At 35.8% G+C, this 56075-nt stretch overlaps 3 protein-coding genes and 1 long non-coding RNA gene across 6 annotated transcripts in view; 1 reads left to right on the forward strand and 3 right to left on the reverse strand.

Moving 5' to 3' along the window:
• The window catches only part of wdcp (WD repeat and coiled coil containing), an 11920-nt gene extending 9049 nt beyond the window's left edge, over window positions 1-2871 (reverse strand). Inside the window, exon 1 of the mRNA XM_066704165.1 lies at window positions 2780-2871. The gene's annotated coding sequence lies outside the window, so the exon portion shown is untranslated. The remainder of the gene's footprint in view (window positions 1-2779) is intronic.
• Window positions 2872-6521: 3650 nt separating this feature from the next.
• fkbp1b (FKBP prolyl isomerase 1B) lies at window positions 6522-24025 on the forward strand. The gene is made up of 4 exons (XM_066704185.1): window positions 6522-6677; window positions 12012-12059; window positions 21746-21858; window positions 22445-24025. Exons 1-4 carry the CDS (start codon window positions 6641-6643, stop codon window positions 22571-22573), a joined length of 327 nt encoding a protein of 108 aa, XP_066560282.1. The 5' UTR covers window positions 6522-6640; the 3' UTR covers window positions 22574-24025.
• A 2344-nt stretch (window positions 24026-26369) lies between these two features.
• Window positions 26370-28810, reverse strand: LOC136749702 (uncharacterized). The gene is made up of 6 exons (XR_010816781.1): window positions 28785-28810; window positions 28072-28099; window positions 27637-27662; window positions 27091-27112; window positions 26764-26804; window positions 26370-26481 (listed from the first exon to the last, which is right to left on the reverse strand). It is a non-coding gene; the product is annotated as an uncharacterized LOC136749702 (long non-coding RNA).
• A 308-nt stretch (window positions 28811-29118) lies between these two features.
• On the reverse strand, window positions 29119-50438 carry LOC136749709 (sericin-2-like). 3 transcript variants are annotated; one of them, XM_066704202.1, is made up of 34 exons: window positions 50309-50438; window positions 49831-49852; window positions 49407-49435; window positions 47263-47281; window positions 44996-45027; window positions 44581-44602; window positions 44157-44185; window positions 43151-43172; window positions 42731-42762; window positions 42316-42337; window positions 41892-41920; window positions 40886-40907; window positions 40466-40497; window positions 40051-40072; window positions 39627-39655; window positions 38621-38642; window positions 38201-38232; window positions 37786-37807; window positions 37362-37390; window positions 36356-36377; window positions 35936-35967; window positions 35521-35542; window positions 35097-35125; window positions 34091-34112; window positions 33671-33702; window positions 33256-33277; window positions 32832-32860; window positions 31831-31852; window positions 31411-31442; window positions 30996-31017; window positions 30572-30600; window positions 30215-30236; window positions 29675-29703; window positions 29119-29202 (listed from the first exon to the last, which is right to left on the reverse strand). In XM_066704202.1, exons 1-34 carry the CDS (start codon window positions 50372-50374, stop codon window positions 29134-29136), a joined length of 969 nt encoding a protein of 322 aa, XP_066560299.1. In that variant the 5' UTR covers window positions 50375-50438; the 3' UTR covers window positions 29119-29133. The 3 variants fall into 3 exon arrangements, with proteins under 3 accessions (XP_066560299.1, XP_066560308.1, XP_066560318.1); XM_066704211.1 differs by having other exon boundaries at window positions 44996-45024; window positions 50309-50437; XM_066704221.1 differs by lacking the exons at window positions 44996-45027; window positions 47263-47281.
• Between the last annotated feature and the right edge of the window lie 5637 nt (window positions 50439-56075).

The following is a 56075-nucleotide window of genomic DNA, read 5'->3' on the forward strand; positions in this document are numbered from 1 at the left end:
AAGCAAATCCAAACTATCGTTAGGGACAGTCACAGTGTTATTAAATATCAATAACATTTGGCTCCTAATACAAAATAATCTGCCTATTAATGAACAGAGCCTAGAAGAAACCTTTAAAAAATAAAGCAGGAACAAGAACCCATATAATTGCATAGGTAATTTTTCAAGTTTCTTTGAAATTATTGGTTAGCTTTTACAATAACCATTGAATCCAGTACAAGGTCCCATGGAGCAAAAGCCCCAACCCACAGACACAGGGCACAAGGCAGGGTGCACCTCGGATCAGATGACTGTCAATGGCAGGGCAGTTGGTGGACATGTGTGAAATATATCTTATATATACAGTTAGATGTGCTTTAAGTGTAGACTTTCATCTTTAATTCGAGGGTAGTTACATCCAAAGAGAACCAGAATGATGACTATTATGTCACTGTCCAAATATTTATGGACCTAACTGTATATGCACAGATATATTTTGAGGTGTGCCACACAGCTGCTTTTGTCTACTGCCCGGCTACAGAACATTCCTGGGGAGAAATCTGTCTTTGTTGACAGTAACTAACAATGGTATTAACATGGAAAGAAAACAGGATTAAGAAAATTTTAGAGGTATAAAAGGTCAAATCTTAAACAAAATAGATTTCCTTTTCAAGTAAATCTGAAGTATGCCATCAAATAGTTGCTGGTATAAAATATGCCCCACTTTTCTTATCTTTTTTAATAAGTGATCAGGGGATTACAACACTGAGGCAATTCACAAAGAAGAGTCAATATGTACTGGGGTTATCTTGTCTGTATGATACAGCCAGACACAGACCTCCAAAGGAGAGTCTCATTATCCCGGTTTCTCAGCTGTGTGCACTTGGCGTGCTCATGGGCTTTCCATTGACAGTGGATCAGACACACTTATCCTCAGCATTTCTGTCCACCAGCCTAATGCAGTTAGCTGGCACGGCATTTCAGCTTGCAATTACAGCAGGCTTCAAAGAAAGTAAAACTGCACTTTCTTTAAACAACAAAAAGTGGTTGGTCAGATATGTATAAGTAAAATTGGACCTCCCTGTTTCAGAGGTTTCTGAGATCAGTTGCTATGTAATCATACAACCCCAAAAAAATGTATAAAGACAATGTCTCATCTGAGATGGACAGTAGCACAGTGGAATCGTGTTTTGTGGTCCGACAAGTCAACATGTCAAATCGTTTTTGGACAAAACAGCTGTCGTGTTCTCCGGGCCAAAGAGGAAAAAGACCATCCAAGTTGTTATCAGCGTCAGGTCCAAAAGCCAACGTCTGTCATGGGGGTGTGTCAGTGCCCATGGCATGGGTAACTTGCACATCTGTGAGGGCACCATTAATGCAGAAAGATAAGTACACATTTTGGAGCAACACATGCTGCCATCCAGACGTCATCTTTTCCAGGGACGTCCCTGCATTTTCCAGCAGGACAACGACAAACCACATCCTGCCCGGATTACAAGCGCATGGTTGCGTAAGCAGAGAGTGCGGTGCTAGCATGGCCTGCCTGCAGTCCTGTCCTGTCTCCGATTGAGAATGTGTGGTGCATTATGAAGTGCAAAATAAGGCAACAAATGCCCCGTACAGTTTTTGTAGCTGAAGAAATGCATAATGGATGAATGGGGGAAAATTCCGCTTGCTAAACTTAACCAACTGGTGTCTTCAGTGCCCAAACGCTTAATAAGTGCTATTAAAAGAAAAGGTGATAAACAGTGGTAAACTGTCAACTGTCCCAACTTTTTTGGAGTGTGTTGCTCTCATCAGATTTGAAATGAGTGTATATTTTCAAAAATAAATTAATTGAAATTGAAGTAAAACATCAAATAATGTGTTAATAATGTGTTTTCAATATAGTACAGGGTGAATTGAATTTTCAAATGACTCTTTTTGTTTGTCTTTTTGCATTTTCCATACTGTCCCAACTTTTTCGGAATTGGGGTTGTAATATCTGGTTGGAAATACAGTTCTTGTCAATTTTAACATTAGAATTGATATTTTATTCATATTAAGAGAGCATTTAGTCACAAATCTACACTGCCTGCAAATACTAATTTGCATGCAATAACAGCTGTAACCTAAATATTTTATTATTATAATTACTACGTATACATTTTCAAGCATGGATTCTTGCAAGACAAATATGGTGCATTTCCAAAAGGATATGGCAATCCCTTATAGTGCACAGCATGTAGCTCTACAAGAGACCATTATTTGTATTGGATCTAATTACATTATATAACAACTGTGCAGGTTATTGAGGTTTCCTCTTGTCTTATTAGGATTATACACCTTTGTCAATGGCGATTTAAGAAGGAACTACAAACTAACCTACTGCTAAAGGGTAATTCTCAAAACTACTTTCAGGTATTGTATGTGCTATCTGAAGTTGATTATGATTGTCATGCTGTAAGCGCACATGGTCCTGCTGACAGGAAAGTCATCCCAGCAGCACTGCGCCTGCGTTTCCTTGGCAACAAGCACAAGCTGCACTGCAGTCTGTCAGGAAAAACACGCATTTCATCTGAATTGTGCAGGAATATTCATAGAAAAGTTTAATTACTTATATCTACACACATTTTAAAGTAAGTGATTCTATGATGTATCTTAAAGTGTTTATCTACATAATTATTTACAACACACGTGTTGTTCTTACTCTTAAACAGCCTTGGTAATAATAATGCAAAACCATCGTTATTTTACGAGAAAGCAACGGAGATACTGGTGAAGAGTCACACATAACAATTAAGTTACATCTTTAGGATACCTGATCTGTTAAATTTCCATTTCCAGAAGGATGTGTAAGCTGCACGTTGTTTAGTTCCCTATCTGCGGCACGTCTTCCTGTGTGACGTCTCGTCAGCCTCTTCAGGCCGGATATGAGAACATGAGAGTCACTGTCAGGCAAAGCACTGTGGGAAGTGTAGTTTGTCATAGTGAAGGCCGCGCACTGCAGGCCCTGTGCGGGACGACCGCTAGAGGGTTGAGACGAGCACTGAGGGGTTGCACTGCTGCTTTTAAAATCTCCGCCATTCATTTGGAGGGCGAAAATACTATTCTTCGCATTATTAATTTTAGGAAACATAGTTAATTAGATGCCAAGATGTTTTGTTGGCTTTCGGCTGGTTGCTCTACAGGAATAGGGTGGGAGACTCCTGCTGTACTGTACTGTGAGATATGGTTAGAGTTGGGATTTTAGCAATTGAGCTAATCTGGCTATTTTGATTTTGCTTAAACATGTATGTAACACTGACCCCTTTGATGTAAATATTAAAAGCAATAATTAATTTTCTGAAGATCTACAACTACAATTGCATGGATATAATTTGGCATTTGGTGTGTGTGTGTATATATATATATATATATATATATATATATATATATATATATATATATATATATTATAGAATTATAGAATTACACTATATATATATATATATATATATATATATATATATATTCTGTCTTTGTACTGTAGTGTAATTCTTCGGGACCAGGGATGGAGAACAACTGTAATGTCCTGAGAGATCCAGTTTTGGTTGGGAATTTGTTTATGACATTGTTGATTGTTAATTTGCCTTTACAAATGTTGTTTTTGTTGATTATTAGAATATGTTACACTGAAAGATATTCTGTATGTCTGTGTATGCAAGTATGTATGTCTGCTTCTCTCTAAATAGAAACTATTTAATAATAACTTTTAAATGGCATCTTGACCGCTTTCAAATATAGAACAATGATTTGCTCAGACATATAGGGTTCCCTTAGTAATGTCTTCCCTATTCTACCACTACCATATGGTAACCTGGCAATTTACAACAGTTTAAACCTAAAAATCATATTGATTTTATAAAAACAGTATGCAAGCAAGTTATTTTTCTACATAGTTATGAGAGCCCTCTTTTCATTTTTAATAACACAATGCTCAAATGTATACATTATATTACTATTTTTTTCTTTATTAGTAGTAGTATTATTACAGCAATTTTATGTCAATTGTTATAGAGAGATTGACATTAGAAGCCCATGTCTAAACCTTATACTGTATGCTACTGATTATCTAACTTAAAAAGCTAGTGTCAATCATGGAAGATAATTTAAACGTATTTCCTTTTTTCTGTGACGTTAAAGATTTTTGTATGAGCTTAGTGATGTTTTTAAAGATTAAAATAACCATCCTTTAAAAAAATATATATATCTGTATCAATCAGTCAGCTTTGGCAACCTAAAAGATGCCTGTACACCTCTTACATAATCTCAGGCAAAACTTGCTTGGCTTTCATTTTAAAAGTATTTGTTTCAATATATTCATATGCTTTAAGAGCACCCTCTTTAACAAGCATTTCCTGTTTTAACTCAGGCATAATGAGTTCCTAAAAGGCTGGTTTCCTGAAAGGCCCGAAATGGAAGCAGACAAAATGCTTATCTTAGTGCTACATGCAAAAGGTTGTCGCCAGCAGGCAGTCTGATAATGGATTTCTACACGTAAATGTTAATATTTGTATGACAGGTTTTTTCTTATTTTTGTTGCATATGTGCAGCCGTCTGAATAAATCAGATTTGTAGTATATAAAAAGGAAATTTCAAAAGGAATTGGATTTAAAGTTTGAATTGTCTGGGAATACTCTTTTAAATCGTCAGGGCCATGACTTGGGCATTCTTTAGATACACATCATTATTTCCGTGAAGGGGTGACATCAAAAATTCAAACTATAGTCTTTTTCTTATTATTATTTCCAGATAATGTCTTCAGTGTCTGGGAATTCTATCAATACTGGAAATCTTCCAATATTACTAAAAAATGTAGCATATAGAAAATAGGCAATTTATTTTTATTATTTTGCTTTAAGACTGTTAGAGGTTTAATGCTGTTCATAATATTGCCCTTTACAAAACCTTCTTTCTCAATTTATTGAGTCATAATAGAGTGAACGCTTTCACGGTACAGATACTGTTAAATATACCGCAGGATTGCGTCTGACCAAAAGAACAGCTGTTTTAAAACATTGTCATCATGCATTCTGAAAATGCAGCTGTTAATTTGCAGAATGATGCAGACAAGACTATTTGTTGTCACACCCCACACTCTCCAGCTACAGCCTACAGCTTTGTTTCTTCAGCATTTTATTTTTTTATTTTTTTGAGGTCAATAGTTTTTTGAACTCTTACTTCTATCCCTGAGTTCTTCTCAGAGTGATGTAAAAATCAGTTGATTTAATAACAGTTCTGTATGTGATTTGGAAACAAATTCAGCTAAAAAGGAAGGTTCAGAATAAATCTCTTTGGCTTCATATTTTCCAAAGAAGCGTCTTTAATCTCAGCCACAAACCACTGGCTGCTTTAATTTATGTAACCTCATGGTTAATGGAATATGAAGACGATGCTCTTACATATAGCCTATCCCTGGGCAAAAGTCATGTCATACATGTTTGTCAGCACTATCAAAACCAGTATGAAGCAGTTAATGGAATTCTACCTAAGCAAAGAGCCTTCACTAATTAGATGCACCTTTATGACATGGACCTGCAACATACAACCATTCAGTACCCCTAGGGTTACAAAATGGGTATTATTATTACACCAGGTCCAGGACCTTTAAGCAGCCTTGACACATATATATTATGCAATGTCTAGCACAAAACGGACAAGACATAAAGACAGATGTATCTTGTAGCTTGGCTTATGTGTCATATATCAGACTTGCAGAGGGTTAGTATTTATACCAGGGTTAACAGATGTGTTGTAGAAAAAGTGTACAATTCCACTCTGTACAACCCAAAGACACAAACAGCTCAAACATGACGTTTTATTATATTTAAAAAATAATATTCCTGTTTCAGAAACTAGGGCTTGAATGAAAACAGTGTATAGAGTACACATACATGAAGCATAAAATACTACCATGCCTCAACGAAGAAATATTAAAATAAGTCAGAAAACTTAATTTTAAATGTAAACATTAGAACATGAGAAAGTTTACAAACGAGGGCAGGCCATTCAACCCATCGTGCTCGTTTGGTGTCCATTAATAACTGAGTAAAGAATAGAACTGTAAAATAACTGTAAATAATCATTTGAAAAATCTTATTCCAATTCCACATTTTGGAAGTGTAATGTAATGAAAGGCAACCTAAAGATTCTGCATAATGGTGAATTCAAAAAAGGTTATTTCCAAGTAGCATAACTTAAATTTTGTGATGTACTGTAATTTATGCAGGATCTGTTTTTTAAAAATCTTGTAAAGTAGATGACACTGAATGTCTATCTTTTTTCTTCACAAACTCTGTAACCAAAAGAAAACCAAGATGAACATATTTCGATTTCTAGAAAGCTTCCCGCACTGCCGCCTTGTCAATCAGCGCAGTCACGTCCTTCCGAAGAAAGCCGTCCCGCCTTATTTTGTACCTGTGTTATGATTGGACGACCCGCACCAATTGCAGTAACTAATACAGACATCCTCGTCCTCCAGTGGACCACAGCACCCGTCAATCACAGTGAATCGGCGTGCCTTTACTGGCAGATCTGCGGGGCTCGGCTGCGGCCAGTGAGAAGGCGCTGGCGAGAGCTGCGGTCCTGCTGTCCAGAGAGTGGCATCTCCTATTGCTAGTGAGCCACCAAATTAAAAACCATGGGGGTGGAAATTGAAACAATCTCTCCAGGAGACGGTAAGGCATGCATTTTTTTTTGGATTGGTTACTTTCGTGATTTGTTCATGCATACGTTCTCATGTTGCCATTTCCCGTTAATATGTATCTGTATTTTTTTTAAAGATAGAGCTGTAGTGGTAGTAATGTTACAGTCCAGCCATTTGGCACCATTGCAGGACATTGAGCTCTTTTTAAAACTGCCTCGCTGACAAACGCATAAATCTGCGCTGGAATAAAAATAAAAAAGATCAAGTACAGTATTCGTCCGTCCCTGTGGTCCATGAAAACACCCTAATTTTGAATACACCATGACCACAAGAAAAAAAACATGTTCACATATGTTCAATTTCGAAGCTGTAAATGATGAGATATGAGGTCTGAGTTATTAAAGCTTCCTTAAATACATCCATTTTTTAATCACTTTTATAAACATGAAATTGAAAGAAAAAAAATGAGCATCGACTTCCGATACTGCAGTCTGTGTTGTGAACAATTGAGATATTATCAGTATGCGACGACGCGGAAACTGAACAGGTATCCAATTCACTATGTATGGTTTGCAATCTTTTTATTTCTTTTCTTTGCAGAACAGGCGCCAGGAGTCTTGGGAGCTAACTTTGTATGCTGCAGTACAACACATTATATAACCGAAATCATATTATAAGAATAATTAATATTACACAAAATTAGATTTAACATTTCAAATTTCCAGGGCTGCAACATGAACATAAATGCCACCTGCATGTTTGCACTGCATGCTTATGTCACTGGCAGAAGCAGGTATGTTAGGTCAGTGGTTGTTAGTAGCACTGTTGCTGTTCTGTCCTCGCCACTTTCCTTACTTCTTATTCTTTGAAGATGAATAATAACTTTTTAGATTAATAACATAGGCTGCTATAGATCTGATAGAAGTGATTTGCAAATAAAGCGCATGTGCAAGAGGTTTGATAGTAAAGTTGGAAAGTTTTCCTTAGACTCAGTTCAGCTTCTGCAGTTCATTTCTGTATACATACCTTCACTGTTTTGTATTCGAACATCATCAACATATCTTTAATGTTTTACTCTGTAATATTGCATATATTAATACGTATATATGTTTTTTTTTCCAGTGGCTAATATCTATATAAGCTAAATTAAGTCTTAATTGCAATGCCACTTGGAAATTACAATTGATCAAAACCCCCTATTACAAAATAATATTGTTAAAAATGCAATGGGGAAGTTTGGGGTAAGAATTGTTAGCAATCAGATCTGAGCATTACCCCTGATTACACAATTCCCCCTGTAGAGAATCAGCTCCTGCAGGTCACACAACACAACTGAACCAATGTATAACCTTCAGTGGAACAGATTAGTCTATCTGATAACATAATTAAGAGCTCAAGTAGATTGAAAACCTGAATTCCTGAAGATCCTGTAGCCCTTGAGGACTAGAGTTAACAAAATTCAGTTTCTTCCTGAGGGATCCAATCATTCGATTACCACACTGAACTGTTGAACCCTGTAATTCTGATTCCAAGCAGAGGCCACTGATTCAGACAAATTAACCCAAGACTGCCAGAAGTGCATCAAAATGACTGATTCTTGAGCTGTGAGCATTCTAGATTTGGACAGATAATGCATTATGGGGAATGCAGTCAGACCAAGAGGATAGGTCAAAATTCAACCTTTGCCTCATTTTGCTCAGATTTCAAATTGTACAGCAATTGTACAGCTCACACAGATAGGTGTTACACTTTTCAAAATATTTATCACAGTCACGTAAATAAATAAGTGATTAATTATGTGAATAGATTTTTTAAATAGCTTACTTATTTAATTATTTACATTTCTCCTTGTTCTCTTCTAGCACTAAGAATATTTTTAATAAACATTGTAGCAGACTAAATTAAATCTCAGTCCGAGATGTTTCTTTAACACTTTTCGTTTTGCTGTGCTGGTGACCTTTCAAATTATGTTTTTAACTGGAGTTCTGTTACTGTCAGTGTTGCTTTAATTTAAAATGACACTTTAAACTGGTCAGGTCATATGAGGTAATTAAGTAGTTGTGTCAGGGTAGCTTTGTGTTAGTAGAGTTTAAAACAATTAACTAACGAGATTATTGTCCCTTTTCACTCAAAGAATTATGCAACATTTATTCAGATGGTTATTGTGTTTTTTAATGTTATACATTTTTAAAATGTTTGTTGTTGATGTACAACATAGATGCTACTTCTGCTTGTATATAGTGAGCTTGAATTGCAAGAGCACTTCAGCATGAATTGAAATTGAGGTGAATTGAAAGAGCTGCAGTTGACTGATGCAAAACAAACCTTTCTTTAGTAGACACTGTAATGAGCAGGTCATAAGCATGGAGCAAATTAAAGACTTTCAATAAATTAAACCAAAACTGGGTACAATCCCACCTGTAACAAAACATTATAGGACAGGCAGCATTTTAACATCTGTTGTCTAAGAATACATAGATAAATTGAGAAATTCATAAAATTGTATAATCTTTCTACATTGGCAGTAGAAGAATTAGTTACATGGGATATGAGAATGAACATATTTCCTTTTGCTGTTACGTTATAAAATATAATAACTTAAAATTGATTTGGTGGAAAGTAGAAGTCTAATTGTATTTACCACTGAGCTTTTAAATGTTATGTATAGAATGGCATTTCATGGCTTTTGAAAATTATGCATTTTGTAGGTAGACGATTTATACACAAAATGTACATGATAAGTAAAGGCGCATCGTAAAGGCATGTTGGAAAACGTAAATCAATAATCTTAGCATAGTAATTTAAAATATATATAGTGCTGTTGTAAGTGAAGAGGTGAATGGTGTGTTGATTTGGCTGAAGGAAAAATACTTCAATGTTTCAAGGAGACAGATCCACATCCAGAGCTGTGACTATTCAACTAGGCCACACAGATGAAAGTGTAGGCCTCTTCATCATGTTATCCCAACATCCCACACAGTCTATAGAGGGAGGGAGCTGGTCCTGTTAAGTTTAGAGGGAAAAGAAGGAGATGCACTTTTATTAATTTCATGTGTGTGTACTTTTTTTATATATTTTTATGGTTTATGCGACAAGTCCTTGTCATGCTAGTAAAGCCCAAATTAATTGAAGTTGAGTCTCACAGAAAACTGGATCTGCAAGACTAAGACCCTGTCTACACTACATAACCGATCTAGAGAACTGTACTTGAATGCAATCTCATTAATCCATCTCAAAGCACCATGCAACAGTATCCCAACAGGCACTTATGTTTACAAACATAAAATGATGGAGCCCATGGCTGCAGATAACATGGTTCTCATGTACTTTGTCTTCAAAATCTCACGAAAACAGCAACGGAGAAGACAACTGTGGCATATGTAGGATTTGCATAGGTTACACCCACAAATTTACAATGAATCTCAATTGGATACTATAAATAAGGAATTATTATAATTTGTATGTATATATTTATTAGCAGACACCATTATCCAGAATGAATTTACAAAAGAAACTTGTTACTGCTTTACAAAAGCGCAGTCATTAAATCAGTACTAAATACAATACACAATAAATACAAGATACGCATATCACATTGTACCCTGTCCATAATATAATCTCATGTCTTTCTGTGCAGGCATTGAATTGAAATGTTTATTCTCAAACTAATAGTTTTGAATTCAAAGTATACTTTTTTTACTACTAGAGTAGAATTAAAAAACCTGTTGAGAGTTACATGATACTGTAGTCAGGGGTCAGGGTTATATTATTTATCTGTTGAAAACTTGTATAAGGAACAGCAGCTGCCAAACCATATTTCTGAAAATGTCAGAAAATGTAGTCTGTGTTTTTTTCCAGGTCAAGGGTTGACTTTCTCAACAAAAGAGCCAAAAGAGCCAGGTTCCCTTTGTGGAGGACAAACACATGTGCAGTCAATTCCCAAAGTATCTGCAAAGCGGGAGAACATTTTTTTTTTTTTTTTTAAGAACCACTGCATTTTTCAATATGAACAATAACAATTTTCTTTTGTCCTTTATGTATTTATGTATGTATGTATTTATTTATTTATTATTTCTTTGAAGTTCATGGTTTCCATATTTTCCTTTACTTCCTCTTATCCTTGGCTCCAATAACTACGTGCTGTTACTGGCAAGCTCCATTCTTATTCGAGTCCCTGTACTCTGCAGGAGACTGCATCAAGACTTATGGTGTAGCATGAGTACAGTACCTAGCTTGAATATTTAATTTAAAGTTATTAATCATTTTCTTGATTATTGTCTTATGACGATGTGATTGATTGTTATGCATTCAACTTTCTTTACTAAGGAGCAATTGTTTTACAGGTGCTCTATTCTGATTTATTGAGTTTACTCTGTAAAAAAAACTAAAGACCTGAACATGCTGAAATTGTCCTGTTTTCCCTTAAAACTGAAATAATATTGGAATTCTACATGACTGTCAGTATTAGGCCTTGTATGATGCAACAAGCCAAGCCCTGCAAGTGTTTGGAAATATAAATGTAAATTGCACTTCCCTGTATGACATTGCTGGAAAAAACTACCATTGCAATTTGGCTCAGATTTTGTGAACTTTACACTTATTTTATGGACTGTTGGAATCCTCCCCACAAAAAAGAGCAACAAAGAAGAGTCCAGTATCTTGCATATTTTTGGTTTTTATTTCTAGTTACTGAATTTAATTTTTTTCTGCTTTGTCAGAATATGAAATTCTGTTTCAAATCATGACACTTTTGTATTGGATTTCTGCAGCAAAACAGTTTTCTGCAGTAGCTTTTATCTGTTAAGAATTTCTGACTCAATCTTCCCCAAAGAATTCTCTAATGGACATGACGGTATTGAATGAGGGAATCTGCCGGTGAAACAGGATAGCATTAAGGGGGTATAATAATGGTCCTCTAAGTAGTACACACAAGTATTTGAATTGTATATTAGTTTTTATTTTGAAATCCTATTTGTGTTGACAGTTGTGATTGATAGATCCCATTAATGTTTAAATGTGTATCTATATAAATATCTATTGGCAGAAATGTGCAAAGTGTATATCTGTTTGTTAGAGGTTACATTAGGTCATTATTTTGTCATGATTGGAAGAAGGGGCAGATTGTGTAGTTGCATCCTTAAATGTGGACTTGTTTTAATTTGTCTTGACCTGTTAAACAAATACTGAATTCTAAATAATACCATTAAAAGAGTATGCAGAGTTTGGAAGGTCTATAAAAGTCATGATAAATTAAGTGTACTTCATTAAACTTGTGTATAAACTGACTCGTTTTATGTTGTCATAAATGTATCAAATGCATGTTCTTGGATATTTATACTTACAACATCCATTTTCTTTTCGACAGGAAGAACGTTTCCAAAGAAGGGCCAGACATGCGTTGTGCACTACACAGGTAAAGTTTAGTCAGCCGTTGCATCTTTAACAATAGAAGATTGAAAACCAGCCATTAAGGCTGGCGCAGTGTATTGCTTGTACTGTACATGTTGCTGAACAGAGTGGTGTGGAGTGACAACCCTCTAGGGAGCGAGGTACCAGACAGGAAGCGATACGTGCCTGTTTCAAATGGATTTTAGACTTCTCCCACACTTCAATTTATCACTAGTAATTCTCATTAAAATATTATATTTCATATCAGGGAAAGCATGTATAGTGTTACCTTTTTTGTTTCTCCATGTTTTGGGCTTGAGTATGTTGGGATTACCATAATAAGCTCATTAAATATTGTATTACACACCTTTTGTTTTGCATTTGTTATTTTGTATTTTTTTGTATTTGTCACTTAATTTGTATAAGCTTTTTGCAGACATTTTAATAAAATGGATTTTTGTCACAGGGTCTTCTTTTTTGAAACAAATTATGTTTGTTATTTTTACTTAATTTCTGACAAACTTTTAATGCACAGCATTGTTCATAAAGCTCAACCCCATTAAAAAAATACATATTATCTTGTATCTGTTACATAACTATTAGTGTGAGTAGATTTTTTGTCCTCACAGTGTGCTGCTCTTTTTTAGTGCAGTACCTCCTATATACACCCACAGAAGGGTGGAAGGTGTTATCATTTATATATGTATAAATATAGATTCTAATGACCTTACAAATGAGGTATTATGCAATGTAGTAATTCATCCCTTGAGAAATATATAGTTCTTCTAACTTTCTAAATATGATTTCCTTTGCAGCTCTATATTTCTGCACTCTATATACGTTAGCTTGGTATAGGTGATTCTCAGTTTTAAATATGGAACTTTATATTTACAACATTTTTTGTTGTGACATTTTATCTTAAGAAATCTGTGACAGATAAAAAAAAAACAGGTTATGATATAAAAACATTTATGAATCTAGTATTGAAAATGGTCAGAGTTTCTTTTTTGAAACTGTTGTAATATTAATGCAACTGACCTAAAATAAAAACATGTCTGAAACCATTCTTTCGTTCTTATGTATTTCTGGCACTTTCGGGCATCAGTATATTTGCAGCAATGGAAAATAGCTGTCCCTGATTCATGGTGTTGATACGCCAAGTAATTCTCTGGACAGTCCTGTCTGCCAGACAGGAAGCATGTTCTAGATTAAAACATCAGTCTGATTATGTGCTCTATATATCATCATAAGTCCCCCTGTGTATTTTATTTTGTACCAAATTCAACCGTTTCTAAATTGTACATTTTTGTAATGCTTCAATGTTTGTATTGTTTTGTATAACATATTTTATATTAAATATTCTTGTATGTTTTTAGATATCATAAGTCACATTCCAAATGATTAACTATCATTCGATAAATAGGTGTAGTGCTTCAGAAAGAGTAATGCCAAAATGAGTACAGTTTTAATTGGCTACAGTATAATTTCAGCTGAATATGGTGATTTATGGAGGTTATGTGTGAAGAAGGATCACACTCAAATAAATAAATTAAACCAATGTATATCAATGTAGATTAATGTAGAAGACAACAGATATGAAATATATTCAATGTTACGGCTACAAAGCCTTCATCAAGAGGCTAAAATGTTCATATGCCTAGACTTTCTTTAATAGAAACTCTTACAGGCTTTGGAGTGTCTGTATCTCTGATTTACTATGTATCAGCGGGATTGAAGGGTCAGAGATACAGCTTTTTCCTAACATAGGATTGCATCAAAACATCCTGTAAGTTGTGTCTCTCAGCCAGACGTTTTGTGGCACAGGAGAGATCATTAATGATGCTTATTGAGGGCTTACTAAGTAAGGGATTTATAAAAGGGTTTACATGGGTACTGGTTGGTAACTACTGTGGAGCATGTAGTTTTAATTTGTAAAGCGGTACATTATAATGTAAGCAATTACTTGCAGGAACTGATCTCGTTTACTTTCGAGAACCCCATTAAATTTAAGACATTTAATTCCTCTTATTGTAAGTGGAAGTGGTGCTGTGTGGAAAACCTGAACAGAACCACCAATGACGTCTTTACTGAGAAAACAAATCATTATATACAAGTGACAGGACATGCAGGGTTTGCTTTACATGGTTACTGTAGGACTTTTGTTTTGGCTGACAGACTGTCATCCCTTGAAGAGTGGGTCAGTTATTTCCTTCTTCACCGTTTGACCAAGTAGAGCCAACAACGCTGCTGTGCCATGGGGTTATTGTTGCAACACTCAAGCATTTTCTATATTAAGATTTAGCCAGCAGTGATGCTGACCCTATTAGCCAAGACTTATTAGACAGTCTGAGCTTTAATTCCACTCATTGCCTCCTTCCAACTCAGTGACTGTACAGCTGCAGAAGGCTGGCTGTTTAAGGCTGAAAAACAAAGTGCTTTTGTTTGAATAATTAGAAATTTGCAGTGCACTTGTGTAACAGAATGAGATATTTCAAGTTTCATGGCTTAAACATTACAGGATCTTGGATCCTTTGCTTCTCAGTAACAAGTAATTATATTTGTTTCAAAGCATGGCAGAGTACTTTGTGTCTGAGGAATGCTTGATTTTTCTTTGAAAAGGTATATGTTTACTGAAATCTACAACATTTGCCATGAACTGAGTTAATCCTCAGACAACGTGTATGCATGGGAATGTGGTTTATAGCAAATACATTGTGCAGACTTTGAATTAAACCTACCTTGCACTTGGTATATCAAGACTTCTATCAAAGCTTCTGAAATCAAATAAGATAAACTGGCACACAGCCCATGTTAATTGATAACTTCCTTGTAGGAAAGGTGATCTTTGTTAAAGGGAAGTAAGGAAAACTCTAGTTCATGTCCCAGTAAAACAAAATTTCCTGAAAGGAACTTGCTCCTGTTGTCATGTAGAATTGCAGGGGTGTATTTAGGGCCTCTCCTCGGTTAATCCAGTTAGAAGCTCACATATCTAAGGATTTAAATAACCACATGCTGCAACAATAAAGCTGAACAAGATAAAGCATGCTGTAAGTTGAAAATGAGCTGGCACTGATTATGAATTAAGCTCTAATAATCATTAAAATAATATAATTGTAATGTTAAATGTTATTATTCTGCCTGGCAGTGGAACACTCTGTTGATGCTGTAAAAGCCACAGGCACAGACAGAGGCACTATGGGATCAGTGGTAATCCGGTCAATGCGAATCACTGAATTTCTGTTAGGAGACCTCAACTCTGGCTGACTCTTTTTAAAGCCCCACAATGCATTGTTTATGTGTTTCTTACTTTGATGTCATTCTTGCTAGGAAACAACGGTTGCAAAGGTTACAAAACTTGCAGTATGAATATTCCTTCAAGCAAATTAAACTCTAAATCATTTTTAAATTACTTCTTCTGTGTTGAAGCTCACATGTACTGTATGTTATTTTTCTATTTTAAGTGAACAGTTTTGTATTCTTAGCATGAAATATTAATGATATAAAATACCTTCCTGTTGTTCAGCTTGAAAAACACCAATATTTAAATTTCATGTGTAAAATTTCCAAACACTTAATTAGATTTGTTGTTATGTCTTTTTGCCCCCCCGAAATAAAAATACATAATGTAACTAGCAATTAAAATGGTGATTAGATTTTCAGTGCAAGATGCATTTTGGTAAGTTGTGTAAGTTCTGTTGTGCAATATTAAGTTTATTTATGGACTGGCTTTCAAATTATGAGGTTGTATGAGTACAGAAATCCTGAGGTCACTGAAGTGTACTCTTGTTGTTTTCTTTAGTGTTGAAGCAAAATGTCTTCATAATGCATTTATAACTCTGAAACATATAAAGCGTGTTGCACATTTTTAATTCATTTATAATAAAAGTGGCTGTGGGGATGCAAGCATGAAAGCAGGGTGTTAATGCACTGATGCAACAATTATTTTATTACTGGTGTGCCTTTGTGAGTTGTATTGGTTTCATTGCATTAAAATGGGAGCTGAGAACTCCTTTCATTTTTACTTTTTTGTTTTTAAATCTTTTTTTATTGAAGCAATAGAATACATCATAGGAATGCATTGGTACAAAAAAATATGAACTACCTTCAAGTGGTCACACTTATGCACTCCATCTTCGCGGCCACATAATAGCCTATATTAATATAATTTTGTTGTAGTGCAGTATTTTTTATGTTGTATAAGTTATCGTCAAACCCTTTTTTTCCTGATTATTGTTTTTATTTGCCACACCACCACTCAATATTGAATAAATAAAAGTGGTTCATTAAAAAAAAAAATCGAGTCGAGTGTGAGGCTAGTGTTTAAATTATTCTCCAGTACATTGTCAGACTGTCTATGCCATTGTTCCGCAGAGCACCCCCACCCTTCCCTTGCAGAGCTCCAGAGGAGAGTGGTACTGTACTCGCTGTTCTCCATTAGGTTACTCAGCTTGAACTGTTTCTGATACTAATAGCAAGCGGCCCTGGCAAATGAAAAGTGGCATCTGTACGGGCTATATTGGCAGGGTAGAAGACTGAATCCCTTTGTACTACATTTAACTCCTGTCTTCCTCCTTTCATAATTCCCATAATAATTAACTACATTAGGATTGATACTGTCTTACAATAAAGTTTTAACTGAGTTGAATCTCTTTTTTGATTATGAAGTATGTGTGTGTTTAAGGCTAATTCATTGCTATACTTGGATTAACTGTAGATTTGGATGTTTAAGAACAAAATAATATAATAATATATGAAATTGTGTTGTATAAGCATACAGATGAAGGTTATGCTAACATTTAGATTATTTTGATAGCATTATTTTGAGTAATTACATTAATGCTTGCATTTAAATTAAGTGATTCAATTAGGATTACACTTCAGTTTAAAATATGACAGGTAACCTGCTGATGTATTACAATGGTGTATAGGGTAATATCCCTACTGTCTACATTACAATGCAATATCAGAGTTCAGAAATATTAAGATTTGGATGTTTAATTATTGATCTAACTTTGAGAATGTATATTCAGAATCTGTTCTTCCACTCTCTGAAGTGACCTACAGTTGTAATCACATATTGCCTAGTCCCATCATGATGTGGCACAGAATCCACATCTTTACACCAGGATAATTACACATTATTGAGGAATATTTTAAATGTGCAGGGAGGTCAGAAATGTTGTTTTTTATTAGAAACTTGATGGGTGTCAGCTGGCCTTCGCTGTTTTCCAGCGTATTTCCATCTGCCGCATTAGATCTACTTCAGCACGCCTAAAGCATCTAGTGTTTCTATTGCAGTTGCCATTTTCTGTTGCTAATTTTAGGGAATGAAGTCTCTGCTTTGCCTAATTTTATCCATTGGCACCCTCCATGCTGGTGTTACATAACACACTCTAAGTGGACTTTAAGTGAAAGTTGAAAAACGATTTATATATGGACAGACTGCAGAAAGCAACTGTATGTGCATTATCATATTTCATATAATCCCCTGTCAGATTCGCTGTCAGACCACTAGGACTCCCAGGCAGCTACAGTAGACTGTGGTAAAAATAGCTCTGCTGGCTGCGGCTTTACATAGAGTTCGTGTCAGAGGGACATCATTTCAAACTGGTGCTTGTGCAGTTTGTTCAGCTCTTATTTATACATTCAGTTGTACATTGAAAAAGAGCCTACCTTGTATGTTTTTTACTAAGTGCATTAAATGAACATTGTTTGAGAAGGTGTAAGGCATGTCACCTGAATGCACCTGCTTAATGCATTAAGTAAGACCTTGGATCAGTTTATCACATTTACTTATGAATCATGTGAACGTTTAAAGCATTCATATTTTTCCATTAAAAAATATTCTGCAGAACACTCTTCTCAAAATAAAATGTTCTCTGTCTTTATACTACAAGTGCTCCCACAGTTTTGTTACAGGATGTTTCATAGCAATAGAAGGAAGTGGCTTTATGTAATCTGTTGGTGAGTATCCAGTTTAGCAGAACATTTTGGAAAAGTAGGATATGCAGTGGGAGTGAAGTAAAGGGTAGATTTGTAGTCTGTTATGCAGGAAGCTTTAGAGTTTCTGAAGGCAAACAAAGCAAGTTGAGATGGGGTTAGGTATAAACTGTGGTAATCTTTTTTTGGAGTAGTGGAAGGAAATTAGATGTAATATCTCATCCTTCAGCTGCAAGTAGGATGCCAGAAAAATCTAAAAGACAACACAAAAAACAACCAGGAGAACAGTATACTAAGTATGAATGTGCTGTGGGGTGCAAGTTCCAAAATAAGACTTTTTTATTTTTTCTTATATGTAAATGTATCAGTTGGAGATAACTCTTTTATTGTCCTGTTTGATTAGAGGATATTTCAGAATAAATTAGCAAGATATTTGTTGGACAATTACATAGTCATTACTTTTTACGACTGGTTAATTGGAATGGCTTCATTGACTGAGTGAGGTTTCTGATTCCCAGCACCAATTATCAGTTTATTGGAATTCACCTGTGAATTTCACAGGGCCCCTAAATTTGTAGCTGCTTGCTAATTTGCAATCAAACCTCTCAATATTGAAGTGTTTCAGTCATGCAAGATGAACAGTTCAGCTGCCTGGGATGTCTGACATTCTGAAATCCTCATTAGCACAGCGTCCTGAACAGGAGGGAGATTGTGAAGCATGGGCGAGGGAGTCTGATAAATTAGGACCCTGACTCACAACAGCAACAAGCAGCTATGTTTTACCCAACTTGTCCATATCTTCTCCTGGTTAAAGTAGACTGCCCTATGCTTTGACATACATTTATTAGGATTTTTTAAAATACAAATTCACAGTGTTCTCCCATAGGCTAGGAGAACTGTACAGTAATTTCTAAAATGGGATTAAACATGCGATGCATGATTACTCTAAAGTATATTGTCACTACTGGGTGTGATTCAATTTTTTTTGTCTTGGCTTTGTAAATATAGTACTGAAATTATCTTTAGGTTCACATCCGTGATTCCTTGATAAAATAGATTATTCATTAATTATTAATTATTTTTTTACAATTTCAGTGTAAGATATTTAATAATAATAATATGCATACAAGTATGCACAAAGTATATATATTTTTTATTTTTCCAGTGTGTGAGCTACAAGAAACAACTTGAATTTGTCTAAAACAATTAGAAAGAAAGATCTTCATGCAGCAAATACTTAGTTTCCTCTGCACTGCTTGAATTATTGTATTGTTTTGTGTAACTATTATTTTAGTTTTCTTTGTGTATTACAGGGAAAAGGGGTTTAGCATATCAGAACACCTGCTCTGTATATATTATTATTATTATGATTATACATTAATTTATTTTTGTATCAAGATCTGCTAGTATATATTCTGGAAACAAAAGTTAACAACAAAACAACAGTTTATAATGCACAACATTTGTATAATGACCTTATTTAGGATATCAAGTTTTTAAATGCAAATGCAACTTATTTGGAGCAGCTTTTCCCTAAACTGGATGTGGTATTCTGTGTTCTGTACGCATATTCTAGTCAGATTCAGCATTGAAGGATTTTTTGTTTTGTTTTGTTCAGGGGTCTAACTAGAGGCAAGAGGTGACCTACTTCCTTCAAAATAATGCACAGAATTAGGACAATGTCCCATATTTCAGATCTCTTTTGTGTAGTTTTAATCATGAGTATTTTGAATAGCCTGAATATGTAAATTAGGAGGGTCTTAAATAGTAATTTTTTGGGGGAAGTCTGAACTTTTTATTATTTTTGTATAGCATTTGTTTGAAAAAGATATGCATTTTACAGGGTAGAATCAGAGTAAGAACGTTTTTGTATGTTCAAATTAACAAAACCGTTTTTAGTTTTTTTGTAGCTATAAATCCTTTGCTGTCTGTAATATAATGAATGCATCTTTTTAACAATGAAAACAAAATTCTTCAATTCTCTACAAATAAACTCTTGTTGTCTCACTATCAGTGCATGTTAAATCTCTAACCTTAAACACAGTATGATTTTCATGAACCATGATAATCTTCTGGCAAATGTACATGCCATTAACCATAGCAATTATGCAGATTATTCTGAAAGGTTCTCCTGCAAAATGATGCATCACCTACTACATCACTATATTACTCTCTGGTGCCAATCAACTGGCCTCTTTTCTGAACCCCCTGACATCAGAATTAAGATTTCAGTCAAAAGGGGATTACTCATTTTTATGATGGTTGCTTAATAAAGCCATAGATGTGCATGCTTATCTGCATACCAAATACATAGTTAGGTGCATAAATATTTGGAAAGTGACACAATTGCCATCACTTTGGCTCTGTAGGCCACCACAATGGATTTTAAAGGAGAGGCAAAACTGAAGGCAAAACACCCCAAGAACAAGCAGGAACTAAAGACAGCTGCAGTACAGGCCTGGCAGAGCATCACCAGGGAAGAAACCCAGCATCTGGTGATGTCTATGTGTTCAGACTTCAGGCAGACATTGACTGCAAAGGATTTGCAACCAAGTATTGAAACTCACAATTTAATTCATGATTATGTTAGTTTGTCCAATTACTTTTGAGCCCCTAAAATTGGGTGGACCACATATAAAAATGTGTGTGATTCCTACACCGTTCATATTAAAGATGAAAGTCTTCACTTAAAGCACATATTGATTGTTTGCAAATCCATTGTGGTTATGTACAGAGCCAAAATGATGACAATTGTGTCACTGTCCAAATATTTATGGACCTAACTATACTGTTAATATAGTACTGTACTGTACGTATTTTGTGCTGTAACCTGCCATGTGATCTAGAAATATGCTTACAATTTCTATTCCACAGTAAAAATGTCAATATTTCCAATCCCATCAAATATATCACAGCATAGTCTCCTTTAAATGTGAATCCATGTACCCTCCATTAGACAGGTTAGTCAGCGGTTTTAGTCTCCAGGTTTAATTGGTATGATTTTCTCATTACGAATCTGAAGATTTACTTTGTTTTTAACAGCCTTACATGTTTGTATTATTGTAGTTTTGTCCTTGCATGATATCAGTTAACATACTTACAGTTGATATATGCAATCTTTATTTGTTTCATGAATTAAGAAGAAGGGGGATTTTCATTTCTTTTTTTATGTAAAAATGCTCAAAATGGTGCTGGTGACTAAATATTCTGGGGAGAGTTACTCTATTATTATTACTCAGTTTCTTAGCAGACCAGGGTGACTTACAATATATCACATTTACCCATTTATACAATTGGACATTTACTGGAGCAATCCAGGTAAAGTGCCTATACAACAGCATTGCCCCCCCCCCCACCTGGGATTGAACCCACAACCCTCCACTCCAGAGCCCTAACCATTACTGCTGCCTATTCACCATAAGAGAGGGATTAAAATTGGTGGGGCTGCCCTCGGCTTCAGCCTTTACATTGTGTGGATGGAATCAGACATTACTGACAGAGAAAGAGGGACTACAGGCAAGTGGGTTTGTTTGATAAACTGTTGCAGAAGTTTGGTTTAGGACAGCCCCCAGGTTGCTTAACTGCACTTCTCACAACTCTACCATGGCTGGGCAAACCAATCACACAATTCAACCCCCATGGGGCCCTTGTTGGCGATGAATGAAATATTGAACCTGTTATGAATTGTGCCACTCACCTGTGTATTGAAGCACCTTGTGAAAGCAGTGCCTATTCCTGGGTGTCATGAAAGATTTGCTCTTGTCGTTGTAGGCATGCTCCAGAACGGGAAGAAGTTTGATTCCTCCAGAGACCGAAACAAGCCGTTCAAATTTAAGATAGGCAGACAGGAAGTCATTAAAGGCTGGGAGGAAGGAGTGGTGCAGGTAATGGACTGGATCAGATTCTAGACGTGCTGCTGGCTGCATTTGTGAAGTCAGTGCGATCCACAGAGGACAGAGGTAGTTTAAGCTTTGCACACTTCTGAATACCTGTACATTGATCTCTCAAGCACATGCTTATTTCTTAAGTGTACATTCAATTTGACATGATGCAGCCTTGGCTTCTGATTCACTAACCTGATTTTCTGAAGGCAGATTGTTAACAAAGCAGGAGCATGTCTTACCTCATTCATGTACTGTACAAGGCAGAAGCAAACAACTACATCCTATATTAGAACCTACATTTTCATAAAGGGCTTTGGAAAGAATGTATGCATTTACATTTTCTATGCACCCTAGTACTCTGCGTTTCTTTGGCATGTTGCAGATCACTGAAGTCAATGCTTTGTAGCTTGCTCTGATGTCTGCACTGCTTTAAACTCTGCAATTTGTTCATATATACTTAACAGTTAAAGATATTGTGTTTGTTTTTATGTCCAAAACCAGGTAATTAATGTATGAATTTTTTGACTGATAGTGGAAACCATATCGTTACTGAGGCTTCCTTATTTTCTTTGTTATGTGTGAATAGATGAGTCTGGGCCAGCGAGCTAAACTCACCTGCACACCAGACATGGCCTATGGGGCTACAGGACATCCTGGTGTGATCCCCCCCAATGCCACTCTCATCTTTGATGTGGAGCTTCTGAAACTGGAGTGAAGACAACAGCAGGAGAAACAGTCCCACAGATTTTAGCATCTTAAACATTTTACTTGCCGTACTTTTGCTTCATTGCCAATTATGTCATTGGATACTAATGTCATTTTTTCTTCATTTTGTTTTTCCTTGTTGTTTTTTTGGAGGGAGGGGGGCTTTTTTTTTTTTCTTGATACCGTCTTGTCTTTTTATGTGTTGATTAATGTATTTGGCTTTGTCGTTTACTATGTTTATATTACCAAAAGCATTTTTGTTTTCTTTTAAGGTTGTACATTTTATTGAAATCTGCAAATTGCAAACAAAATAACAAAAATATATCTGTATATCTATATATAACTACTGAAACCACTGCCTTACTTTCCAGAGAAGCACGGAAGCAGAGTATAACTGTACAGCTTTCTGTACCTTAACGGGCATTAACAACCACTCTGTCTGCCACTCTTGATTAGGGTATATTCTGCTTACTACTGTTGAAAATGTTGTTGTTGTGTTTAGTTTGTAAAAAATCCCTTATAAATGTTTTCCGTAATTATACCTTTATGAAAAGCACAGTGGAAATTTGTAAGGCTCAGCCTACGATTTTTCTGGCTGAGATTGCCAAATGAGATGGTAACAATTTGATCAATAAGCTCCTTTTAAAAACAACTACAACCCTGTTTCTGAACTGGCGGAGCTGCCATACCAGTCTGTGCTTCCTGTGTGCCAGGGAGAGAGCTGCAGAGCTGCAAATGGTATTATTTTCTCCTGCGATTCAAGACCCAAGGCATCCATAAGTGACACATTTTGGAATGAATCCTCTGCTTCTCCCATTCCCCAATGTTGCTGTAATAAATATGTCAAAAAGAAGCAAGGATTCGTTGTATTTGCTTGTACAATAAATCTCGTAACTGAAATACTGGGGTGGACTGATCACAAAGTCGTATTCTGTTCTCTTTTTTTTTTCTTCAAACTTTCAAAACGTGAAATTAACAACCAAAGAATGAAACTTCGCAGCTCATTGTGTATTTCTAGTTTTGTAACATTAAAACAGGTATTTATAACTTTTTTTTTGAAGACAACATTGTGGGAATTATGATTTGGAGTGAAAGGCTGTGGATTCCTCTCTGTATGTACTATATGCCTATGTAAAGCTTAGGCACCCTCTCTGCAGTTTGAGTCCCTAGGCTAATGCTTATTCTGCTTATGATTAGTGCACTATGCATGATTACACACAGACATCAATGCAGAGAAAAGCTGCTGAAGTTGAAGCACAGGAATGACATGGTAGACCACAGTGTCACCTTGCATATATTCACCGATGGTAAACTTTTATATGGGAAATGGCTGGCTGTTCAAATTTTCAGCAGGTGTTAAATGTTAAAACTGAAGTGTGACATTTCAGTATGCTATTCATGAAGCTGTGTGGGAAAGAATAAAACCCCATGAATAATTCATAAGAAATCACCTTTCTTTGAACACAGTGTCTGGCTGAGTTTTTGTGTGCTACGTGTTGATTTCTTTTGTCTTTTTTTTTTTCTCCTACATTCTTACCGGGAGTTTTGCAAGTGGTGGTTTTTATGCACTGCAGGACATTGTGCATTGAAATTCTTAAAGTGGCTAAGAGTCCTTTTTCTCAAGGAAAAGAAAGGAAGGAAAAGGACAGTTTTAACTGCGAAACTGGCCTTGAGTAAAGTGCTGAATATGCAAAAGGTGGGGGTTTGACAGAGTAGTAAGATATTTTTTCAACAAATATTTGCTTTCATACCCACACACATTAACTGAAAATCAACCATTTCCTCTGTTATATTACATAATACTATATATTATGATAGTGTGGAATAGTCATGTTTCAGTAGGGTTAATGTAACAGAACAGTAGAACAGTGCTGCTGCAATAGGGAGCTATTGCCAATGGGGGTTGTAGTGACAGTGCAGTGCAGTACAGTACATTTAATAGGGGGCTACAGACGGGAACAGCCAAGAAATATTGTTGGGTAGAAGGCGTCTTGTAAAGGACAGCCAAAGTGGTATGCGATGTGTCTGAGTATGAATTACATTGAGCCTATATGTGTATCTGTATCACTGTGCGTGTGTGTACGTGTGTGTGTGTGTACTGTATTGTGCTGTTGCTCTGTAGGACATGGGCTGGAGACCCCTACAAAACTGTGTACTGTACAGTACTGAGAGATAGTTATAGTTGGGATTTTTTTCCAATAACATTACGCATATAGATATTTAGTCATTGAAATGTTTATTTTAATTGATTTCATTTTGTTTTGTAAATAATAATCTCACTATCTGGCTCTCTCACTCTGTACTGTACTGTAGCTCTCCGGGAGCAGGGCTGGAGACCTCTGCTGTTCTGCAGTCTGTAGCTTTCCAGGAACAGAGATGGAGACCCCTGCGGTACTGTGGTGTACTATTCTGTAGCTGAGGAATGTGGTTACAGTTAAGTTCTTAAAAAGGAGTGCTTTGCTCAGTCATAGGATTCCCCCAGTAATTTCTTCACAGTTGCTCTGCTGTATATACTGATGTATACATGCTGTATTTCAAGAGCAGTGGCATGTTGTGCTTTATTAAAGCTTAGGCCAAGGGCTGGTTAGTAGTTAAAAGTATATTGCTTGAGTTCTGTTCTAGTTTTGCAAACATCATCCTCGATGGGCCAAGTTGCTATTCGTCTCTATTGAAGCTGTAGCCTTCTTACCGCCTGAATTTGTGCCTCTCGGTTTCTCCTATCCTTCATCTAGTTGAGATACCACAACTGTTACAGCCTGACGTATGTAACATCATCATTAATCTGTGTATCCCAACATATTTCACATTAATTATTTTAAAGATTAAGATTCAAGTTACAAAAATAAGGTTTGCAAATCATTTTGTGACATTTGAAGATTAAATGATACATTCGAATTTTATAACTGCATGAAAGGGTTGTAATCTTGGGAAAACGTGACTGTGGTGAATGATCTCTCTCCTCGGGCGCCCTCTTGTGGTAAATGTTGGTGCTTTAACTTCTTAAAAAATATATTTCACTCCAAGTAGCCACCAACCATCAGCTATTGTATTCAGATATTAGCTAAATATCCTATTAATCTTGATAAAGAAAAAAAAATTCCATTATGTATCAAATTACTTGCTCGATAGGAATTCCCAATACGGTACATAGTTTGGGTAGGTAGCTGACAACTGGGCTGGAATGAAAACCAGTACACAGTGCTGGGAATCACTGCTTCAGTCTATATATCAACATTTATATCTTTATTGTATTGATAGATAGACGTATAATGTGGATTTTCAAAGGAGATTGAATATTAAGTGTTCATAAAGTTCTGCAATACTGATTTCACTCCTTGAATGCAAAAGGATAATTCTCGGCATATGCATGACACCAATTAGCTTTACAAAATGTGTTTAACATTTTCCAGCAGTGTTGCATCCATGGCATAGTTATCAAAAGCTAGAGGTGTCTCCAAAGTGTCTGATCAGCTGATTGACCAACCAATCTGAACCTGGCATGCCTCTGCCTTCTCATGCCAATCAATCAGCAAGGCAGAGCACCCCTGAGAGACCGCAACACAGCCCTGCAGTCAAGTCAGGGCAAGGCATCTAGCTGTCATGAGTCACAGCCACACTAGTGACTCCAGTAACTGTATGCAGCCTGAAGTCAATCTAATTTTAATAACATTTTGTTCGGTCTGTTTTTCCTAATCTGACATCCAAAACAGGGATCCTTTAAAACCAGTTGTGTGACACTTATTCAGGTCAACATTCACCTCTGAGAGAAAGAGACAAACACACAAACACACAAACAGACACACAGGTCTGTTTGTTTTATAACATTTATTATTAACTGAAATATTAAGAATGTTTTTTCAGTTTGTTTCCATTGTAATATTTTAGTTTTAATATCTTCTTGCCAGCTGCTGAGTTAATCTGCCAAAAAAAATTATATATATATATATATATAACAAAATGACAGCAGAATATCTTGCATTCATACACAAGCATATATACAAGTGTGCAGTTGAAGTTGCAGGCTAAAATTAGCAAAATCAGCATTTGGTAGAGTAGATAATATTCAGAAATAAATCTTTGTATGTGTATATGTCCGATACACATAAAGAAGGAAATAATCAGCACTTCAAAGGCAAAGAACATATTCAGTTAACGCACGTGTTCATGGCTACTTAACCAGACAATAGAAAAGACACTTACTTCTCCCACAGCTTTTCTGGATTAATCATATCCAACAGTTTCTAATGCAGATAGTAAAGATGGTTTGAGTTACTGAGATCGATAAGACATACCAGGGAATGTACACGTAGATTATGAAAACAATATATTACTATGGCAATATATATACTATAGCTGGAGTTATCCAGCTATAAAAGCTCTGCACAAGGAAAGCCACCACCAAAGGAAACTAAGGAATACTGGGATTTTGATTTGTGAATCTGATTGTTTTGCCACAATTTATATTATTTAAATATCCACCACATCAAATATTGTATAATAAAGGCTATTAGATGAGTCAGTTCCTACCTTGTTTATGTCCATATAAGTCCTGAAAACAAAAATAAAGTAAAATAAATATACAATTAATACTGGTTAGCTATTAAAGTAAGTACCAGAAGGGATAAGCAGGTGCACACAGTGACCAGATCCAAAGACTGCTTCTGTGCCTGCAGTACGCTCTTGCTAGGTTTGAGACCTGTTTGTCTGCAGATTGTGATGTGAAATTCACTGTCTCCTGTAGGGTTACTGTTTAGGAGATGTTGTACCTTTTCCTCTCCTTAGGGGTCTCTGCCTCAGTCAAGGATCTGAATGTATGTGGATCTTGTGGATGTCCTACATTACCCAATGCTTATAGACATAGCTTAATGAATGCATACCTCAATGTGTGGGTATAGTGATGGTCTCCACCAGCTGCCTAAGTGTTCTGGAGCAACAACCTTTAGTTTATTGAGATTTACTATAACACCAGGGATTGTACATGCCTTCATATGGTCCTGTTTATTGGCTGATTTACTTCTTACTTACAGAATATTAGTATGGATCTAATGCAGAAATCCTGAGTGGTCATCTTACCTCATAAGTATCATAGTGCGCTGGTTCTAGGTTAAAAAAAGAAAAGAAAACAAGAATGGTCTGTTAATGCTTAGTAAAGTGTGATTTGCATTTTTTCTTTTTAAAAATGTGGTATCACCATTCATCTCTCTGGTAATACCTCTCAGCTCTGGAACTAGCAATTGCTAAACTTGGCTACACAATGGATGTGACAAAAATAATCTATCACAATTAGAATTAAATCCAAGAGTTTACCGAGTACAGTACAGAGTGTATAGGTTTACGTCTCATTTTTCTTTTCCAAAACTGTAAGACACTAAATAATATTATTTTAGTTATTTCACAAGTCTTGTCATTTTAAACCATTACAAACATTTCTCAGTTTTCCACTCTAACCCAAACCAATAAGATTTTACATAGGTTAATATGATCTACAAATAAAGTTACGGCTCTTACCACTTTCAAAAAATGTAGCTGGAGTTGTCTGAAATGTAATTTGATTAGATTTATCATTAGAACCAAATACCACCTCCTATATTCAAGTTATGAATTATTTGCTTACAAAAATTATTGTCATTAAATTTCTGTTTACCTCATAATATACATAAAAAACAAAGCCTATATAGGCCATAGAAATCAATTTTCACACTTGCGAGAACAAACTATGTGCATAATGCAAATAATGGCAAATAATTCTGTAAAGTGCTCAGAGAGGCATATTTTCACTCTATTTTAATAGTCAAATGTGAATGACTCAGTCTCTATGAACAAATTTCTAATTGTATCTAGCTATTGGTTAATGTGAGAGGTATGGACATGATTGTTTCCAATTGACATTTTTTTTTTTCATTTGAGTTCTGTTATTTCTATCTGTTGATTTCTGTTTGAATGACAGTTACAGACAATGGCAATTCTAACTGAAATCAAGAAATGGAAGCAGATGTTTAATAATGTTACTATTAAATGTTAAAATCCTAACCCCCAAACTGTTTTATTTCTTATGTGCAAGTATATTAATAATAGAGTAGTAGTTTTAGAAGTTATAAAACTGCAAGTATCAGCTAATTTTCACAAAAGATGAGAGATTTCAACATGCTCATTATGGTCTTGTGATTTCTTACTGTTTACACAACAGTGAGTAACACAGAAATATTAACTCATGTTCTTACCCAATAGTCTGAATAAACAAACAAAACAAAGAACAAAACAACACAAAAAAACAGTAAAACGTTACTTAGTTAGAAAACATATTTATATATTACCACTCAGTTTGTATTACTTACGTTATCAAAACATCTTAAGTAATAAGTAAAAACAACTATTTTCTATTTTTGCAGTTTGTTTAATTAAAAAAATTATATTAATTATTTACACTCCCAAGTCCACTGATGAATTATAAATTGAATTACAAAATACAAAACTGTTTTATCAAAATAATGACTCTTATCCAAAAAAGGAACTGTGCAAGAAGTAATATCACTTTTTTCCAGTTCTTGTTTTTGCATTTTTCAATGTATTCTAATATTTAAGAGTAAATACTACTAAAAAAATATATATATATATCTTACCTGTATTTGTTCCAAGATTCTAAAAAAATATAATAGTAATTAGAATAATAATAATAAGAAGAACGCAGCGTAGACTGCAGTTATGTCTTTATAACGTGCCATGTGTTCAGGGATCCATTCAGACAACTCACTGGGTTAATTGAATGTGGTTTTGTCTTTATATACTAATACATATAAAACTGGTCATGGGCGAGTAGGGTATGGGAATCCTCACAACTCTCTAATTAAACTGAGTAAAGAATGATTTTCCCAGGCTTATACCTTGACAAACAGTAGAACCTACAATTCTGCATATAGATTGTGAATCTGAGCTAAGTGTCTCTTTTCAGCAGGTCACTAGAATGATTTCAATATTAGGCTAAATAATTGTCATTCCTGTATATAATGATAATTTATAAGTTTCAGAAAATGTCACCAGGAAAAATAAATACTTTGATAATCCAAGGTTAGATCATTTGTCAATGGTTAAGAAACTCTGTGGTAGTTCTTACCTCGGCATTATCAGAGTTGTCTTCTGGAGCTGCTCCCAGAGGAGATAAGAACAGTCATTTAATTCTCAAAACAGTCATATTTTCCTTTTTTCCTTTTCACGATATTGGTATCAGATATTGTTTCTTTTGTAATACCCCACAGTTCTGGAATTTACTATTTCTGAATCATCTTTCGTCAAATATTGTAAATTGTAAATTTTAACTTGTAAAATGTATTATTTTGAATTGCTATGTTTTATGTAAATTGAATTTATAATGATTGATGCCTTTACCGAACTGTATTCTTGCAATTTGTATTGCACTTATGTTGTAAGTCGCCCTGGATAAGGGCATCTGCCAAGAAATAACAATAATATTATTAATAATAATAATAATAATAATAATAATAATAATAATAATAATAAAATATCCTCTAAAGCACAGGATTGTATAATTTGACATCATTACTTCATCCTTTGCATTCATGTTTGTGATCATTATTTTCCACAGTAATAGATTTGATCAGCTGTAGTGGGTCTATACATATAGTTTGAACAGTACCTGGTTCATCTGTAGAGGAAGACTGAAACACAAACAGAACAAGAAATAAAACACTCAGGTTACAGCATCTCTCTCTTCGTAAAGAAATATTGATTAATATATAAACAAATGAGTGAATGTATGAATTAAAGTATGAATGAGGTTAATAAACTGTGGTGTAGTTAACTAATACCAGAGTCCTGATGAGTTGGAAACTCCAGTTCAACAACAACCTTTAGTTTCTTGAGACTTTCTTTAGAGCTCAGCAATCTAACACTGTTTCCTATGGCTCTGCCTATTGGGGGATTTACGTAATGTTGACAGAAGTGTAGAGTTAAATATGAGATAGACTGCAGTGACCCTGTGTATTGAACTTACCCCAGACCCCTCAGGGTCGTCTCCTGAACCTAGTTAAGAACAGGAAAGAACACAAGAACAGTCATCTTATTCTTAGTAAAGTCGTATTTTCCTTTTTGCTTTTTCAAAATATTGGGATCATCAGTTGCTTCTTTTGTAATACCCCACAGTTCTGGAACTCATAATTTCTGAATAATATTTAGCTAAATGCTAAACAGCAATTTCTGCACCTGCTCTGGGTAAATGCCAGTCACTGCTAGGTAAAGAAAATCCCCAAGCCAAAATACAGTGCCCTTGAACAAAGCTGTTCTCCTCCTCTAAAGCACAGGATTGTATCATTTGACATCATTATTTCTTCCTTTCCATTTATGTTTGTGATCATTATTTTCCACAGCAATATATTTAATCAGCTGTAGTGGGTCTATACATATAATTTGAACAGTACCTGCTACATCTGCAGAGGAAGACTGAAATAGAGAAACAGAACACACATTAAAATAGTCTGTTAATAGCACATCTCAATCTGCATAGAAACATTAATTAACAAATGAATGTATGAATGAATTGGTGGATGGATGAAAGAATGTATGAATTAATTAATTTATTAATTAAACCTACATGAAAATGAATTGCCATTTCTCTGTGAACTAAGGATTCATTTGTTTACGAGTTTGTTCATGTTAAAAAGAAGGAAAGGCTGAAAATTAAGAAGAAACATTAGTTTCTTGAGAATGTCTTTAGAGCTCAGCAGTCTAACACTGTTTCCTATGGCTCTGCCTATTGGGGGATTTACGTAATGTTGACAGAAGTGTAGAGTTAAATATGAGATAGACTGCAGTGACCCTGCGTGGTGTTCTTACCTCATCACTATTAGAGTAGTCTTCTGGAGATGCTTAAAAACAGGAGAGGAGATAAGAACAGTCATTTAATTTTTAATAAAGTTAGATTTTCATTTTTTCTATTTAAAAATATTGGTTTCAGACATTGTTTCTATTGTAATACTCCAGAATTCTGGAACTTATTATTGCTGAATTACCTTTAGGTAAATGTTAATCTTAGTTATTTTTGTACCTACTCTGTATAAGTGGCAGACAGGGCTTGGTAATGAAAAAACCCAAAACCAAAATACAGTGACCTTGAACAAAGCTGTTCCTCTAAAGCACAGGATTGTATCATTTGACATCAGTTTCATTCTTTCTATTCGTGTTTGTGATCATTATTTTCCACAGTAATAGATTTGATCAGCTGTAGTGGGTCTATACATATAGTTTGAACAGTACCTGGTTCATCTGCAGAGGAAGACTGAAACACAAACACATAACAAGAAATAAAACACTCAGGTTACAGAATCTCTCTCCACATAGAAACATGAATGAATACATCAACACATGAATGAATGAGCGAATGGGTGAATGATTGGGTGGATGGATGGGAGAATTAATGTATGAATTAATGAATTAATGAAACCTGTCTGAAAATGAATTGCCATTTCTCTATAAACTAATGATTCATGTGTTCATACATATATATCCTTGTTATAAAGAAAGAAAACCTGAAAATTATAAAAAATGTGCATTTTATTTTTAATTAGGGATACGGTTGAAGGTACAAATGGTCCAATGGTTACATTAAGCTAGTTTAGAGCATATTATTGGGAGTGAAAGTTAAGGTTAGGTCGCTTTTCCACTAATTTAACTGAACCATATTGACAGTTGTAAGGGCCTAGCTTGAAATTCTGGTGTTGGCTTGGTTTGGAGTTCAGGCTGCTGTGTCTTAAAATGGGGCAGGGAACCTACTGGTGATCAGCTATGAGTTATGGTGAAAATGTTCTCCTTCCTGCCCTATAATGCCACATTACAATTCGGTATAAAGATTGTGAATCTGAGTTAGGCTAAGTGTCTCCTATCAGCAGGTCACTATGATGATTCTGCTATTAGGCTAATTCATTGGCATACCTGTATGTAATGATATTTGGAAGTTTCAGAAAATGTCACCAGGAAAATAAATACATTGGAAATCCAAGGTTATATAGTTCGTCAGTTGTAAATGTTACTTAATCACACTGGTTAATAAACTGTGGTGTAGTTAACTAATACCAGAGTCCTGATGAGTTGGAAACTCCAGTTCAACAACAACCTTTAGTTTCTTGAGACTTTCTTTAGAGCTCAGCAATCTAACACTGTTTCCTATGGCTCTGCCTATTGGGGGATTTATGTAATGTTGACAGAAGTGTAGAGTTAAATATGAGATAGACTGCAGTGACCCTGTGTATTGAACTTACCCCAGACCCCTCAGGGTCGTCTCCTGAACCTAGTTAAGAACAGGAAAGAACACAAGAACAGTCATCTTATTCTTAGTAAAGTCGTATTTTCCTTTTTGCTTTTTCAAAATATTGGGATCATCAGTTGCTTCTTTTGTAATACCCCACAGTTCTGGAACTCATAATTTCTGAATAATATTTAGCTAAATGCTAAACAGCAATTTCTGCACCTGCTCTGGGTAAATGCCAGTCACTGCTAGGTAAAGAAAATCCCCAAGCCAAAATACAGTGCCCTTGAACAAAGCTGTTCTCCTCCTCTAAAGCACAGGATTGTATCATTTGACATCATTATTTCATCCTTTCCATTTATGTTTGTGATCATTATTTTCCACAGCAATATATTTAATCAGCTGTAGTGGGTCTATACATATAATTTGAACAGTACCTGCTACATCTGCAGAGGAAGACTGAAATAGAGAAACAGAACACACATTAAAATAGTCTGTTAATAGCACATCTCAATCTGCATAGAAACATTAATTAACAAATGAATGTATGAATGAATTGGTGGATGGATGAAAGAATGTATGAATTAATTAATTTATTAATTAAACCTACATGAAAATGAATTGCCATTTCTCTGTGAACTAAGGATTCATTTGTTTACGAGTTTGTTCATGTTAAAAAGAAGGAAAGGCTGAAAATTAAGAAGAAACATTAGTTTCTTGAGAATGTCTTTAGAGCTCAGCAGTCTAACACTGTTTCCTATGGCTCTGCCTATTGGGGGATTTACGTAATGTTGACAGAAGTGTAGAGTTAAATATGAGATAGACTGCAGTGACCCTGCGTGGTGTTCTTACCTCATCACTATTAGAGTAGTCTTCTGGAGATGCTTAAAAACAGGAGAGGAGATAAGAACAGTCATTTAATTTTTAATAAAGTTAGATTTTCATTTTTTCTATTTAAAAATATTGGTTTCAGACATTGTTTCTATTGTAATACTCCAGAATTCTGGAACTTATTATTGCTGAATTACCTTTAGGTAAATGTTAATCTTAGTTATTTTTGTACCTACTCTGTATAAGTGGCAGACAGGGCTTGGTAATGAAAAAACCCAAAACCAAAATACAGTGACCTTGAACAAAGCTGTTCCTCTAAAGCACAGGATTGTATCATTTGACATCAGTTTCATTCTTTCTATTCGTGTTTGTGATCATTATTTTCCACAGTAATAGATTTGATCAGCTGTAGTGGGTCTATACATATAGTTTGAACAGTACCTGGTTCATCTGCAGAGGAAGACTGAAACACAAACACATAACAAGAAATAAAACACTCAGGTTACAGAATCTCTCTCCACATAGAAACATGAATGAATACATCAACACATGAATGAATGAGCGAATGGGTGAATGATTGGGTGGATGGATGGGAGAATTAATGTATGAATTAATGAATTAATGAAACCTGTCTGAAAATGAATTGCCATTTCTCTATAAACTAATGATTCATGTGTTCATACATATATATCCTTGTTATAAAGAAAGAAAACCTGAAAATTATAAAAAATGTGCATTTTATTTTTAATTAGGGATACGGTTGAAGGTACAAATGGTCCAATGGTTACATTAAGCTAGTTTAGAGCATATTATTGGGAGTGAAAGTTAAGGTTAGGTCGCTTTTCCACTAATTTAACTGAACCATATTGACAGTTGTAAGGGCCTAGCTTGAAATTCTGGTGTTGGCTTGGTTTGGAGTTCAGGCTGCTGTGTCTTAAAATGGGGCAGGGAACCTACTGGTGATCAGCTATGAGTTATGGTGAAAATGTTCTCCTTCCTGCCCTATAATGCCACATTACAATTCGGTATAAAGATTGTGAATCTGAGTTAGGCTAAGTGTCTCCTATCAGCAGGTCACTATGATGATTCTGCTATTAGGCTAATTCATTGGCATACCTGTATGTAATGATATTTGGAAGTTTCAGAAAATGTCACCAGGAAAATAAATACATTGGAAATCCAAGGTTATATAGTTCGTCAGTTGTAAATGTTACTTAATCACACTGGTTAAGAAACTCTGGTGTAGTTCACTAATAGTGACCCAGAGTCCTGATGAGTTGGAAACTCCAGTTCAACAACAACCTTTAGTTTCTTGAGACTTTCTTTAGAGCTCAGCAATCTAACACTGTTTCCTATGGCTCTGCCTATTGGGGGATTTACGTAATGTTGACAGAAGTGTAGAGTTAAATATGAGATAGACTGCAGTGACCCTGTGTATTGAACTTACCCCAGACCCCTCAGGGTCGTCTCCTGAACCTAGTTAAGAACAGGAAAGAACACAAGAACAGTCATCTTATTCTTAGTAAAGTCGTATTTTCCTTTTTGCTTTTTCAAAATATTGGGATCATCAGTTGCTTCTTTTGTAATACCCCACAGTTCTGGAACTCATAATTTCTGAATAATATTTAGCTAAATGCTAAACAGCAATTTCTGCACCTGCTCTGGGTAAATGCCAGTCACTGCTAGGTAAAGAAAATCCCCAAGCCAAAATACAGTGCCCTTGAACAAAGCTGTTCTCCTCCTCTAAAGCACAGGATTGTATCATTTGACATCATTATTTCATCCTTTCCATTTATGTTTGTGATCATTATTTTCCACAGCAATATATTTAATCAGCTGTAGTGGGTCTATACATATAATTTGAACAGTACCTGCTACATCTGCAGAGGAAGACTGAAATAGAGAAACAGAACACACATTAAAATAGTCTGTTAATAGCACATCTCAATCTGCATAGAAACATTAATTAACAAATGAATGTATGAATGAATTGGTGGATGGATGAAAGAATGTATGAATTAATTAATTTATTAATTAAACCTACATGAAAATGAATTGCCATTTCTCTGTGAACTAAGGATTCATTTGTTTACGAGTTTGTTCATGTTAAAAAGAAGGAAAGGCTGAAAATTAAGAAGAAACATTAGTTTCTTGAGAATGTCTTTAGAGCTCAGCAGTCTAACACTGTTTCCTATGGCTCTGCCTATTGGGGGATTTACGTAATGTTGACAGAAGTGTAGAGTTAAATATGAGATAGACTGCAGTGACCCTGCGTGGTGTTCTTACCTCATCACTATTAGAGTAGTCTTCTGGAGATGCTTAAAAACAGGAGAGGAGATAAGAACAGTCATTTAATTTTTAATAAAGTTAGATTTTCATTTTTTCTATTTAAAAATATTGGTTTCAGACATTGTTTCTATTGTAATACTCCAGAATTCTGGAACTTATTATTGCTGAATTACCTTTAGGTAAATGTTAATCTTAGTTATTTTTGTACCTACTCTGTATAAGTGGCAGACAGGGCTTGGTAATGAAAAAACCCAAAACCAAAATACAGTGACCTTGAACAAAGCTGTTCCTCTAAAGCACAGGATTGTATCATTTGACATCAGTTTCATTCTTTCTATTCGTGTTTGTGATCATTATTTTCCACAGTAATAGATTTGATCAGCTGTAGTGGGTCTATACATATAGTTTGAACAGTACCTGGTTCATCTGCAGAGGAAGACTGAAACACAAACACATAACAAGAAATAAAACACTCAGGTTACAGAATCTCTCTCCACATAGAAACATGAATGAATACATCAACACATGAATGAATGAGCGAATGGGTGAATGATTGGGTGGATGGATGGGAGAATTAATGTATGAATTAATGAATTAATGAAACCTGTCTGAAAATGAATTGCCATTTCTCTATAAACTAATGATTCATGTGTTCATACATATATATCCTTGTTATAAAGAAAGAAAACCTGAAAATTATAAAAAATGTGCATTTTATTTTTAATTAGGGATACGGTTGAAGGTACAAATGGTCCAATGGTTACATTAAGCTAGTTTAGAGCATATTATTGGGAGTGAAAGTTAAGGTTAGGTCGCTTTTCCACTAATTTAACTGAACCATATTGACAGTTGTAAGGGCCTAGCTTGAAATTCTGGTGTTGGCTTGGTTTGGAGTTCAGGCTGCTGTGTCTTAAAATGGGGCAGGGAACCTACTGGTGATCAGCTATGAGTTATGGTGAAAATGTTCTCCTTCCTGCCCTATAATGCCACATTACAATTCGGTATAAAGATTGTGAATCTGAGTTAGGCTAAGTGTCTCCTATCAGCAGGTCACTATGATGATTCTGCTATTAGGCTAATTCATTGGCATACCTGTATGTAATGATATTTGGAAGTTTCAGAAAATGTCACCAGGAAAATAAATACATTGGAAATCCAAGGTTATATAGTTCGTCAGTTGTAAATGTTACTTAATCACACTGGTTAAGAAACTCTGGTGTAGTTCACTAATAGTGACCCAGAGTCCTGATGAGTTGGAAACTCCAGTTCAACAACAACCTTTAGTTTCTTGAGACTTTCTTTAGAGCTCAGCAATCTAACACTGTTTCCTATGGCTCTGCCTATTGGGGGATTTACGTAATGTTGACAGAAGTGTAGAGTTAAATATGAGATAGACTGCAGTGACCCTGTGTATTGAACTTACCCCAGACCCCTCAGGGTCGTCTCCTGAACCTAGTTAAGAACAGGAAAGAACACAAGAACAGTCATCTTATTCTTAGTAAAGTCGTATTTTCCTTTTTGCTTTTTCAAAATATTGGGATCATCAGTTGCTTCTTTTGTAATACCCCACAGTTCTGGAACTCATAATTTCTGAATAATATTTAGCTAAATGCTAAACAGCAATTTCTGCACCTGCTCTGGGTAAATGCCAGTCACTGCTAGGTAAAGAAAATCCCCAAGCCAAAATACAGTGCCCTTGAACAAAGCTGTTCTCCTCCTCTAAAGCACAGGATTGTATCATTTGACATCATTATTTCATCCTTTCCATTTATGTTTGTGATCATTATTTTCCACAGCAATATATTTAATCAGCTGTAGTGGGTCTATACATATAATTTGAACAGTACCTGCTACATCTGCAGAGGAAGACTGAAATAGAGAAACAGAACACACATTAAAATAGTCTGTTAATAGCACATCTCAATCTGCATAGAAACATTAATTAACAAATGAATGTATGAATGAATTGGTGGATGGATGAAAGAATGTATGAATTAATTAATTTATTAATTAAACCTACATGAAAATGAATTGCCATTTCTCTGTGAACTAAGGATTCATTTGTTTACGAGTTTGTTCATGTTAAAAAGAAGGAAAGGCTGAAAATTAAGAAGAAACATTAGTTTCTTGAGAATGTCTTTAGAGCTCAGCAGTCTAACACTGTTTCCTATGGCTCTGCCTATTGGGGGATTTACGTAATGTTGACAGAAGTGTAGAGTTAAATATGAGATAGACTGCAGTGACCCTGCGTGGTGTTCTTACCTCATCACTATTAGAGTAGTCTTCTGGAGATGCTTAAAAACAGGAGAGGAGATAAGAACAGTCATTTAATTTTTAATAAAGTTAGATTTTCATTTTTTCTATTTAAAAATATTGGTTTCAGACATTGTTTCTATTGTAATACTCCAGAATTCTGGAACTTATTATTGCTGAATTACCTTTAGGTAAATGTTAATCTTAGTTATTTTTGTACCTACTCTGTATAAGTGGCAGACAGGGCTTGGTAATGAAAAAACCCAAAACCAAAATACAGTGACCTTGAACAAAGCTGTTCCTCTAAAGCACAGGATTGTATCATTTGACATCAGTTTCATTCTTTCTATTCGTGTTTGTGATCATTATTTTCCACAGTAATAGATTTGATCAGCTGTAGTGGGTCTATACATATAGTTTGAACAGTACCTGGTTCATCTGCAGAGGAAGACTGAAACACAAACACATAACAAGAAATAAAACACTCAGGTTACAGAATCTCTCTCCACATAGAAACATGAATGAATACATCAACACATGAATGAATGAGCGAATGGGTGAATGATTGGGTGGATGGATGGGAGAATTAATGTATGAATTAATGAATTAATGAAACCTGTCTGAAAATGAATTGCCATTTCTCTATAAACTAATGATTCATGTGTTCATACATATATATCCTTGTTATAAAGAAAGAAAACCTGAAAATTATAAAAAATGTGCATTTTATTTTTAATTAGGGATACGGTTGAAGGTACAAATGGTCCAATGGTTACATTAAGCTAGTTTAGAGCATATTATTGGGAGTGAAAGTTAAGGTTAGGTCGCTTTTCCACTAATTTAACTGAACCATATTGACAGTTGTAAGGGCCTAGCTTGAAATTCTGGTGTTGGCTTGGTTTGGAGTTCAGGCTGCTGTGTCTTAAAATGGGGCAGGGAACCTACTGGTGATCAGCTATGAGTTATGGTGAAAATGTTCTCCTTCCTGCCCTATAATGCCACATTACAATTCGGTATAAAGATTGTGAATCTGAGTTAGGCTAAGTGTCTCCTATCAGCAGGTCACTATGATGATTCTGCTATTAGGCTAATTCATTGGCATACCTGTATGTAATGATATTTGGAAGTTTCAGAAAATGTCACCAGGAAAATAAATACATTGGAAATCCAAGGTTATATAGTTCGTCAGTTGTAAATGTTACTTAATCACACTGGTTAAGAAACTCTGGTGTAGTTCACTAATAGTGACCCAGAGTCCTGATGAGTTGGAAACTCCAGTTCAACAACAACCTTTAGTTTCTTGAGACTTTCTTTAGAGCTCAGCAATCTAACACTGTTTCCTATGGCTCTGCCTATTGGGGGATTTACGTAATGTTGACAGAAGTGTAGAGTTAAATATGAGATAGACTGCAGTGACCCTGTGTATTGAACTTACCCCAGACCCCTCAGGGTCGTCTCCTGAACCTAGTTAAGAACAGGAAAGAACACAAGAACAGTCATCTTATTCTTAGTAAAGTCGTATTTTCCTTTTTGCTTTTTCAAAATATTGGGATCATCAGTTGCTTCTTTTGTAATACCCCACAGTTCTGGAACTCATAATTTCTGAATAATATTTAGCTAAATGCTAAACAGCAATTTCTGCACCTGCTCTGGGTAAATGCCAGTCACTGCTAGGTAAAGAAAATCCCCAAGCCAAAATACAGTGCCCTTGAACAAAGCTGTTCTCCTCCTCTAAAGCACAGGATTGTATCATTTGACATCATTATTTCATCCTTTCCATTTATGTTTGTGATCATTATTTTCCACAGCAATATATTTAATCAGCTGTAGTGGGTCTATACATATAATTTGAACAGTACCTGCTACATCTGCAGAGGAAGACTGAAATAGAGAAACAGAACACACATTAAAATAGTCTGTTAATAGCACATCTCAATCTGCATAGAAACATTAATTAACAAATGAATGTATGAATGAATTGGTGGATGGATGAAAGAATGTATGAATTAATTAATTTATTAATTAAACCTACATGAAAATGAATTGCCATTTCTCTGTGAACTAAGGATTCATTTGTTTACGAGTTTGTTCATGTTAAAAAGAAGGAAAGGCTGAAAATTAAGAAGAAACATTAGTTTCTTGAGAATGTCTTTAGAGCTCAGCAGTCTAACACTGTTTCCTATGGCTCTGCCTATTGGGGGATTTACGTAATGTTGACAGAAGTGTAGAGTTAAATATGAGATAGACTGCAGTGACCCTGCGTGGTGTTCTTACCTCATCACTATTAGAGTAGTCTTCTGGAGATGCTTAAAAACAGGAGAGGAGATAAGAACAGTCATTTAATTTTTAATAAAGTTAGATTTTCATTTTTTCTATTTAAAAATATTGGTTTCAGACATTGTTTCTATTGTAATACTCCAGAATTCTGGAACTTATTATTGCTGAATTACCTTTAGGTAAATGTTAATCTTAGTTATTTTTGTACCTACTCTGTATAAGTGGCAGACAGGGCTTGGTAATGAAAAAACCCAAAACCAAAATACAGTGACCTTGAACAAAGCTGTTCCTCTAAAGCACAGGATTGTATCATTTGACATCAGTTTCATTCTTTCTATTCGTGTTTGTGATCATTATTTTCCACAGTAATAGATTTGATCAGCTGTAGTGGGTCTATACATATAGTTTGAACAGTACCTGGTTCATCTGCAGAGGAAGACTGAAACACAAACACATAACAAGAAATAAAACACTCAGGTTACAGAATCTCTCTCCACATAGAAACATGAATGAATACATCAACACATGAATGAATGAGCGAATGGGTGAATGATTGGGTGGATGGATGGGAGAATTAATGTATGAATTAATGAATTAATGAAACCTGTCTGAAAATGAATTGCCATTTCTCTATAAACTAATGATTCATGTGTTCATACATATATATCCTTGTTATAAAGAAAGAAAACCTGAAAATTATAAAAAATGTGCATTTTATTTTTAATTAGGGATACGGTTGAAGGTACAAATGGTCCAATGGTTACATTAAGCTAGTTTAGAGCATATTATTGGGAGTGAAAGTTAAGGTTAGGTCGCTTTTCCACTAATTTAACTGAACCATATTGACAGTTGTAAGGGCCTAGCTTGAAATTCTGGTGTTGGCTTGGTTTGGAGTTCAGGCTGCTGTGTCTTAAAATGGGGCAGGGAACCTACTGGTGATCAGCTATGAGTTATGGTGAAAATGTTCTCCTTCCTGCCCTATAATGCCACATTACAATTCGGTATAAAGATTGTGAATCTGAGTTAGGCTAAGTGTCTCCTATCAGCAGGTCACTATGATGATTCTGCTATTAGGCTAATTCATTGGCATACCTGTATGTAATGATATTTGGAAGTTTCAGAAAATGTCACCAGGAAAATAAATACATTGGAAATCCAAGGTTATATAGTTCGTCAGTTGTAAATGTTACTTAATCACACTGGTTAAGAAACTCTGGTGTAGTTCACTAATAGTGACCCAGAGTCCTGATGAGTTGGAAACTCCAGTTCAACAACAACCTTTAGTTTCTTGAGACTTTCTTTAGAGCTCAGCAATCTAACACTGTTTCCTATGGCTCTGCCTATTGGGGGATTTACGTAATGTTGACAGAAGTGTAGAGTTAAATATGAGATAGACTGCAGTGACCCTGTGTATTGAACTTACCCCAGACCCCTCAGGGTCGTCTCCTGAACCTAGTTAAGAACAGGAAAGAACACAAGAACAGTCATCTTATTCTTAGTAAAGTCGTATTTTCCTTTTTGCTTTTTCAAAATATTGGGATCATCAGTTGCTTCTTTTGTAATACCCCACAGTTCTGGAACTCATAATTTCTGAATAATATTTAGCTAAATGCTAAACAGCAATTTCTGCACCTGCTCTGGGTAAATGCCAGTCACTGCTAGGTAAAGAAAATCCCCAAGCCAAAATACAGTGCCCTTGAACAAAGCTGTTCTCCTCCTCTAAAGCACAGGATTGTATCATTTGACATCATTATTTCATCCTTTCCATTTATGTTTGTGATCATTATTTTCCACAGCAATATATTTAATCAGCTGTAGTGGGTCTATACATATAATTTGAACAGTACCTGCTACATCTGCAGAGGAAGACTGAAATAGAGAAACAGAACACACATTAAAATAGTCTGTTAATAGCACATCTCAATCTGCATAGAAACATTAATTAACAAATGAATGTATGAATGAATTGGTGGATGGATGAAAGAATGTATGAATTAATTAATTTATTAATTAAACCTACATGAAAATGAATTGCCATTTCTCTGTGAACTAAGGATTCATTTGTTTACGAGTTTGTTCATGTTAAAAAGAAGGAAAGGCTGAAAATTAAGAAGAAACATTAGTTTCTTGAGAATGTCTTTAGAGCTCAGCAGTCTAACACTGTTTCCTATGGCTCTGCCTATTGGGGGATTTACGTAATGTTGACAGAAGTGTAGAGTTAAATATGAGATAGACTGCAGTGACCCTGCGTGGTGTTCTTACCTCATCACTATTAGAGTAGTCTTCTGGAGATGCTTAAAAACAGGAGAGGAGATAAGAACAGTCATTTAATTTTTAATAAAGTTAGATTTTCATTTTTTCTATTTAAAAATATTGGTTTCAGACATTGTTTCTATTGTAATACTCCAGAATTCTGGAACTTATTATTGCTGAATTACCTTTAGGTAAATGTTAATCTTAGTTATTTTTGTACCTACTCTGTATAAGTGGCAGACAGGGCTTGGTAATGAAAAAACCCAAAACCAAAATACAGTGACCTTGAACAAAGCTGTTCCTCTAAAGCACAGGATTGTATCATTTGACATCAGTTTCATTCTTTCTATTCGTGTTTGTGATCATTATTTTCCACAGTAATAGATTTGATCAGCTGTAGTGGGTCTATACATATAGTTTGAACAGTACCTGGTTCATCTGCAGAGGAAGACTGAAACACAAACACATAACAAGAAATAAAACACTCAGGTTACAGAATCTCTCTCCACATAGAAACATGAATGAATACATCAACACATGAATGAATGAGCGAATGGGTGAATGATTGGGTGGATGGATGGGAGAATTAATGTATGAATTAATGAATTAATGAAACCTGTCTGAAAATGAATTGCCATTTCTCTATAAACTAATGATTCATGTGTTCATACATATATATCCTTGTTATAAAGAAAGAAAACCTGAAAATTATAAAAAATGTGCATTTTATTTTTAATTAGGGATACGGTTGAAGGTACAAATGGTCCAATGGTTACATTAAGCTAGTTTAGAGCATATTATTGGGAGTGAAAGTTAAGGTTAGGTCGCTTTTCCACTAATTTAACTGAACCATATTGACAGTTGTAAGGGCCTAGCTTGAAATTCTGGTGTTGGCTTGGTTTGGAGTTCAGGCTGCTGTGTCTTAAAATGGGGCAGGGAACCTACTGGTGATCAGCTATGAGTTATGGTGAAAATGTTCTCCTTCCTGCCCTATAATGCCACATTACAATTCGGTATAAAGATTGTGAATCTGAGTTAGGCTAAGTGTCTCCTATCAGCAGGTCACTATGATGATTCTGCTATTAGGCTAATTCATTGGCATACCTGTATGTAATGATATTTGGAAGTTTCAGAAAATGTCACCAGGAAAATAAATACATTGGAAATCCAAGGTTATATAGTTCGTCAGTTGTAAATGTTACTTAATCACACTGGTTAAGAAACTCTGGTGTAGTTCACTAATAGTGACCCAGAGTCCTGATGAGTTGGAAACTCCAGTTCAACAACAACCTTTAGTTTCTTGAGACTTTCTTTAGAGCTCAGCAATCTAACACTGTTTCCTATGGCTCTGCCTATTGGGGGATTTACGTAATGTTGACAGAAGTGTAGAGTTAAATATGAGATAGACTGCAGTGACCCTGTGTATTGAACTTACCCCAGACCCCTCAGGGTCGTCTCCTGAACCTAGTTAAGAACAGGAAAGAACACAAGAACAGTCATCTTATTCTTAGTAAAGTCGTATTTTCCTTTTTGCTTTTTCAAAATATTGGGATCATCAGTTGCTTCTTTTGTAATACCCCACAGTTCTGGAACTCATAATTTCTGAATAATATTTAGCTAAATGCTAAACAGCAATTTCTGCACCTGCTCTGGGTAAATGCCAGTCACTGCTAGGTAAAGAAAATCCCCAAGCCAAAATACAGTGCCCTTGAACAAAGCTGTTCTCCTCCTCTAAAGCACAGGATTGTATCATTTGACATCATTATTTCATCCTTTCCATTTATGTTTGTGATCATTATTTTCCACAGCAATATATTTAATCAGCTGTAGTGGGTCTATACATATAATTTGAACAGTACCTGCTACATCTGCAGAGGAAGACTGAAATAGAGAAACAGAACACACATTAAAATAGTCTGTTAATAGCACATCTCAATCTGCATAGAAACATTAATTAACAAATGAATGTATGAATGAATTGGTGGATGGATGAAAGAATGTATGAATTAATTAATTTATTAATTAAACCTACATGAAAATGAATTGCCATTTCTCTGTGAACTAAGGATTCATTTGTTTACGAGTTTGTTCATGTTAAAAAGAAGGAAAGGCTGAAAATTAAGAAGAAACATTAGTTTCTTGAGAATGTCTTTAGAGCTCAGCAGTCTAACACTGTTTCCTATGGCTCTGCCTATTGGGGGATTTACGTAATGTTGACAGAAGTGTAGAGTTAAATATGAGATAGACTGCAGTGACCCTGCGTGGTGTTCTTACCTCATCACTATTAGATTCTTGTATGAAAACTGCTTAGAAACAGGAGAGATAAGATCATTAATTTAATGATTAATAAAGTTAGATTTTTATTTAATTGTTTTCAAAATATTGGTATCTGCCATTGTTTCTTTTGTAATAACCCACAGTTCTGGAACTTCCCCACAGTCTTTAGCTCAATGCTACACGGGCAGGGGTGTAAAATAACAAAATAAAAATATTTAGTTTCTGTACTTGAGAACGTTTTTTGAGTATTTGTACTCAACTTATGTATTAATAATTTGTGCCTACATTTAGTTTTACCCCACTACAATTATAAATAATTATCTTTCTTTCTCTGTCAGGGTTGCCAGATTGGGGTAAAATCCCCAATGTGTGGGGAAAATCAAAGCCATGGGGGAAAAAAATAGGGGGAAAGGTTTCATGGGGGATTGTATGAGGGGAAATATTTTTCAGATACGGGGATTCAGATTGAAATGTGGGATTTCTGTAACATTTTATTCATATTATTCCTACTTTCTACTAGCGATGCAGTTTTAACTAGTTTTAACCAGTCATTTTAGATGTGTATGTGCATAAACGATATGCAGACCTTTGCTATTCTGCGCAGTATCTGCACGGTTTCTTGACAGTCTCAGAAGGCCATTGGCTAAATTGGTCGAAGTCTCCGCAGAATAGCGAAAGTGCGTGAATGTGCGCAATATTTGTCGATTGCGTCCTCACGTCATCCTCATTTCGACCAATCACACTCTCACAAAACCCCGCGGTTTTTTTGCGCCTGATCAGTGACTGTAACTGTTAACGATAGGCAACTGATTGAATTTAAATCATATTACCTTATTACGCCGTTTCTTGGACCCAGTGCATATGTATTGATCAGTCGTACACAACCACACTAGGTGTGCCCACAATGATCTTGCATTGTGCTGCTGATTGGTGCCGTGATGCTGTAGCTTAGTGAGCAGAAGGACGAGACTAGAAATGATCTGTAATGTTTTGACATAAATTACAAATGTCAACAAAAACAACATCTCGACACAATACACCAAAAAATGGCAGGCAGAACCGTAATTGAAAGATACGTAATATTTAAATCAGATTTTTAATTGAAATGTGTTGAACATGAACCCTACAGATTATACACCTACATTTTGAGCTTTATTATTTGATGTAAGGTACTATTAGGCAGCGGGCGGACGTGGAAAATGTATTATCATGTGTAAAATATAAAATGTCTTATTTGTTGTTATATGAAACGTATTTTTAAAAAAAACACGACCACAATATATTTTTGTCGGGTTGTCCCATAACCAGCGCGGAGATGACCGAACATATCTTTGCAAAGCCTGGTTAAGATTTACATATTGAATCGTTTTGCATTGGCAGCTGCATTTATTCTCACATTTTATCCGTGCAAGGTATACGCAACCGGTTTTAACCTTGCAGAGCGAGCGGTTCTGTATTTTCTGTTGGATAATGTAATGCTTTCATCAACAACGTCTGTTTTTGAGCATTCACAATTGGTTTGTGAAGGAGATTAGCCTACACTGTCGCTAATTTGGTTCATCTGTCCGACTTTAACCGTCTCATAAAATTAATCTGAAACACATTTTTCTGAAGTGCTTGTCCCGTTTCAGAAATGAATGTTTCAAGCTGGCACTGTTGATTAGATTAAAAGCTTGTGGCGTTAACCTAGTTGAAATAGTTGGCATTTCGAACTGAAAATATTATATAAATGACACATTTTATTCGATTACTTTGGTCGATAATCTGATTTGCCAAGACGTCTTATGTTTATAGTCTGTTTACTGAATTCAAAATGAAGGACATTTCCAGATCTGTGCCTAAATACAATTTTTTCGAGGAACAGATACAATCGAGGAACAGTAAAAATACCTTTTTAAAGAAAATGTTGGATTAAAACAACACCTTTAAATGCACATTCACATTATTGCTAAAATTACAATATTTAATTTTCCTTTTGGTACTTAAGTACACTTAAATGTTTTTGATAGAGTATTTTTTACTTTTACTCAAGTATAACTTACGACTACTATTTACACAACTGCTGCTGGGTTATGAAAATGCCCAAACCAAAATAATACAGTGCCCCTGAACAAAGCTGTTCTCATCCTCAAAGCACAGGATTGTATCATTTGACATCATTGCTTCATCCTTTCCATTTATGCTTGTAATCATTATTTTCCACAGTAATTCCACAGCAGATCTGATCTGCTGCAAAGGGTCAACAGACATAGTTTGAACAGTACCTGGTAGATCCACAGCAGACTGAAACAGAAACACAGAAAAAAAAATATAACACTGGTTATTGCATCTCTCTCTCCACATAGAAACATTAAGGGAAAAATACATTAACAAAATATTTAATGAATTAAGTAAACCTATATGAAAATGAACTGCAGTTTGTCTATGAACTGATTCTTGTTTTGTAAGTTACGTTTTTCATGTTATAAACGGGACATCTGTAAATTACAAATATATTGCAAGAAAATGTTTCAGAAAATGTCACCAGGAAAATACAGTGAGGGAAAAAAGTATTTGATCCCCTGCTGATTTTGTATGTTTGCCCAATGACGAAGAAATGATCAGTCTATAATTTTAATGGTAGGTGTATTTTAACAATGAGAGACAGAATAACAACAACAAAATCCAGAAAAACGCATTTCAAAAAAGTTATAAATTGATTTGCATGTTAATGAGGGAAATAAGTATTTGACCCCTTCGAATTAGTACTTGGTGGCAAAACCCTTGTTGGCAATCACAGAGGTCAGATGTTTCTTGTAGTTGGCCACCAGGTTTGCACACATCTCAGGAGGGATTTTGTCCCACTCCTCTTTGCAGATCCTTTCCAAGTCATTAAGGTTTCGAGGATGACGTTTGGCAACTCGAACCTTCAGCTCCCTCCACAGATTTTCTATGGGATTAAGGTCTGGAGGCTGGCTAGGCCACTCCAGGACCTTAATGTGCTTCTTCTTGAGCCACTCCTTTGTTGCCTTGGCTGTGTGTTTTGGGTCATTGTCATGCTGGAATACCCATCCACGACCCATTTTCAATGCCCTGGCTGAGAGAAGGAGGTTCTCACCCAAGATTTGACGGTACATGGCCCCGTCCATTGTCCCTTTGATGCGGTGCAGTTGTCCTGTCCCCTTAGCAGAAAAACACCCCCAAAGCATAATGTTTCCACCTCCATGTTTGACAGTGGGGATGGTGTTCTTGGGGTCATTCCTCCTCCTCCAAACATGGCGATTTGAGTTGATGCCAAAGAGCTCGATTTTGGTCTCATCTGACCACAACACTTTCACCCAGTTCTCCTGTGAATCATTCAGATGTTCATTGGCAAACTTCAGACGGGCCTGTACATGTGCTTTCTTGAGCAGGGGGACCTTGCGGGCGCTGCAGGATTTCAGTCCTTCACGGCGTAGTGTGTTACCAATTGTTTTCTTGGTGACTATGGTCCCAGCTGCCTTGAGATCATTAACAAGATCCTCCCGTGTAGTTCTGGGCTGATTCCTCACCGTTCTCATGATCATTGAAACTCCACGAGGTGAGATCTTGCATGGAGCCCCAGACCGAGGGAGACTGACAGTGATTTTGTGTTTCTTCCATTTGTGAATAATTGCACCAACTGTTGTCACCTTCTCACCAAGCTGCTTGGCGATGGTCTTATAGCCCATTCCAGCCTTGTGTAGGTCTACAATCTTGTCCCTGACATCCTTGGACAGCTCTTTGGTCTTGGCCATGGTGGAGAGTTTGGAATCTGATTGATTGATTGCTTCTATGGACAGGTGTCTTTTATACAGGTAACGAGCTGAGATTAGGAGCACTCCCTTTAAGAGAGTGCTCCTAATCTCAGCTCGTTACCTGTATAAAAGACACCTGGGAGCCAGAAATCTTGCTGATTGATAGGGGATCAAATACTTATTTCCCTCATTAACATGCAAATCAATGTATAACTTTTTTGAAATGCGTTTTTCTGGACTGTTTTTTGTTGTTATTTTGTCTCTCACTGTTAAAATACACCTACCATTAAAATTATAGACTGATCATTTCTTCGTCATTGGGCAAACATACAAAATCAGCAGGGGATCAAATACTTTTTTCCCTCACTGTAAATACATTGGAAATCCAAGGTTATATAGTTCGTCAGTTGTAAATGTTACTTAATCACACTGGTTAAGAAACTCTGGTGTAGTTCACTAATAGTGACCCAGAGTCCTGATGAGTTGGAAACTCCAGTTCAACAACAACCTTTAGTTTCTTGAGACTTTCTTTAGAGCTCAGCAGTCTAACACTGTTTCCTATGGCTCTGCCTATTGGGGGATTTACGTAATGTTGACAGAAGTGTAGAGTTAAATATGAGATAGACTGCAGTGACCCTGTGTATTGAACTTACCCCAGACCCCTCAGGGTCGTCTCCTGAACCTAGTTAAGAACAGGAAAGAACACAAGAACAGTCATCTTATTCTTAGTAAAGTCGTATTTTCCTTTTTGCTTTTTCAAAATATTGGGATCATCAGTTGCTTCTTTTGTAATACCCCACAGTTCTGGAACTCATAATTTCTGAATAATATTTAGCTAAATGCTAAACAGCAATTTCTGCACCTGCTCTGGGTAAATGCCAGTCACTGCTAGGTAAAGAAAATCCCCAAGCCAAAATACAGTGCCCTTGAACAAAGCTGTTCTCCTCCTCTAAAGCACAGGATTGTATCATTTGACATCATTATTTCATCCTTTCCATTTATGTTTGTGATCATTATTTTCCACAGCAATATATTTAATCAACTGTAGTGGGTCTATACATATAGTTTGAACAGTACCTTGGTCATCCTGAATGGGAAACTGAAACAGAAAAACAAAACAAGAAATAAAACACTGGTTATAGCATCTCTCTCTGCATAGAGACATTAATTAATAACAACATTCATTAATTAAACCTATATGAAAATTAATAGTAATTTTTGTATGAAATGAAGATTCACGTGTTTAAGAGTTTTTTCATGTTAAGAAAGGAAATCAGAGAATTATAAAAACATTCCCAAATGAATTAATTAATTAATTCATACAACCTTTAAGAATATTCAAAATAAAGGTCTACAACACCAGTGCTCTTATTTGCTCCCCTGTAGAAATTAACATGGTATATGATACATACAGATAACTCTGTATCTATTTTTCCATTTAAGGGCACATAATGCCTCTGATTTAAATTAATGGAATTGAATGCTGGCTTCACTCTAAAACTCCAAACTTTGATAATTTACTGTTATGCATATGTTAGAAAAAATATCAACTTACTGCAGCAGCATTTCTTGAGAACACAGCTAGGAAAGCCAAAAGGCTGAATGATGTAGTCCACAGCATTGTAGCAAGTTTCTTAATGACCTGTAGTTGTGTTTAGCAAGCAGCTTTATCCCTTTAAATATGCCTGAAAGCAGGGTTTATTAGCTGAAACACAATGTAATCCTAACCAAACAGGTTATCAAAACAAATTTCATGAAGTAATTCCACCCTCCCATGACAGATCACATTGAGGTGTGTTGATAACAGGTTACCAGTGAGTGATGTATAGGAACAGGTGGGGAGTACATTGTATCATAAAGTCCAATAATAAGCATTTTAAGTCCTACATGGGACCATATAGATAGCTGAGAGTTTTGAGAATTCCAGGTAGGACTAATGTCTGATCTCAGCCAACTGAAAGCAGTTAAACTTGGACACTTAGTAGTCCGTAGATATGAAAACTAGAAGAAACGGGGGGAACAAATTTCCCAGACTTAGAGGTTCGTAGGAAAGCCGGAGCCGATCCCAGCAGGCATAGGGCGCAAGGCATGAATACAGCCAGTCCTTCGCTGTCAAAGTATTCATGAGGATCCTAAACTGTACTGAGTGGTGAATCCAGTTAAACTATTGCTGTACCCTTTCATCAAACACACCATTTAACTTACCTACAAGCTATCAACATACTTCCATGCAGTCTGTACATTACTTTAAACCCTACATCATGTACACTGCCTTTAAAGCTCATACAAGGACACAGTACCTTTTAAGAGACAAAAAAATCCAGATTGTTTCTTAAGGTGTGATGTCTAGGCCTAATGGATTGACAAACAAATAGCTGTCACACTACACACTAGGACATTTTCGTCACACCACAGGCCTTGTTTTTCTATTTCTGGTTCCAAATGGGCACCTGTAAGGCCACCTATATCATCTCATGACCTTGAATCTGTTTACATTTTTACATCTTTTTATTTATTTATTTATTTGTATAAATGACATTTTACAAATAGTTTTGTATAATAGCCTTTTTAGCCTTGGGGACTGTCAAAACACAGGACATTGTGAACTAAACCATCTTCACTAAAATATAGGCATAGCTTAGTCCATAGTGAGTACTTTTATGAAATATATAATAATCTTTTACAAAAAATAAATATAGTAGTATGTATTTTGCAAGGACATGACAATTGTGTCTTCTTGTCTTTCACCAATATACAAAGTAACATGTATTTACGTTTAAGGCTCACTGAATATTAGCCTTTCCCCCAAAACAATATTTGAAAAGCAGAATTTTCTAAGAAATACGTCAACTGAAAAAGTAACATTTGTGAAGGCTTTTTTCTAGATTAACTGTTAAGTTTACCCACTTCCTTTATTTATATTACAATAAACAAACAATAAAATAAAACACTGCAGACCAATTGCTCAGTAAATACCAAACACTCTGCAGGAAAAATAAATACTTCTGACATCCTTGAAAGATATTGTTTGCCACTGTCTTGCCCATGACATCTCTCATGAACTTCAGAATATTCTGCAGTATGAGTTAGATAGAACAGAATCATAAAAGATGATAATGCAATGTACACCTCTTTTTATTATTGTGAAATTCATTTGAATTTGAAAATGTACAACGTGGTGTCTAGATCCAGTAACTTATATTTAAAGGTCTTATTAACTGGATTATCCTGTTTGCATTTCACAGCAATAACATAATGTAGAAGTCTCCCGACTGGACAAATATTTGAAGAAACAACATTTATGTCCCAGGTTTCATATACTCCTTTGTCAAATAATGCTTAATTAAGGTCTTCAAATTCACCAATCATGTATGACAGCTGCGTTTAATTTTTTGTTTAGGCATTGAACAACTTTTGTATAAAAGTCAAGTCTAATTTTCAATGAAAACTCAACAAAGCTAAAGGGAAAAATGTCTACAATCAGTTTTAAACATTTAATACAATAAGCCATTCTCATAGTTCATTAAAGGTTAACTTAACATATTATGGAGCATTATAAGGGTCAAAATTAAATATTTAATTCTTAAGTAACAGTTTCTCGATTGCTTGAGCATATTTGTTCAAACAGAATTCACTTTTTCAAAACAATTAACCCACAGCCCCAAACTGAAACACGTTGCACTACGACTCTCAAAACATGAAATAATTGACACAGAATTGTTCCACAATGGCCCAATGAATACAACTATCAATATACCCCAACATGGTTAACCCTCTTTTCTATGTCTGTGCCATTTGTTGATACTTTGTTGTTATAGTATGTACCATAAAAGGCAATTAAACATCAGAAGCATAGGCTGTATTTTTGTTTTCCTAAAATGAATTTACCAGAGATGACCAATGCAGAAAGAATGTCACTCAGGAGACTCAGAAACAAAAGAAAGGCTTTATTTGACCTTTTTAATTTTGTCCTTGCAGAGAATAAAAATAATACACCAAGCTATGAAAAATAATGCCAAATGTCAAAAAAGGCAACAGAAAATACAGTATACAACAAATGTAGTCCATTCGTTCTTGTTGATCAGGCCACATGTTTTTGGACACTCTCTCTTCTGGTGGTACCACTCTCTGGTGCAATGCATCAAGAAATGTGAGGAGATGTTCTGTATTGTATGGGCCAATTTTAGGGATGTGGCAAAGAACACCATCGGTAGAGACAGCAGCACACAAGGTGATGTTTGCACCCCTTTGCCCTGGCACATTTACAGTGGCCCTCTTACCATTGAGGTTCCTCCCTCGTCTCCCTACTTTGGAAAGGTTGAAGCCGGCTTCATCCACATGAATGTATGGGGTCTCGCAATCTTATCGAATTGTTGGGCTGTTGGGCTGTGCTGAGCTGCGTGTTAAGGCCGATTCAGTGTGAGAGTCACAGAGCGCACATGGGGAGACAGGGCGCTTATAGAATATACATGATTCACAGACAGACCAGAAAAACGTGATACAGCAAGAAAAACAAATACAAAGTAGAAAAATTGAATCTGACATAACAAATAAAACACCTTACCCTTCAGAAACAAATCACAGATGCGGAGTCTGTTGACAGCACGACGAGAGCCGCTGACCGTGCGCTCTGTGCAAGAATAACACGCCGTGGCAGCGGGGTGGCCGGGATGCGCTACTGCATCTACACACCGGCGCTCCTGTAAAGAATAGCCTGCGTCTCTGTAAGGCCTAAAGGGACAACATTCAAAAGACACATGCTTGGAATTCTGTTCCCGTTTAGTATTCTTCTTTACTTGTATATAGTTATTCCGGTTATTGTAATTTCTCTTCTGGAGGTCAGATTTAAGTAGTCCTTTTTAGTAGTTCATAAGACTTTGAAGTTTCAATGTTCAGTGAAAAGCCTGCCTGGAGCAATAAAAAGGTGTTATACTGACCATAAATTATTTTTGTTCTTATAAGCGTTTGTTTTTCTTCACTTTTTTGATTTCTGTATTAACGTTGGTGGGACAAACACAATTATTTGTTATTTTCTGAATCTTCATTTTGTGCTGAATGTTTCCATATAAGAAATTTGCCTCTAGCCCTTGTAGTTACAGAGTTATAAGTAAAAATATGACAACAGTAAAATCAAGCAACAATGGGGGGGCCTCAGGGGGTTGAATTCAAAGTCACTTCAAGTGCATAACTGTATTAGTCAAGATAGATTTCAAACTTGTATTAGCACACCAGTTCCTCTCCTATGCAATGAAAGCATTACTTAATAAATAGACAATGCAGTCAGGGTCTGTGAGCAGAGATGGATAGTACTGTGCAGGATTTTGGAAAGGCTTGACTACACTAGTACCTCAGGAGAAGCATGGAAGACTTAGTGGTATAACTTGGGTACAGGGATGAGCATTGTGTGTGTATTTTATTGGTTTGTGTGTGTGTTCACGTGACTCAACTAGGCCGGGCAGGACTAGGGATGAAGGGAAATCAAGGCGGAAGCAGCAGTGCAAGCTTTGTCCTCAAGCAACACATTGTCTGTGTCCCAAATAGCACACTTAATCCCTACACCCTTCGACGAGTGTACACTTTGAGTGACATTGTGCTGACGTCTCAGAGTGTGTACCTGAGTGAGCAAGAGTGTAGGGTGAAGCTAAAAGCGTTCAATGGGACACACTTCAGCATCAGCATTCAGCGCCTTTATCTTTGACCGAGAAAGTACCTACGCTATCTTCTCTTGTCAGATTGTAGTTTTAAAGAATGGAGACTGCTATAGCATTTCCACTGTTCCTCTTCCGAATACAGTTTTCAAGGATTTCGACATAATAATAATAATAATAATAATAATAATAATAATGTGGATATACACTCACCTAAAGGATTATTAGGAACACCTGTTCAATTTCTCATTAATGCAATTATCTAACCAACCAATCACATGGCAGTTGCTTCAATGCATTTAGGGGTGTGGTCCTGGTCAAGACAATCTCCTGAACTCCAAACTGAATGTCTGAATGGGAAAGAAAGGTGATTTAAGCAATTTTGAGCGTGGCATGGTTGTTGGTGCCAGACGGGCCGGTCTGAGTATTTCACAATCTGCTCAGTTACTGGGATTTTCACGCACAACCATTTCTAGGGTTTACAAAGAATGGTGTGAAAAGGGAAAAACATCCAGTATGCGGCAGTCCTGTGGGCGAAAATGCCTTGTTGATGCTAGAGGTCAGTGGAGAATGGGCCGACTGATTCAAGCTGATAGAAGAGCAACTTTGACTGAAATAATCACTCGTTACAACCGAGGTATGCAGCAAAGCATTTGTGAAGCCACAACACGTACAACCTTGAGGCGGATGGGCTACAACAGCAGAAGACCCCACCGAGTACCACTCATCCACTACAAATAGGAAAAAGAGGCTACAATTTGCACAAGCTCACCAAAATTGGACAGTTGAAGACTGGAAAAATGTTGCCTGGTCTGATGAGTCTCGATTTCTGTTGAGACATTCAGATGGTAGAGTCAGAATTTGGCGTAAACAGAATGAGAACATGGATCCATCATGCCTTGTTACCACTGTGCAGGCTGGTGGTGGTGGTGTAATGGTGTGGGGGATGTTTTCTTGGCACACTTTAGGCCGCTTAGTGCCAATTGGGCATGGTTTAAATGCCACGGCCTACCTGAGCATTGTTTCTGACCATGTCCATCCCTTTATGACCACCATGTACCCATCCTCTGATGGCTACTTCCAGCAGGATAATGCACCATGTCACAAAGGTCGAATCATTTCACATTGGTTTCTTGAACATGACAATGAGTTCACTGTACTAAACTGGCCCCCACAGTCACCAGATCCCAACCCAATAGAGCATCTTTGGGATGTGGTGGAACGGGAGCTTCGTGCCCTGGATGTGCATCCCACAAATCTCCATCAACTGCAAGATGCTATCCTATCAATATGGGCCAACATTTCTAAAGAATGCTTTCAGCACCTTGTTGAATCAATGCCACGTAGAATTAAGGCAGTTCTGAAGGCGAAAGGGGGTCAAACACAGTATTAGTATGGTGTTCCTAATAATCCTTTAGGTGAGTGTATATTGTTTGCTTAAATCACCTCCAAGTTTTATACTACTTAATTAATTAATAGGTGCCAAAATGTTTTCATGTTGTACTTTCTAAATCATGATTGTATAATAATTGTATAGTATCTATCTATGTATTATAATTTCCTTGATAAATAATGTAACACTATCTACAACTGTCCAGCTATCTACAGTACTGTGCAAAAGTTTTAGGCAGGTAAGACAAAATGCTGTAAAATAAGAATGCTTTCAAAAATAGA

This window comes from Amia ocellicauda, chromosome 1, assembly GCF_036373705.1.
Source record: "Amia ocellicauda isolate fAmiCal2 chromosome 1, fAmiCal2.hap1, whole genome shotgun sequence".
Taxonomy (NCBI): Eukaryota; Metazoa; Chordata; class Actinopteri; order Amiiformes; family Amiidae; genus Amia; species Amia ocellicauda.

What these genes read in the sequence shown, in the direction of transcription:
- fkbp1b (XM_066704185.1), top strand. Translation starts at nt 6,641, where the DNA reads ATGGGGGTGGAAATTGAAACAATCTCTCCAGGAGACG. An exon ending in ATGCGTTGTGCACTACACAG is followed by an intron (nt 12,060 to 21,745) that starts GTAAAGTTTAGT and finishes TTGTCGTTGTAG; the next exon opens with GCATGCTCCAGAACGGGAAG. An exon ending in GGGAGGAAGGAGTGGTGCAG is followed by an intron (nt 21,859 to 22,444) that starts GTAATGGACTGG and finishes ATGTGTGAATAG; the next exon opens with ATGAGTCTGGGCCAGCGAGC.
- LOC136749709 (XM_066704202.1), bottom strand. Translation starts at nt 50,374, where the DNA reads ATGCTGTGGACTACATCATTCAGCCTTTTGGCTTTCCTAGCTGTGTTC. An exon ending in TTCCTCTGCAGATGAACCAG is followed by an intron (nt 42,763 to 43,150) that starts GTACTGTTCAAA and finishes CCTGTTTTTAAG; the next exon opens with CATCTCCAGAAGACTACTCT. An exon ending in ACTACTCTAATAGTGATGAG is followed by an intron (nt 33,278 to 33,670) that starts GTAAGAACACCA and finishes TCTCTATTTCAG; the next exon opens with TCTTCCTCTGCAGATGTAGC.